The sequence below is a fragment of the Diadema setosum genome, chromosome 5, assembly GCF_964275005.1.
Source record: "Diadema setosum chromosome 5, eeDiaSeto1, whole genome shotgun sequence".
Classification (NCBI taxonomy): Eukaryota; Metazoa; Echinodermata; class Echinoidea; order Diadematoida; family Diadematidae; genus Diadema; species Diadema setosum.
The window spans coordinates 28,694,267-28,766,355 of NC_092689.1; the positions used below are offsets into that span (position 1 = coordinate 28,694,267).

Sequence of the window (72,089 nt, forward strand, 5' to 3'; positions counted from 1 at the left end):
GTTGGTTAAAATGACAGGGTGGTAAAATCAGAGCTGGCAATCTGACAGAAAATTTACGAAGACTGCTCCTTTGAAAAGTCCCTTCCCATTTTGAGAAATTATTTGGTCTTGTATATATCACAGAATATGTGCGTTAGATGTGTTAGATTTGTGTCACCCTCCGTCCATAGCACAATGCATGATTGGTGTTAGTCTTAGCACCGAGGCAATTTCTTGTGTTTACTTGGTTGGTTTCGTATGATGTCTTGCCATTCAACCAGTTCTTTCTGTTCTTTCTTATCCTAATAGTTATTTTTCGTAAGAAGTGTGTTCTGTGCAAATTTGTGTTTGCTGAAGAGTTTAATGCTTGTATATACATTGTATTTGTAGGATTAGTTTATTAATTACACGCCAGCTATCTGAATCGATGTTGTGTTTGAGCATGGAATTAAATTAAATTTACAAATCAAGGAGACAAACAAATCAGGGTTACAAGGGATAGTGTAATTAGTTGTAGCTTTCTTTATACTTACCCTTTTGATGTTCACATGTCAATTTATCATTTGCACAGGAGTGTATTAATATTTGTACACAGCTTCTGAGTACACTGTGCTAAGTTGTTATTCATGTACTTTGAATGGCAATGCTGTTATAACTTGGTATACTTGTGGAAAAGTTAATTTTATGGTATGATTGGACACTGCTTGGGCTATTCTAAGTATTTATTTATTCCCTCTACTGTTTCTTGGTTTCAAAAATTGATTTGAAAACAGGATTTTTATTCCTTTGTAACACTTGTGCCACACTGGCAAGGTGACAAGTGAGAATGTAGCTTTATAAACATGACTCGATGAAAATGATATCCAAGTTTACCATTCCATAATTGTCATTTAGCAGTGTTGAATAATAATTTCACTGTAGTGGATACATTTGATAACATATGTACAATCTATTCGAATATCAGTCTGGCATTGTCAACTTTCTTAAATCTTAATAGAATAACTAATTTACGTTTCCTCCCCACCCTCACAAAAGACAGCTAAACACATTCAAAGCAGTGAATGAATATAAATGCAAACATCTGTATTCATTCAGTGCTTTTTTTTTTTCGATGGTCGATGTGATGTTCTTCTTTTTTTTAATCAAACAAAAACAAACAAATCAGGGTTTTAGTGGGATTAAGTGTGGTTTTGTGGGATTTTCCATCTTTGCTGTCACTGCATCAGCTTTTTGCAGTGAAGTCGTGGTTGCATGCTTTTGCATATTTTCTGTCATTTCAATTCTTTGATGCCTTTCTCCCTGGGTTTCCTGTGGTTTCTCTGTATCAAAAGCTCTTTGGATTGACGTGCTGTGTGTATTCATCGTGTACTAACCAGAAAGCGTGAAGCAAAACAAGTGAAGCAATTCAGGGAATAGCAGGGTTGAGAAAATTTGCCGTGTTATGCCATGCAATGTAGTAAAATTATATATTATGAATTCATGTGCCTTGTAAAAGGAAGATGGCGGTAAGTTTTGTCGAAACTCAGTGAAAGATGGTATCCTGCCATAGGTATGTGGGACTATACCAACTACTGTAGTACCGGGAAGATGCTTATCAAAAGCATAAGATGTGCTAAGAACCTTTGCTTGCAGGAGTCGGTGGAATAGAGTACCAATTGCATTTCACGGTGTTTTGTTATTAAAAGCCTAGTGCTTGTTCCAAACAAGATACAATGTACCGTTACACAAGGCTACCGGCAGTAGGTTTGAAATTGGAACAAGCATTGTTAGCAACGGTTGTGTTCACAGACATTTGGGCTGTGTGAGGTTGTTTCAAACAGGTTTCCATGACAATGAATAGCTATGTCTTCACACTTTGGTACTCTGTTAGCATTAGCCCCTCAGTCATATTGCTTTATCTTGAAGGCAATAAGTCAAATTACGATAAGTGGTAGGACAATTTTCATCTTAGGCAAAATGTGTCAAATTGAAGAGGCTGTTTTGGGGGTGGTTTTTTTTTTTCCAACTGCAATATCGTATCTTTTAGAGAAAGTTGTCTGTCACACACATAGTACACATCAAGAAAATAAATTACGGTAATGATAAATGTTTTCATCATGCAACAGACAAGTGTGGCAGGTACTGTGTTGAAAATCACAAAACAAAATGTAACAAATACGAGATCAGTTATGTGATTACAGCTCTTTTCTTTTTCTGAATTTTCTATTCCGATCGAATTTGAATTACTAATGATAGACAGTAAATGACTCTACAGTATTCACATAGAACCATGAACTTCAATAATTAAGTGTCATCAATGAACTTCAGTATTCAAGCAACTGTCCTGTTGATTGCTGATTACCACTTACTCTTAAGATATTGTTGCATTGTTCCCTTCCGTAATGTGAACACCATTGACAATAAAAGAGAATCTTGCACTGCATAATCAACTGTGTGTGAAATATTTGTGTCTTGATTTACTACACTGTAGTATACCAGCATGATGGGTTGTACAATGACTGACTTAAATCAGTTATTTCCTTGGTGTTATGATGACAGTGCAAAGTAAGATTATGATGGTTATATCTTGTACTGCATTATCAATTGTATTTGGATTCTTATTTTCTGAATGTAGGCCAACTATTTAGTGTATATGAGCATGGGTTGTGCAGTGAATTACTGAAGAAAAATAATGTATGATTATGATGACACGTCGTTGCATAGGATTATAGTTATTAAGTGCAGTACATATTTTAGTGAAGTTACTAAATCATCAAAATGTGATTATATAAAGTGCTCCAAATTATTTTGTGAACCGTGCCGCTTCATCCTCGTATATAATGGGAACATTATGCAGCGCGCCAGCCATGTTGTCGGTATAGGAATTAAAAAGACAAACCACAAAACAAAACAAAAATCACGGAGAACAGCGCAAAGTTCATTTGAGAACCAGCTATAGGAATACGGGGCATACCAGTACACTGCGTGTGTTTGTATGTGTACGTTTGCGTGTTTGAGTTGCAAAGAGAGTGATGTGGGAGAAAAAAAGGTTACCGAGTTTAAAGGCATGTTACATGGATGTGTGATTGTGTCCTTGTTGAGTTATACACATTGTAACTGTCTTACTTTTTTGTCATTTGATTTGTAAATTCACTGTACAGTGACCCGTGGAAGGAAGGTGGAAAAAACAACTGTGTTTCTGTGTTTGCGGGTCTGTGCGTACGATGGCATGATTTCAAAGTTTGGCCTTATGCGAGCAAAGCTCTTTTTACTTCACCTTATTAGAAAAAGGCTGTAAAGTGAGTTATTACGATCATTCATCGTTCGGAGTCGTGTGTCGTGCCTCGTTTATACATTTTCAACTTCTCGAAAACACCACCCTGACTACATGGATCTTCACGAAACTTGGGAGTTAACACCCCTATCGTGATAATGCCTCAATTTGTTGAAAGAAACATGTCCCCCTTTTTTTCCCGGCCTTTAAGGGGACCCAAAGCCCCAGATTAAGTAAGCTTTGAAAGAAAAAAAAAAACTTCTTCTCTAGAACCGAAAGTGACTGAGATATGGCATAAGTTCGTACAGAGTGTTGAAGTAGAGCAAAATCTGAACTGTACTATAAAAACTTAATCTTGAATTTAATGTAGCTGATTTATGCTTTCATTTCTAAATTACCTCCAACAAAATTGCACACTATTCAGCTATTTCTCATATCAATGTAAATGTTTTCTGATTTATAGTTTTTGAAATATCAAGGATCAAAAATGGGAAATGTTTTTTGTAACACTACTTATGGTTAAGAACGTTAGCAAGTGTAGCTTCAGGTTTGTTCTGGGCAGATCCGCAGAAGTAGTTTAATTGACTGTTTAAAGCAGATTCGGGGGACGCTGGATTGGGGTAAAATTTCACATTTTCTTCATCTTTTTGAAATCATATCGGCATTTCTAAAATCCAAACTCTACACTAGTATTGCTATAGAGAGATTTTTTTTTTTCAATTCAAAGTTTATTTCATTTTTCGACAAAACATATAAGTTACACTTCTTTTGACAACAGAGAATAAGGTAAACAGAACATTATGTATCGAAAAGAATATAAAACAACTGAGGAGGACCACATAGTAATTATACATTATAGTAAAAAGAAAAAAAAACAGAAGTGATCGAAATATAGTACATGTATAACTTTGCTTAAAGTGCGAAAAATGGAGAGACCCACTAAAAAGACAGAGCTTGTAGAATGTGGGCCCCTCTGGAATAATAACGTCAATGGAAAAATTAATTAAAGCATTATAAATACTATAGGAGAGGGAAAAAAAAAGAGGAAGAAGTCTGGAAGCCCACTGAGAACTAGAATCACAGATAAATACACTTACTATTACAGACGTGAACAACATAGGACAAGACTAGGCAACAAAACAACTGCTGGAGAAAGGCTGTACGGGACAAAACGGGATGGACAAGACTAACAGACGCGAAAAAACATGAAACAAGACTAGACAGCAAAACAACTACTGAAGAAAAGGCTGTACGGGACAAAACGGAATGGAAACGATGAACAAATAGAAGACAAAATAGCAAACGAAAATGCACAAGAGAGACAGCGATCTTCGACAAAAGTGTATCAAGGGACACAGAAAATGGATGTGGAGGGGAAAAAAGTGATTGTAGCGTCTGAAAGGAGAAAAGCAAGGAATTGAAGGGACGTGAGAGCAGGAATAAGACAGACATTCATCATTATTGTTCATGTCTTTGACTCTTTTGGCGAAAGCGAGTTAATAGCAGCAGACATCCAAAAGATTAGAATTTATTCTTCAAAGAGGAAAAAGTAAGTCTGTATGTGAGAAAGAAGGCCAAATGGCTAGTTGAGTCTTGGAAAGTCATACGACTGCAATAGAAAGGACTTCAGTCTCCTCTTGAAAGAATGTATGGATGGGGCTTTTTTTATATCATGATTCAGAGAATTCCAATAATTTGGGCCGATATAAATAAGTGTATTTTTTATTGACAACCACTGCAAAATAGCACCCGCACCCCCCCCCCCCCCTTAATTCCCCTTCCGGTCCCCAAACCCCAAAATAGACAATCCTTTACAAAAAAAAAAAAAAAAAAATCCTTTCTTTTCCATGGTTCTCTCGCCTGGGTGGACTAGCTCAAGTAAGCGTGCGTCCATCGTTCATCGTTTATTCGTCCATGCACAATGATATTTTTTTTTTTCACTTTTGTCTTCCATCTCCTTTCTTCTTATTCTTCTTCTTCTTCTTCTTTTTTAACTGGTGACTGGATTTTTACTAAAGTTAGCAAGAAACATGGGCAGGGGCGGATCCAGAAATGCCGTAAAGAGGGGGCGCCTTTACAAAATTAAAGGGAGCGCACGCACCCCTCCCCCCCCCCATTTTTTCTTTTTATTTCTTTTGTTTTAACAAAATAAAAGGGAGGCGCCCGGTGCACTCCCCTGGATCCGCCACTGCATGGGGATCATAATTTTGTACAAAATGACGATGTTGTCCTATTAGAGGGCGTCTGGGCGGCTCCCAAATACTATGGAGGATGTTGCCAAAGGAGCCTAGGCCCTGCAGCAATCCCCGAATCTCAAAATGTGGTTGGCACAGGTGGATGTACGTGTATATACCACCTACCATGTACATTGCTTAGGTGAGCGCTTGACCCGTGGGTATCTTGCTTTCATGAGTTTTCTGTGTAGCACTTGCTGATTTCGTAAACCCCTTACGGGTACCTCTTTTACGTTTGTTTTAGGACAATAGGAGATAGAATGTCAGTAGTGCACTCTGCATCTCTCTTGATTGAATCAACGGCGATAACATGACATCTCATCATTCTCTTCTAGTCATTTGTACATCATGTGAGCTGGCAGTGCTATCCGCGTGATTATGCTATATGTATATATATATATACTGTATATATATATATATATATATATATATATATATACACTGTATATATATATATATATATAAATATATAAATATATATATATATATATATATATATATATATATATATATATATATATACCGCACAATTTGAGCGTGGAGTACACCCATGTTGAGACCAGGGAGTCCACCACGTCCCTATTTTTAATAGGCAGATAGGGGTGTTTCACAATAAAAGAATGTGCCACTGCATGGTTCCCCTGATCAATTCTATTAGCTTGTCAGAATCCACTTGAAATTCTTATCAAAAATCACAGAAAAAATCCCTTGTCACACAGTTTATTTTGGATATATTAATGGCTACATGTGAAAGTCTTTAAAATGATCATTTTGGAAGTTAGAACACCACTGAAGACACGTACACGAACCATGTCCTGTCTACTTGAGACACCCCACCCTTTGACGGAGTGCTGGGTACCGGGTCCGCGGAACGTTGTAAGTTTATCATGTGTGTGTGTGTGTGTGTGTGAGGGTGTGTGTGTGTGTGTAGGGGGTGGGGTCAATGTCCCCCCCCCCCCCTTCAACGAGAAGAACCTCAGGGTGGGGGAACTCGCGGAGAGTCATGGGTTTTGTTGTAAGTTTGTTTCGTCTTTTCGTGTGTGTGTGTGTGTGTGTGTGTGTGTGTGTGAGTGTGTGTGTGTGTGTGTTGGTTTTTTTTTTTCTGTGTGTGATATTATGAGTGTATGCATGTGTGTGTTGTATGGGGGGGGGGGGGTGATCAGCGGTCCCTGATATAAAGCCTATTCAAAGACCGGTTGAAGTCCGAATTGAGTCCAGATTTCGACGATAAGCAAAGTAAACTACTGTGCTTTAGCAAAACTTGGCAAAGCAAGGTAGACGCACTGTTACTGTTTGGAAACATAACAATTATTGTTGCAATACAACATGTGCTATTTTAGTATACAATGAAGCTTGAATAATCGTTCCTGCTCAGGCCCCGTGATAAACATTGGTGCCTCCGGTAGTCATAGTGATATATTCTTCAGTGTGCTGTGGCATTTTGGAGACCTTTAATATGGCAGTGGAAGCAACAGTTGAACGCATCTTCAAACTTTATGACGACTACGGCAAGTCAGATTACTTGGGAGAAAACGTCACCCAGATCCAACACATGGTTCAGTGTGCCATGCTGGCGGAGGAGGAGGGTTTCTCGAACGAGGTAGGAAGTTTCGAAGGTGCTCGCAGGACCATCCAATCTGCAGTAGAAAATAATGCTCAACTGAATTTGTTATGTGTCGATCAATGGTGTAATCATGGAGCTACGACACAGATAATTTATCTCAATGAGTCCGTTAACCCTCCGCGCGCCACATTTATTATTTCTTGTCCATTGGTATGTATGTGTAATGATTTGTACACATTGACTCATTGGCACAGGAAGGGGGGCCGTCAGCCCCTGGAGAGGGGGAGGGAACGTTCAGCTTTGGCATAGACGGGATCTCAGCTCTTGTAGGGGCATTTCGAGTATTATACCAAGGAGGTTAACCTATAAGAGGGAGGTGAGAGCTCACCTCCCTGCCTGTAACTCCTATCTTCTTGGTAATGTAGGCCTACACTTCATTGCACGGTCCCGCGGCTATTTCACCGGACACAAACTGATACCATGCATGGAGCTAATAACACAGCTTCGTGCTGATACGGTCCCTGAGCGTCCCGAGCAGTAATACACGGCTTGTATATAGCTTTGTAATACACGGCTTGTAGCTTGAATTCCCTCGCGTGTATAGGCCTAATCAGGATGTATTTTCGCCTCCATGACACATGTCGCTTCTCATTCACAATAACATTGTCACAATATCATTGTGGGAAGGCAATCAATGAATGGGGCCATGCAAATCCCAGCCCTCTGGTGCATGGATCAAGGTCTTAAGCCAAATGTGTGTGTGTGTGTGTGTGTGTACTCGTGGGGGGGGGGGGCGGTGGGTGGGGTGTACAAGCAAGAATCGGATCGTTTCCTTTATTTCATTTATGTAGGTTGTACGTATAATATTGGGCAGAAACAAGAGCAGGGGAGTGAGCATTATGTATGTCGAAACTGAATATGTTCCATGCATGGGTAGATTAGCTTGATGCAGAGACTAAGCAGTTGTTATCCGTGGATTTGTTAATGCTTTTATAGGAAGGTATACACTGTGGGTTTTCTTTTTGACCACGTCAAATTTCCGTGGCAATCCTAGTTCCAGGGGGAAAAATCGTGTGGAATCTGAACAGGGAGGGGGTACCGCACTCCCCCTCTCCCCACCCCACCCCATTCCACAGTCCCTGCAAAGACCTGTATAATTCAAGGACCACGTAAAAACTACATGATTGTCTGACTATAATAAGCTCTTTCAAATTTGAACGAAGAATATCTAAGGGCCTATATAGATAAGTCCTAAACGTTTCTTTTTTTTTTCAATAGTTTTTAATAAATAAACTATTGAATTGAATTGAATTGAATTGAATGAGCGTTCGGTTTAATGCCTATAATATCGGCAAAACGGTAAAAACTGCAATTATGCAGCATATTTGCTGTTATAGCTAGCAAGTCAGTCAATGTGAAGGGGACTTGCAGTGCATTACACGCGTGTGCATCTAACAACAATAGCCGCAGTCACACTGGCAAAAGATTGAAAACTTAAGATCGCGATCTTTGAGAACTTTTTATGATCGCGATCTTTCAGATCTCGATCTTTTGCCAGTGTGATCGCGGCTAGTGATAATAGAATGGTGAACTTGCTATTACATGTGCATGTGTTGTTGTTGTTGTTGTTGTTGTTGTTGTTGTTGTTGTTGTTAATGATGATGTTAGTGTAGGCCTACTATTGTGTATAGCCTAGGCATATTCCAAAGTGTCTACCATGTAATTTCTATTTGGCATGGTTTACAGATGAGCATACACTCTTGAAGTGTATTCTGTAATCAAGGTGTGTGGCGATATCATGCATTATTCTTTGCTGTAAATATTAATCTCCCGTTCTATTCTGCAGGGTCAACCTAGAATAACAGTGAATGGAGTCAGTGATCTGGCAATAATGATTGTAAAAGATAATCTGTGCAATTGTGAGTCATGAAAAGAAAAAACCCGTACGAGTAAAGGCTACATATACCGAATAAATTACTTTGGTAATTCATCACAATGTATCATTGCCATAAGGGCTCACTATTGTTGCATATATAGGGCCTACTCTTTTCATTTCACGTTGTCTTGTAATAGGCCTACCCTATTCTCTGTTACAAAGGAAAGTGAATGTATTTTCTTTTCTGTCAAAATGAAAATACATATAAATTAAAATGAATTTGAATTGAATTTGAATTAAATAAATGCTATTGCATATAGTATTCGATGCTTATACCGGTAGGTTATTCTCGGTGCGCTGTTCCACGACATCGGTCACCTTCTAGGTTTGCAGCAAGGTTTGGAGCGCATGGTAACGGATGACGTAGTACTGGGAGCAGCAAATCATGACGTCATTGGAGCTCAGTTTCTCAGGGAACAGGGTCTACCGGAAGATGTGTGTAGGCTGGTCAAGGGTCACGTTGATGCCAAGCGATACCTCGTTTTCAAGGATGCCGAGTATCGGAACAGTGAGTTTGCAATATTATGTTGAAACCTGAATAATAATTCTTGAGTTACAGTAAAAGAATACGTGTTTTTTTTTTTTTTTTTTGTTTTTGGTCTTCTCGAAAGTGACATTCTACAACATATCCTCTAACTTATCGATACTTGGTACTGTCATGTTTTTTTTCTTTCTGGGAAAATGCTTCTTATGAGGAAATCACACATTATGAAAATACCATAGGTGTGGTTGTGACATAATGTAAGTCTACTCTAATTCACATCATCCTCGACACCGGAATGCGAATGCCATGGTCAAAGAGTTTATGAACAGAGGACAGCGTTAATGTTCTAACGTCTAACAGCGGTGCAATTCGAATGCAATGAGAAGAAAAACGTACGATTAACAAATTGTTTTGTAGTCTCAGATATCTAGATCATTTTCGTGACTCTACTTGGTTGCTCTACAGAAAAATGATGTAGGATAAACAGAGATCGTTTTCTGTCGTAATCCTTTCAGGATTATCGGATGCGAGTAAGTTGACTCTGGTGCACCAGGGAGGACCAATGGATGCTGAGGAAGCGGCGGCCTTCGAGGCATCTCGCCACTTCACTGCCATCATCAGAATGCGACAGTGGGACGAACTGGGAAAGGATCCCACCAAACCCATCCAACCGCTTTCCAAGTACCGCGCCATGTGCCAGGAGCTCCTCGCCTCCAGGGCGCCACGAGCAGACTGTTGGGGCGCGCTGTCGCTTTGAAGACCCAATAACGTGGGGATACCATGGAATGGGAATTAGGCTGGTTCGGCTCGGATATGTTCGTAAGTGCTCACAGAGCCGAAGAATTTCGACTAGAATCGACTTCACTGCCATCATCAGGATGCGATAGTGGGACGAACAAGGAAAGGATATTACCGATGCACATAATTCTCTGACGGGCAATTCTATTCTAGCAGGCTTCATTTGGGCTAGTTGTGGTATTCGAATGTACCTTGGTGGGCAGCAAATGGAGATCGATTCAACCGGGCCACCCATGTCTCCCCACGCTACTGGTAGTCTTTAATCTTCTAAACACCACGACCTCAAGATGCCATTCACATTGTGTGATAACAGACTGCAAACAGGCCGATATCTACACACACAAAGTAAGATTCTAATACAGGATCTAGTTGTGTGTTTTTTTGTTTTGTTTTTTTTTTTGTGAAGCAGGGCCTCATCTTCTTCATCACAGTGATCCCTCTTTGTGAATAGTGGCTTGGGTACATCATCATTTTAAACATTGTGACTGAATTTTGTAGCTCATGTAACCACCATACTACAAACTGACAAGAGGGATTGGCCTCTTTCCTGATGTATAATGTTGACAATAACGGCCTATATTAAATGGGTTAGTCAAATACCGGTTAGTAATTGGCTAAACACAGTCGCGTGATGGAGGAACATTCGTTATGTTCGCCCATGGGAGAACATTTTTTGTAATGTTCTCCCATGGGAAAACATTTTCACGTAACAAATGACAGAAGGACCCGCGCACCAGGTAATTTGGCTCTGCGCGAGCGATCGAGTGCGTTGTGCTGGTGGTTGACGTTGACGTATTTGACTAACCCATATAATAACAAATGATGACTTTTGTTGTCGGGAACATGTACCAAACGTTCCACCCTCAGGTTTTGAAATGCTATTTCGGGAGGCTATAAGTCCCTCTACTTCGTCTCGGGACTTATAACCTCCCTCAATAGCATTTCAAACCCTTCGTGTGGAACTTTCGGTATGTTCCCTCCCCCGCCAGTCATCATCTATATAATGTGATCAGCACACTCGTGTCAAAATGTCGTGTTAATCTCAGTGTCAACAGAGTATCGGTTCCCTCAGGGTTGTGTAAAATTGACTCTCCTAGCAGTGCAGAAATCAATTTTATGAGTGCTTTGTTTTGCGATATTCCAGTCACATTAGATATGAATGACCATGCAGAGGATCTGCGCACAGTCGGTTCGAATCGTTCGTGTTTTCTTCTGGTATACAGAAAGTATTTCACAATTTCTATATAGTGGATTGTCAACAAACTTATCATCATCAACTTAGTCTGTCTCAACAGTTATGCAATGGGTGCTGTTTTGGAAAACACATTGAATTAATCCCATTCTGTAAAGGTTTAGTACGCTTTAGGTCCTCAAGGAGCTCAGTTAAATCTCTTAAAATTACGGAGACCACAACCCAGTAAAAGTTCAACTCCACAGTTATTGCATTGTTCGTCCCATTGCAGTGCAACTTTAGAGGAAAATGTCCACCATATCATCAATATACGGTACGCACGAAAGAGCAATATCTCTTAAAATGTGTTGAGAAGTTTGCATAAACATAATTGAGTCCATGGGAAAAAAGAAATAAGGGGTTTAAAATACAAATTTTATAGGTAGACTCGGTTACAAACAGGCAAGAGTGACATGAGTTGCTGACGCACTTATGACGTGAGGGTTTGTAAGTTTCTCAAGCTCGAAGCACCACGATTTAAATTAAGAGAGAGATCCATAGTACTCTGATTGTCACATGTTACTTGAATCAGGTTTCGTTCGTGCTTTCATATAATGCTTCATCGTGTTTATCCACATCACATGCCTGGAAAATCACTTGTCGTTTATCTTTTTCGTGATTGATCATGCAGTTGTAGATTACAGCAACAATACCAGAAAACCGTTGCTCACTATCGCAGTTCTTGTCATCAAGGGAATGCTCCTCCACGACAATTATGACCTTATCACGTTACGCTGTGGAAAGTTTCCGCTGTAGTACGCCATAAGTGTAATTGCACCAAAGCATCAGTATTCATATCACGAGTGCTCATAGAACACTCGCGTAACGATTTCATCCAATTTAGAATCTACGATATGTAGGTTTTGCAAAATGAATCAAATCCACCATGTACTGCGGGGAAAGTGGCGCAATTTTAAGCGCGTGCCCCAAAGCTTTGAAATGACCTTCCGATTTTATGACGTCATAATCTCCTCCACGGACACATACATTCCTCACTTGAAGACCTCGTCTTTTGGGTTGTCATGGCATTCTTGTATAACCGGTTTACTCAACAGTGTCGTGAACATGTTTAGTCGATGGAATTAGCGCATCACAAGAAACTGCAATTTCTGGATATATCCCTGGCCTCTCATTGCGAAAACAGTTAGTAATGTATTGTGAATAATGGACCCTACTATAGATAAAACTTTCAGAGATGCTGTGTCTGATCTCAACCAAACTGCAGCTGACATGCATCCTGCCTGGATCACTGTTTTTATTTGCGAACTCTGTTTGCAACGACCAAATTGGAGACACGAATGAGAATACTCAATACGATCGCTCCACCTATGTATATTACATTCTTGTGTTGCTGTACTCGGTCATATTAGGGCGAAACACAGTTACACATGTCGTCTTACAAGGTATACTTCTAATTTTGTGTAACACAACAGAAATAAGAAATATTCTGTGGTACAGAGAATATGTCGACATACGCCCTAACTATCAGTCCTTTATGTCAAGATGAACGAGGTTGATTTTGCTGAGTGTAGGTGAAAATAGACGCAATTTGATTAGCATATCATAAGGCCTAGATATATATATCTTGGAATTTTTCAAGTGTTGGACTTCGAATGTTATAACTATAAGAAGAATGAGTCTTAAACACGCCATCAGTAGATCCAGCAAGAAGGTTTTCTACTCACAAAGTTTTCAACCATTTATCATTGTACTAGTATACACTACACTGACGAAGGCCCGAGGCGGGTTGAAAATTTTGTGAATAAAAACCTTCTTGTTGGATCTACAGATGGCGTATTTGAGATTCATTCTTCTGATATATATATATATATATATATATATATATATATATGTATATATATATATACAGTACATATGTATATATATCAGGGCTCTAACGGTGGCCCGGTGGCCCGGGGCCACCAAAAACGCACGTCGGGCCACCAAAATTTCAGAAATGAAGAATTTGGTGGCCTGATCGGGCCACCAAAAATAAAAGTTAGTGTGGAGCCCTGTATATATATATATATATATACATATATATATATATATACATGTGCGTGTGTGCGTGAGCGTGTGTGTGTGTGTGTGTAAGATGTAAGTGAAAAAGATGATGGATTGTGCATGTATTGTCCTTTGAATGATCAAGAACGAACGGTCAAGTGCATAAATTCAGTTCTTTACTTCTATGGAATTCAATGACGTTTATGCATGTAGGTGATTAATGTGTGTGCCTTAATGGCTCTGTTGTTACTTGAGTCAAACATGCCAAACAAACCAAAACACCGCACAAACAGTGTAGTACTAGGGTGATATCTTTTATCTTTGTTTGTAAGATTGTCCTTTGGGCAGGAATAAATGTATCTCTGTTGCATCATCATCATCATCTTGCCGACTTGAGAAGATCAAGTTTACTACATTGGAAGCGCGAGTTGACCTTTCCACGATGATTCCACGAGGATTGAGAGAAAAAAGGGAGCGCTAAAGCTGGATATAGCTCCACCTTTTCAGGAAGATGATATGAAAAATTGTTAAGGGAGAAAAAACGAGCGGCACGAAGATCGTTGACAGATATCGTTTCTTTTTTGTGCCTTTTTTTTTTTCTCCAGCCATTGACTTGAGATAGATAATCGTCTGATGCAAGCTGTCGGATTTGATGATGGAGCAGACCGAATCAGCGTTCGCAGTCTTTAGAAGTCGTCCATAAACAAGAGGAAAAGTCGATCCTCCGGATGGCATCTGATGGAAGAATCGCCGAACTCTCAGCATCAATCATCACACTCACTCCCAGACCTCGAATCTATATACTACGGGGCAGTCGAAAATCCCCGGGTTGAGCTGACGTAGGATTATAGGAGACCTGAAATGCGCAGTGCCATCTCAAGATATGAAATGGAAGTGCTTCCTGTTTCCACTAAAAAGAAATACATAAATACAATAAAAGATAAAAAAAGATACTACTGAATTACACATAAGTGCGGAAATCCCTGGAACATAATGAAGTAATAAAAAACAAAGGGTGGACAGTCCAAGAGAAGAAGGGAAGCAGATGAAGAAATTTGAAACCAATATCAGAAATAACAGATTCAAATTGAAAAATGGACATGAATATAGGCATGCGCATCATCTGTACCTGTATGTATGTTTAAATATGAAATGCGTACATGCTTGCACTAAGAAATGAACAAAGGTACAAACAAACCCACACACACGCACGTCATATATACGCACGTTACATAAACATAAATATCACCGACCGTCAGCGAGGGGTCACATGCATTCAGCCATTACGATGACCAGGGGCCCGTTACATGAAAGTTACAATTATGGTAACTTTGCCATCCAATGGTAACTACCATGGCAACAATACTCAACAGCCAATCAAAATCAAGAATTCCATGAAAGTCACCATTGGGGGAAGTTACCATAATTGTAACTTTTATGCAGCGGGTCCCATGTTAGTGACGAGTTTAAGCGGTTACTATATACCAGCCTGAAATGTTCCTTGCGCTTTGCCGTGCAAACTGAGAACGAAGGAATATTGTTTTCCTGGAATGATATTGAAAAAGTATAAAACACTTTTGCTCATAGATGCTAAAGGCGTTGAAAATGTTAAGGTTTATGGCGATTATGTGTTAAGAATAGGAGTCTGCGATTAACAACTTACTGTTTGCCTGGATTTTGATTGTCAATGGGCCGAATGCATAAACGCTAGCAATTGCTTGTGCTAGCCTTTTACTCGAATCAGTATGCATAAAAACAAGCAATTGCTTGCAAGCAGAAGCTTTTGCTAGCAAGCACAATCTATTGCTTGCTGCCCACAAGCAATTGCTTAGAGACCAAGCATTTGCTTAAAAACGTATGCATAAAGCATACTATTTGCTAGTTCTTGCTAGCAATTGCTTACGATTTTCCAAGCTCTGTAAAATGAGCTTGAGCTTTTGCTTAACCGGAACGTTCCCTTTTAAGTATCATTTTCATATTCATGAAAGAAAGACCACACTTGTGAAGGAGTGGTATAAATCTACAAGAAATTACTCATAAGTAGTGTAAGAAACTTTTTCATTTCAACAACGGGAATGTCCATTGGTTAGCACGCAAAATGTGATGAAAAACAGATAGGATGTCTGACTTCGGTGGAGAGCGGGAGACCTCTCTCTACGTGCGATCTGGCAGATCCGGGCTGCTATATGCTGCAGTGATGGGAATCAGCCAGTAATACGTGTGTGTGTGTGTATAGATGTGTGTGTATGTGTCTGTGTGTGCATTTCATAGCTCTTCTGCTATGTCAGGAAATGTTTCCACACACACATGCCCTTTCAAATACATGCTGCCACACTCGCCTTTGTTCTTGTGTTCGCACAGGCGTGACGTCCCTTTTGTAGAAAACGCAAGCAATTGCTTGTGCGGGACAAGCAAAAGGTATTGGCATAAGCAAACGATTATGCATATGGATTTAAGCAATTGCTTGATCTAGACCTTTTGCTAGACGAGCTTGTGCTTTTGCTTGAAGCAATTGCTTCCTTACAAGCAATTGCTTGTTTTATGCATTCGGCCCCATGACGCTAACAACTCATGATCCGTCCATCAAGGACAGCTAAAATGAATCGCACGTCGGACCTTTATCTATGTACATGTATTGCGGACATAAACCTCGCACCCAACCTCATTCGTAGTCCATTCCCATTAATCTATGTCCGGAAGCGGGTCCGGAGGATGCAAACATGATGTCACCGCCAGAGAGCACATTCAATTTTGATTCGTAGATCGTCCTTTCTCCTGTAATTCTGCTCACGATGATTCCAGCGTGTGTCGAGTGAACTTACGTGTGCGTCGAATTGTGTTTATTATTATTATTATTATTGTTATTATTATTATTATTATTATTATTATTATTATTATTATTATTATTATTATTATTATTATTATTATTATTATTATTATTATTATCATTATTATCATTATTATTAATTGATTAATTGATTTATTAATTTATCTATTTATTTGGCCATAAAATTGCAATATAACATACATACAAAGGGACATGTATAAAATGAAAGGGAGTGACACATTGGCCATTGTTTGTATTTGCGTGCGTGTTAAAAAAAAAAGCGGATTTCGTTTTTATTAATTATTGAATCATGATGTAGGATTTATCATACCTTTGTATAATGTTAGTGTATATTGTGGTTTGTCTTTGTGAATGTGAGTTCTATGGCATTGAACGAAATTCGAATAAAGAATCATAAAAACCAATATGTGTGTGTGTGTGTGTGTGTGTGTGTGTGTGTGTGTGTGTGTGTGTGTGTGTGTGTGTGTTTGTGTGTGTTTGTGTGTGTGTTTGTGGGTGTCGAAGACTATATCAGGGTTAGGAGGGGACAAATGCATACAGCCTACTCGTATATAGCTACAGAGGGAGTGGGTTTCTTTGTGCAACGTACAATACGACTTTATTCTGTTTCGCTGTACATATTGTGTGGTGGTTTTTTTTTTTCATGTCAATTATCAATTTGATGATTGGGATGCCAGGTGTTAAATATCAAGTCTTAATTTATATTTCAAAGAAAATAAGTATTACTCAAGCAGGAAAGGTATAAGCACTTTTGTTATTTGTGTCAAAAATGTATGACTATTTTGTTACTTTGTATAACGATATCAACTTATAAAATTTGAATTTGCATTGTTCGAATGCTGATGAATAGAGATTACAATGTATTAAAAAACCGAAATTGTTTGTGTGTGTGTGTGTGTGTGTGTGTGTGTGTGTGTGTGTGTGTGTGTGTATGTAATTGAAAATATGAATGTATGAATATGGCATGCTGTCACAGACATTTATTCGAGAAAAAAAAAAAAGTACATGTTGAAGACTGGAGAAAACCACATCAGTATCGGACCATGATCCTTTCGAGGAAAGGAACATGAAACCACAGCTGTAGATTATCATGTCCACACGTGCACTGGACAGAGGTGAGAGCACTTTAGTGATATTTCCTGCCAACTCCATCAAAACAATAAATACCTCGCTTGGGACACTAAAGAAAGAAGGAGAAGTTGGCGTTCTATAGTAGATCAATCAAATTTCGAATCTCTCCCCTCATTCATCACTAATCCCGTTGACATTCCACGGTTTTTACTACCTGGTTATCGTGTTTACGACATCTTCCAATGCCGACGCTACTCCGTTACCCTCACGTGAAAATTCGCTCTCCCAAAGACAAGGGATCGGAGCGATAAGCCGTCCTTCTAGGAACGCGCACACCAGACGGTGGTGTCTGTGACCTGGCTACGTGACAGTCATCAGGGCCCCCATTGTGTATATCCGATATCTGTAACGAAAACTACATACAGATTGAATCTTGTGAGTCCTCCAAGCCCTTTAAAAGAATGTTACCTCCATCTTGGACGAAATGTGACGACCATTGATACCTATATGCCTTCCCGTACGCAGATGCCTCATATAAAGCGACGCTCATAAACTATATTTCACCAAAAGCCCCCTGTTATAAACGAGACACATTTGGGAATTTACTGTTTCGGAAGAAAGTGATGCCAATATTATACCTGACAAGGAAATCGTCCTGACTTCGAAGTGCAAATGGAGGGTATATTGACAGTCTCTGGATTCGGCAGGGTGGCCGCGTGTTTTAAATGACGAGTCGCGAGTCCTCATCATGTGCGAATTAGCTCGCCCAAGAATAGCAAGGCTGCGATGGTAATACCACCGTGTCGCCTTTGCGCGGCATTTTGGGCTCATTGACAATTAAAGACCATGCAGTTCACACACCTGGGGATTGGTGTGTAGCGTGGCCGACTTGTGTATTTGATTGGTTCCTAATTTTCTTTCAAATCTTTGTTTTACAACTGTCATACTGAAATGTCATTTTCAACGAACTGATGGATGAGCGATACAATATATATAATGCGTCTGGAACGACACATCTTTGTACTGAAGTGAGACAACATCCAGATATCGTTGCGGAAAAACTCTACCGCAGATTTCCAAAACGGTGCTGTAAGAAATAATCACATTGAAAGCTTTGCACGCGTCAGACTGATCAAACGGAATCTACCGGTATGAGGATCTGAGTCCTTGTATTAGCCGTAGGTAAGTGCAACCTCAATGTTACGTAATCGTTATGATACTAGATAGACGTGATGTATGAGATGGACACTTAATGCTTGTCCCACATCCACCGAGTGAAGGGCGTTAGATGACCACCATATGGAGGTGTCAGATGACCACCTAGTATAGGGCGCCGGATGATGGCCGCCATTGGAAAGAAAACGCCTGATCTGTCGCTACTTCAACATGCTGTATTAGGCCCTAATGTTTTTATTTTTTCTTAGTAAGGGTTCGTATGGGTTTACGATGATGATAACGATAATAATAAGTTATGATAATAAAGTAGAGGTAAAGTAGTGATGATAACAATCATATCTATATCGTATATCATTATTATCTTTACAATGTTAATCACTAAATCTTAACATCGAATTAAATGTACATGAAATATAAACTTACCAGTCACAACGGACCTATTACACAACCAATTTAAGACACAATTACACTACACAAACACACACACGCACACCCCCACGCGCACACACACGAATGCAAAGACCAATGTGGAGAATAATGGCAGGCACATCACACATACCATATACGTGTGCGCATTCGTGTGAGCGATATCTTTCCTTTTATTTAGACTGAGATCTTATTGTCTAAATCATTTTTTAACTTAAGACTACAAAAAGGCACGATACAGATGTTTTTCTAAAGTACTGTTTACGTTTTACCAAAGAGAAATTTCCTCATGGATTATGAAATATGCAATGTGGTTGAAAAGCACATTCGAGGATGCAGTACATCTTTGTAATCCCTCTCTCCCTCTCTTCTTTTAATCTCTTTCTCTCTCTCTCTCCCTCAATATATGTATAATATATATATATATATATATATATATATATATATACACACATACATACATTTACGACCTTACATACATGTTATCTATAGTGTTTTTATTTCGTATTTCTTGTATGCATTTTATCAACATATAATTCATTTGAGAAGAGCAATCTAATCAGTCACGCAATCATTTTGAAAGCGTCACTGAATCAACGAACGGCACGAAATCAGAACAGAAGAGAGCACGCTCCAAATTGATTTCCCGCTAGAGAATCGGGGCGAGTGGTATCTTGTGATGCAACGGTGCGCACCAGGATGGCATCTCAAATGATATTCTTCCAATATCGTTCTATTTTCTCCGCGTCACTCCAATGATGTGTCATCATCATATCTGTTGTTTTTCTTTCTTTTTTTATCCCTCTTTCTCTATCTCTTGTTCTTCATCTATCTACATAATATCATTCCCTCGATCGTGAAACTCTGAACAAAGATCTATGTATGGGATTCATTGGGATTCGGCCAAATTCTGTCAAATTTGGGTATTGCTTTCGGGCTTTTGTGCTCTAGTTATTCTTTTTCTTGCTTCATCTTGCAGTCACGTCACGCCAGTGACGTAATATATTCTGTTTCTATTCCGACTAAAGCCACAGTCAACTCTCGTTTTTCTTAAAAAAAAACAAACACGCGTAAGAATTTATGATTATTTATGGTTTGTTGTTGTTATTGGGGTTCTAGAAGTGTCTTTTATTCTTGTATCACTCTTGTTGCTACGTGAGCCAAAAACATACGGCACTTTGATCATGTATTGGTAAGTATTGTTACAGCTGTCCGCAATATTTCAATCTTGGTATTTTTAGCATGTGCATATTATGTAGCAGTCGTTCCCATTTCTTCGTGGAAGTAAAACGCAATGTACAATGTAGCACTGACAAGATTTTCTGTGCCTATACATCACTGCCTTCACCATTAATCTGATGTATCCCAGTGCAATAGTCAATTTGTTTTAAAATGTTTGTTTGACTTTCACGCATCAAGACGTCGTCGAACGCGGTCGCAGTCTATACCATTTGGAAGCAGTGATTGACAATGTTCGAGTTAACACATTTGATGCATAGTGTTCAGTGGTATCGCAAACATTCTCCATAATCAATTTCGCAATAAAGCCACACATGTAAGGAGATATCACTAATTTTCTCAATAAACCTAATCAAAATAGCAGACGGTTTATTAAAGAAACTATTTCAATTAATCGATTGTTCTTATTTTCTATATTCAATACTTAACATTGATCATACTGATTAACATAATTATTTTCGTTGTTTCTATCCCTAACTCACATTTTGGAACTATTTTGAAACACCAAAACTGGGTTTTTGTTTCATCTGCAAGTGATGAACAGTAGCTTTAAAAGAGAAGATGACGAGCATGCCCCCATCGTTGTGTAGCTGGGTGTTAACACGCCCTTCAGACCAATAAAAAACGTCTTGTTACAGACTTACGATACTTGCCATTTTTAACAGAAATGGCAAGTTAGATATATCTCCTCCAGTGTTTTGCCACTTCAACGCCCTTATACCATGAATCACATGTCATGATTTTCTTCCTTAATCGGCTATTGACCCAGATAAACCCTATCCGAGAAACACATTCTCTCATAATGTCGCCGTGAATTATGTGAGACTATAATGGGTGGTGTAGTTAATTTGTCTGGCGAGGAGCACAGGGACATTTATTTACATTATTTTTCCCTCTCCATATTTCACTCCATGCTACCTCTCAGAGTGTATCATCAGTTTAAATCCTGAGAAAACACTTCAGCCTATTACCAGTTGTGTTTCCTTCAAAAGTATCCTGCAGAGAAAAATACTACTGTGCAGCAATTTGTTTATTTGTTGTCGTTTTTTTAATAAACACACGGTTGCTTTGCTTCCTGGTAACATTAAGTTCTCAAAGTGCATCTTCTCGCCGAGAAACAAAATTAATGTCAACTCGCACGGACATCAGTAAGTTTATCAAGGCATGTTATGGAGCTGGAGAGTATATCGTGACATAAAATCATATCAAAGGAAGTAGATGGCATGTTTTCGACACTACTAATAGTGAATGAATGGAACTATGGTACGAGTCGACTGGTAGAAACAACATACTACCTGACCTCATTCACGTGATACCCTATTCATTAGTTTCAGGTAAGCATCAGGAAGTTAGCCTTCTGTTATTCAGCAAGTCATTAAAAAGTATGAATGCCATCTGTCGACCACTGAATCATATGAAGCAAAACAAAAAGAAACAAAAACCTCAACGAAAAAAAAAAAAAGAACCTATCCACCTCATCGAGTGCTTGGCTTTTAAATGGCACATTTCAATCTCATTGTTGACATAACGCTTTACATCCATTTTCAAAGGTCTCAGTTACGTAATACGCAAGCGATAAACTTTTTAGGTGATTCTTAGCCGTATCACATCCAATTAATTGCAAACCTTGGATTAACCCTGTACGATTCTGGAAAACCCTCTTTTGTACATATAATAGAGCTCACACCTCGATTCACCTGTCTGCAATTACCTCTTACAGGGATCATGACCCTAGACTGTCTTACAATAGTGTCTACATTTAGTCCTCTAATTTGTTCTCAAAATGTTTTTAAAAGAATTGAATTCAAGATAGGAAGAGATAGACAAGTTCAAGGACATGAAGGGTTTAAAAAATAGAAATAAGGAATGAGTTTGGCAAAATAACATAGTTTGAGCTTGATACAGGCTTCAAAGTAATATAATGAAGAATTTTTTGAAAGATTTTAATCAAACCTTAGATAAAAGATCCTTAGAAAATAGGCTTATATTCTCCCAGGAGATTTTAGCATTGACTTGATGAAGTCTGCTGATTTTCATTCCACTCCCTTAAATGTCAATAATGTAACTGATCAAAATGTTAATGATGGCTGTAATTTATATATAATTATGTTATGTTAATGGGTTTTTTTTTCAAGTATTGATAAACCAACTACGATAACTACATCATTTTCACCACTGATATTGACAATACATTTACAAATATTTTTGATAAAGATGATTGTAATTGTATTCTTTATTATGATCTATCCAACATTTTCCAGTTTTCCTTATATCTTTACAATCACTTTCAAAGTACAATAATACCAAACCCCAAACATTGATGTACAGGCAGGAAAGTTGCAGCCTTGAATAATGACTTATGTATAATTATGACAAATGTGTATTATTACTGTACAGTGGTTGAACGTTTATGAAGAGAAAAATATAAGCAGAGCCTATGGAAAGTTTATAATTACATAAAAAAAATGTTACGATAAGAATCTACCTTTTCAGCAAAAACATCCTCACTCGATCCCATTATGGTTTTAAGAAAAATATTTAACTTATTTTGCCATTGTGGAGCTAGTATAATAATTGTCATTATTTGTTAATGGGTCTAAGTGAGGACTTTGATAACATGGGTTACCATATACTCTTCTTTATAAATTAGATATTCATGGCATACGAGACCCAGCTTAAGTGTACGTACGCTTGGCTTATTAAAGAGTTACGCTACTTAGGCAATGATCACGATTCATCCATGTCAGATAATCAATGTGGAGTCCGGGCCCCAGGGCTCAATACTTGCCCCCTACTGTTTCTTATATAATATGAATGATATACTAAATTCATTTAGTTTCATTATGATTGCGGATGACACTATTCTTTCTTCTCTATGAGAATAATCGTAATCTTATTCAGATACTATACATTCAGAAGTGTAGAAAATATCATCTTGGTTTACATGCGACTAAATTTTCAACTACACAGTCCAATGTTAATCCGTAGATCCGCAGATTGATTATGATATTAAGGTAGATGACTTGACATAACATTCAAAAAAAAAAAAAGAGAAAGGATTATTCTAGATTTTTAGGAGTTGCAATTGATAATCATTACATTTTAAGTTGGAATTATCATACAGTTAGTATATCTTCACAATTAGCCAAAAGTAAAGGAAGACAGTGTATGGTAGACATAATCTTGCCTTTTAAAAAAAAAAAATGATTTAAAAAATCTAATTTAATGCTTTATAACATTAATGTTAACCTACCTAGCATACTGCAATCTCATATGGGGTGTGTGACAAGTCCAAATCGAAAGAACATATATATATATATATATATATATATATATATATATATATATAATTATTTTTTCTTTACATAAGAAGGATGTAAAAATTTTTACAAATTCCACCTTAATGACACATGCTAATCCTTTATTGCACCAATTAAAAATTCTAAAATTAGATATTATATTTCTGTTAAGTATACGATAAATTTATTTCCTCAATATTTTAAGATTGTTTATACACTCAGCGAAAAAGAAAGTAAACACTTTTTTCGAGTTAATATTTTTCATAAAAGACTTTTTATGAGAATCAATGTGTAATATATCATATTAAAGGTAATTTAATTGGCTATCACACTAGTAGGTCAACATAAATGAAAAATTTACGAATGAGTGAACACAGTCGTTTTTGTCCTCCACGGCACAAAAGTAAAAATCGCAAAATTTGACATTGTGGCCTTTCATATGAAAATGTCCTTCAAGATAATAATGATAACAAAAGATCAGTTTAACACAATGAGAGACATTAATGAAATAGCAAAAATAAGTTTTCGTTATTTTTATCTCTTTATAACCTTAAATGAATCAAAGTGGGAAATTAAGGGGGGAATATTCTGTCAACTCAAAATTTCAGATAACATAGGGAGTAAGGGCGCAAAGATGATTGAATAAACATAATATCTTTATTTCATTCTTTTAATTTAGTAATTTAAGAATTCATGAGACAAATTTAAGAACCAAAGATCTATAATTTTCCTAATTTGAGAAATCAGTTCAAATTCCTACCATTTTTGTTTATATTGCTTCTTCCCTCATTTCATTTGAATTTGGATTTGACAGAAGATTCTTAATTTTCCCCCATCATTTTAGGCTTTATTCATCTTTTGGACTTCAAAGATATCATAGAGGTCATAGCTTTATTTTTGCAACTTAATTTATGTTTTTATTGTGTTAGATTTGTCTTTTTTGAGTTTATATTTCTCATAGAATATTTGGCTGAAAGTTAATGTATTATATACCATATGAAAGGTAATTGAATTGGCTATCAACGTGGCATGTCGAAGGTAAACTTTACGCATGAGTGAACACCTGTGTTTTTCTCTTCAAAGGCACAAAAGTAAAAATTACAAAACTGAACAAGTTGTTATTCATGCGTGCTCTTCATCTCTATGTAACAATAAGAACAACAGTATTTATTTATTTTTTTCTGAGTGTATATTAATAACCGAAGAATCCTGTTGGCTCACAAATGCTTAAGACACTACATGGATCTGATTTATAGAATGGCCTTCCTAATCATCTAAAGTAATTAATGTTGATGGTTTTAGATAACTATAGGTTTCTAAACGAATGATTATACTTGTAGAAAATATATTGAGATATAGTGTAGTATTATCTTTCATCGTGCTAATAGTTTTGTCCTGCCACCTTTTTATTCGTCTTTTAACGTTTTTTCAAATGAAATTGAACGTTCTCTCTTATACCTTTTTACAATTGTTTTTCTTGAACATGAGCGAGAAAATATTAGCGTTTTCAAATTTTAGTGTTTGGTTTTAGTGTTCTGAGTGTTTTTAGTGTTATGAAAATATTCATGTCACTTTCTTTAAAAAAAAATCCTTATAATACAGAGTGTGATTATTCTTCATGACCTGTGAGGATATGAAACCCCTGTTTGTCAGCAGTTGCTAATTTAGGTAGTATAACTCTCTGAAATCACGTATGTACCCTTCAGTGACGTAAATAAGCATTAATTATTCAGTGTTTTGGCTGCGGCCATGATGTGTACATATGGGCACACGAATTCGAGTTGAACTCGAATCTACGACCTCCTGATAGCTAGGCAGTCATCATTTCCACGAGAGGACCGAGCTTCTGCTAAACGAGCGATTGTTTTGGTCCCTCATAGCAGCGGGTACTACGTATTTATCCAAATGAATGATTCTTGCGTCGAGTAGTTTTTTTTTATTGCGACTGATTGAAAAATTGCTCTTCATCGATGTGAATAAACATAGATTATTTAGTGTTTTAGAAGTAGCCATGATAAAAATCATGGAAATACAGACTCGGGACTGGACTTGAACTTCCTGATTGGTAGACAGGCGTCATATTCACTTTAAAGACTACGAGCTTCCTCCCAACAACCAGTCATGGTTCTGATCCCTTATAACAGCGGGTACTGCGTATTCATTCAAATTAATGGCTCCTCCAAAGAATGTCATGAACCCCGTTATGAACTGAAACAGCGCCATCATTAAGAAAAAAGAATTGCTTGTCAATAATCTTTCGTATAGATACTTAACAGTGTACCAGGTTTATGCATATATACTGAGTACACTTTATTGTATAAACGTATCCGTGAACTTTTTATGCCTGGACTATTTCGAAGTCCAAAGGTATTGTAGTTTCAGTATCAATCATTTAGTTCAATTTCATATCTACATCTTTCTACGATAGAAAAGTCGACGAAATTACAACAAAAATCAATGTATTATCAGTCATCTTCCTCTTTGTTGAATCATGAAGGATAAGTGTGAATGATATGATTCGAGTGTATTCAGTTATCCGGTACTTTCTGTTTTAATTAGAAAGCAATTTGTATGAAGAGGCTACTATAGTCACTCTTACCATCATAAATTGACTAAAGATAATTTCAAAAATGGATTGATTTGCTTCTGAAGATTGAAGTTGGATATAAACGTGACCGAAAACGCGTAAAAGGTATTCGAACGTATAATGACAGTTGATGTTGTTGTTTGTTTCTTTTGTTTTTTGTTTGTTTGTTTTTTGTGTTGTTGGTTTTTTTTTTTTACACAATCGCTTGCAAAATTTAGTCAGCTTTCAAATAAGTCAACATGGACCCCAAAGGTTCCTGGATACTTCTGAAATCATACATCTTTTGTTGTCCTTCTTGGTTCGAACGAGTGTGTGTACTCAATACCCTGCGCATTATTGCCATGAATTTGCAACCTTGAGATTTGCAAATTTCTTATAATACGTAAATTCTGTGCATCCTCAGTGTCTCCACTGTGAGAGTAATAACCGCGTAGGTGGTTAACGCATGCCTTTAAATAAAGCCCACGAAATCAGAAATGAGTCTGAATGAATTTTTTTTTAAGAACGCTAACTTCCCGGGCCAAATACAAAGAAAAGAAAAGAAAGGAAAAGGAGAGAAAGGAAAGAAAAAAAGGGAAGAAAAGCAAAGCAAAGAAAAGAGAAGGAAAAAGAGTAAATCGCAAAGAAAAATACCTCTTCAAAAAAAAAAATGATGGGTCAATTTCAGCTGAGGACAATGATTGAGTACTTCATCCTCAAGCGACTCACATGACAAGTGCTGATATATAAACGTTTGTCGGTTCTCACTTACATCATCAAGACTATTTCCCTTTGCCGGCGGTGAATGTCAATAGTGTTTCAATTAGCTTCGGGCCCGTGCCACTGTCGGGGTTTCCCATTTTGATAAACTCAACGAAGCCATGAAATATGCAGATCACTAGGATTGATCTGCCCCAAGTAAATCAAATATTTACCGTCTGCATCTCAATGAGCGTGAATTGATTTGATTTATTTTTTTCCACGAAATGTTTTACGGAGAGCAAAAAAGCAGAGGAATCAATAGGGAAAACCCCACTTAATTATATCTTTGACAACATTCTTGAAAGAAAGACGAACTTTTTGAGAGTTGGATATCTTGTTTTCAACCAAACAATTATCTAGGGTCCAATGTAGCTACACGAGTGCTACTTTATACTTTAATACTGAAGTTTGGGCAATAACAGCTCACCGTCAGATAAGACGCACAACTCCGACGTGAACGGTTAAAAGCGTGACTTGAATGTTCTTGCTTTGTCTTGTTCAGTTCGATGTTTATTTGCTTGTTTTCCGAATAGCTGTAGTGGTTTTGCGTCTTGCGAGTAAATGAAACGCCATGATCTTATTAAGTCTGCGTGTCTGCTCCCCCATCTCTCTCTCTCCCTTGGTTTATCTATCTCTTCGTATTTCTCTAATTATGGCTTTCTTTCCGCCTCTTCAGTATAGACAGCGCGATATATTCCAATCTTCAGAGACGCGGCGTATACAACCGGACCGTGCTTAGACGCCAGGAGATCTGACCTCACTTATTGAGATCTATGCGATCTCTGTCAATCACAATTACACTGCATGCTTTTTGCGCGGATGCCAGTGCAATAGTGGACGTGATTAATCTTCAGTCCGAAAAAAGCGAATGGGCCATCGAATACTAAATACTAAACCCCGAGACTGGAGTGCGCTCTCTCGAGATGGTTTGTTTATCTCTTCCCCTCTCCCACATCCTATCTCCCCCCCCCCCTTCTCTCTCTGTCTTTGATAATGATATTCATGGATGGAAGATGTCAATCTGGGTTTCAGATTTCAGCCATCGCTCTCCGAGACGAATTGGAAAACATCCCCACTTCTGCCATTTCCAAACTCCCACATGGTGCGCATCCCGAGTCGTTACATTTTGTCCATATACAGTGCTGAATGCATGACGAAAGGGGTCACTGTCCGCATGGAATGAAGACAAAAACAAAACAAAAACAAAAACAAAACACAAATTTCCCCCATGTTTGTAAAGTGCATTGAACAGTGTCTATGGGATGTGGAGACAAAAAACAAACAAACAAACAAACTTTTATGTCAGTTATTTCCACTTTATATATGACTCGGTCGTGACGAGGTTGTTTATACGTTTGTTTATACTGATTTATCAGCGATATCGATTATCCGGGTATATCACTGAATAAAATTAAAGATAAAGATAGAGATGTATATACACACGCACATTATATATATATATATATATATATATATATAATATATATATATAGATACATACATACATACATACATAATAGATAGATATGATATATTCATAGATAGAGGGGGAGAAAGTGTGTGTGTGTGGGGGTGTTACAAACGATCGTGGGCGGCAGTGTGATTTACAGTGCAAAATCGGTCTTTAGCCGGAGTAATGTGAGTCCAATTGGAAGTGAATCATTTTTTTTTTTCTGATAAACAGGTCAAACTTTGTCGTGTTGACGTCATCAAAAGTTTCCTTTCGTGAGGAGCATTTTAATGTTATCGGAATTTGATATTTTACCTTAAACCTGATAATATGATTATAGTTCCTTATGTTGACATTCTCGTCCCGACCGATCAGAAAACGTGATGACATGAATATATACTGGTGAAGTGAAAAATTTATATTGGATTCAATTCAATTAATTTGTCATATATTTCCATCCAACATAAATATTATGTTGAAGCAAAATAAAAAATCAATACATTACACAAATTGTTATTTTAACACACCAAAGGCGTGGTCTCTAATAAAGAATTCTTAGACCAGTTTGTTTTATTAGTCGCACGCAATTTCAAGCACAATTTCAAACACACATCGACCCAAACAGGTCGTGATCAAGATAAGATTTTAGACACAATGTTCGTAACGTTCCCTCCGGAAACATGTATGTGTGTGAAACTTTCATATCGTTATCTTGGGTTAGCGGAGCTTTATTTTAGGTAAAAGAGGTTTTTCAGTAATGTGCCATGATATAAAACGCAGCGATTTAGAACGAACGACTGGCAAACACTAACGTGTGGTGAAATGTCACCAGATCTTACAGGCATTATTTTACCCTTTGCAGATGAAACAAAAAACAAGCTTCAGTGCTTCAAAATAGTTCTAAAATGTGAGTTAGGGATAGAAATGACCAATGTTAAAGTTCATCAGTATAACCAATGTTAAGTAATTTTAAATATACAAAATGTGAACAGTAATAACATTAACATTTTCAATTTCAATTTCGATTTATTTTTATATTTCTCACAAATAGCACAGATTGAAGACAAAATGTAATCATACAATACCAAAATTATACAAGGCATGAATTAGATGAAACTTCACCGGAATGTACAACAGTTTGTCTCAGTATAAACACAAAGGTCTGTCCACATTAAAGTTGACCTTTGGTCATAATGCGAGAAATGGGGCCTGCGTAAAAGCAAGCTTGTACAGCCGTAGGTCCCGTGATGAATCAGAGAGGGGGAATTATGAAATACATGTACAGATATCAATTTAGACCATACTATGACTGGGGGAACCGATTAAAACAAAATAAAAACAGTCAAATAAATAATAATGACACTAAATAAAACATAGAAAAGCCACATAAGAATATGCAACAATTGCTTCTAGAATATAAAGAATAGATAAAATTGTTTGTAGAATAAATCGTCTACAGCTATGGTTTATTAAGAAAAATAGTGATATCTCCTTTTATTTTAGGCATTATGGGAAATTTTTATATGGTAGGATGTTTTGTGATTCAACTGACATTCACGTACGCATCAAACATGATAACTCGATTTTTTTAATCGCTGCTCCCAATGGTGAACAATACCTTTAACATACAGCCGATGCACTAGCCTTATTACGGGTTTTTTTTTTTTTTCTTCTTCAACTTCTTTCTTTCAATGCACGTCTGCAGAGAGGAGCGGGCATGAGACATTGCTTTAAATATGCCCTTAAATACACCCGTTTAATGCCTATTCGGAAGAAAAAGTCGGCCTCAATGACTATCAGCTAGACTTTTAAACTTGACGTCTTCCTGCATTCTCGAATTGCGCATCGAAAAAAAAATCCACGTTTAAGACAGTCGTTAAGAATTGCTCAATTCTCCACGGCCCATCGGAAATTGCCTGGTGGAACGTGGAGTACTAACCGCTTAACCTAAATTATCTGCGAACAGCGGCGTCGGCAAGAGCAGGCAAATTTCCTCGTCAGGCACTTACTGTGCGTATGTGTTAGGATTGCCTTCGAAGGCTGTGAACATTAAACATCCTATTTCGGCGTTCATCAGATTACCTAAACGTTGCAAAGGAAACTACAAACTCTCACAACTAGAAAAAACAACAACAACCAAACAACAACTGTGTAGATGATAGACAACAAACACTGAAAGTGAGGCTCGTGGCAAGTGACGCCGAACATTCAAAATGACTTGGAAAAGATTCACACAGAGTGCTGTCCTTAAAGGGGAAGGCTAGTAACTGATCAGTGGGAATCAGTGGAAATGCTGGGAGATGATTGTTCCAATCCTTATGGGATTCATTCAAGAGTTCATTGTATATCTATTGTTGTGTGAAAATGATTTGCTTCAGAACGGTCTCATATTCAAGTAATGTGCAGATTAATGCTCCGTCACTGACCAGGGACGCTAACCTGGAAGCATTAAACTGCACATTACTTGAATATGAGACCATTCTGAAGCAAATCATTTTCACACAACAATAGATATACAATGAACTCTTGAATGAATCCCATAAGGATTGGAACAATCATCTCCCAGCATTTCCACTGATTCCCACTGATCAGTTACTAGCCTTCCCCTTTAATCTTAGTACAATCAAGAAGGTACTATAGTTACCCCTTGATGCGATAGGTCTTTGACTCTTGCTGTGCCGGGGACTTTTACCACTATGTACAGCAGTATGAGGTTTTCTGTGCCCAACGGTACTCAGAGAACATAGGGTTAAATTCCACACGCACTTCATCAAGTGGGATAGAAAAAACAAACAAACAAACAAACAAACAAACAAACAAACAGACAAATGGAATGGACGAGGCCCGACCGAGACTGAAAAGTTTAACTGGTCTGTATCACGCAATTGTGTCAAGTTGTCGTAGATGTGGAGTGGGTCACGTGGTGGTTATGCACGATGACGTCATGATGAAGCAAAGAACGTGACTTTCCAAAAGTTTTCAGTAACAATGATGAGAAACGTACATGCTGATGTGTATATAACAGTATATGTGTATATAACAGTATAAGCTTATATAACAGTATATGCGTATGAGATGGGGCTCCACCCGTTATTAAAGCCATGCTCTGCTCATAATGGCGGTGTCCTGTATTGTTTCTCCCGATGTTTACATAAAAGTATTGGGTGATGGTCATTGTTCCGAAGATTCGTTATTTCGAAACACACACATTCCGGGTTCCTAGATGTTCGTTAATCCGAACATTATTTTTTGTGGCATTATTTCAACGGTTTGTTATTCCGAAGGTTCGTTCATCCGAAAATGGAATAAGGTGCCTATATTATATACGAACCTTTGGAATTACGAACCTTCGGAATAATGAACCCTCGGAATAATGAACTGTAACCGATTTATGTATATCATGTCGCTATTTTAATGTCATAATGGGGACAACGATCTGACAATTCAAATATCGATTTCTTTCTTTTACTTTTTTCATACTTTATATATATGTTTGTTGATGTTCTTGGGAAAAAAAGGAAATACAGTAATGAAACTAATGCAAACCAAACTAAGTCAACCAAAATGGTTCAGTTTAAGCGCTTCCAGAACCGAGTCACATACCGACATATAGGCCCTATTGGAGTTATCCCCCTTCTCCCAGTTTTTTCGTTTGGCGAGCGTATATTGTCGCTTATTGGCTAAAGAGTAAGATTTTAGAGTCGGCCATGAAAACCCGAGCTAAAGTGCAGAGAAAAACCAAATTACGTAAACCCCTATAAACCTATGGCACCTGACTTCAAGGATTAGTTAGATCAATTTCTGATTAAGTAACAACTACTAAATTTGGAGATGAAATTTGTTAGCTGTCGAATCTGCCCCAGAAAGGAGGCGATTGAGTATTGCTGGAGGGCTGCTTTGTGTACCTGTACATTTCTAGCTCTCTCTTTTGTCCATCAGGGTTGTGTATAACATAAATATCTCTTTCACTGTCACATTTTAATATGATTTTTTTTCTTATCATACCATTCACTGATTTGCGGATTTTTGTTTAATTTGCAGAAAGCCGATTTCAGAATGGTATTAAATGATTGCCCGATATTTGTTAAACTAATATTTATTTCATTCATAATTATGTCCGTTATGTTTTTTTTAATGTGAACTGATAATCTATGAAGTATATTACTGATTAGTTGGCAACGCAAACAGGTAATGCAAACATATCAAATTTGAGTCTTATTATACAGATATTGCCTTTTAGAAGTGTCGTGTGATGCTTGACATCCCCGCTGGAGTAAAACTTTCTCCCAAGAGATTATATTTTACCAAAGTGCGCAGCGCGGAGGGAAAATGGTTGTCTGGAGGGAAATCGCTAGAAGGACTGCCAAGTGTTACGTTATGATCCATAAATAGTAGGCCCCTACATGATCTTAAATGCGCTGTGCATGATTATTTTGCACGACAAATTTCCCTTGAGTTTATTGGCCAGGATAGTGCATGTAAGAGCATGTACCATTTAAATAAAGTGTCTTCATAGCATTGATTTGTATATAGGCTGTAAAAATATGTATATTCTAGGCTATTATAGATATGAAGCAAAAATATAGTTCACGAACTTAAACTGTAATGAAAAAATCAATGTCACGCGGTACCGATTCGACCATTCACATTTCGTCATGAATGCATTTTGATTTGCTATTGCAACAATAGACAAGGCAATATTTGTTATATTAAATGGTTTACATAATACACATAATTCAATTCTAGCCCGTCGGCAGCAGGTCAAATTCTGGAATTATTATATTATCATCTGATGAGACGTCAAGCTCGCATTATAACGACTCTAATCCTTGCTGCATTAGTCACGTGATTACATTAAGACCAATTACCGGACAATATTTATTTAGAACATTAATTAAAATATCATCCACGTAGTATCCAAGTTAGCAGTAATGATTTTATTTCCAGTCATTCTAACCTGCAAGTAATGAAAATTCGATAAACGTATTTACCATTATTTTCCCAAACATGTTTTTAATTTTAGAGTGTGTGTTTTTCTCGCCGTTGAGAATGAAGTTATGAAAGCGAATATCTTGCCCACACAATGATAAAATACAATACTCATCAAAAGATAAAGAAGATGATAATTGTATAGTAAGTATATTGGCTTCAAAGTCTTCAATTAGGTTGTAAACACAAAACAAAGAGAATAGGAGAGTGAAAGAGAGATAGATAGAAAGAGTTAAAAAAAGAGACATCTACAAGTGAAAAACAAAAGTTAAGCATAATAAACATGCAAACACATTCACACAATCACACACATGCACGTGGACTAACAAAGACACAAAACAAGTCGTCCTAAGCGGAGGAGATGAGGAAAAACACAGGGAAATGAAACAACAATACCCATAAGTCACTCAAAATCCTGTTCATCGGTTTTCTTGTATGTACACGATGTTTTCTCCTGTTACATACAGTATAATGTGGTTATCCCATTTGTCATTTTCGGACAGGTCTGTCGTACCCTGCCCTGCCCCTTCGGCTGCTAGCCGAGGTTTGGAAAAGGCCGAATCGAAGCACCTTCGTTCTTATTCAAACAGCAGCTGGCGATATCAAAATATCATGAGCATTGAGTGAAAATAGATAAAGGATAGCATCCTGATACATAGTTCATCATTTGATAATAATCCCCTATCGCTCCCCGTCCCTCTATCAATCTCTCCCTCTCCCTCACACACACACACACACACACACACACACACACAGAGGCAGATTTACATTCAGACAAAAACACACACACACACACATTGCCTCTTACTCCCCCACAATTCCAACACGAGCATGCACAAGCATACACGCATAACGCATGATACCGAGTGCTTCTTCACACGTATCCGCAAGCATTCCGAAACCGAATTTCTGAACACATGTGCTTTGAAATGACATGAATATAATAAATAACAACGACTGAATCCACGTCTTTAATGGTAATTTCATTTTCCAAATCTAGCTTTGCCACTTCCATTAAAACGATCATCTTATAATGTTCATTACACGTATGATAGAATTTGCGGTGAATATCTCAGATGTTATGATAATACTTTCGCTTTTATTTTCTCATCATTGATTTTGTCGTTACCTCCCTCATGGCAGCGATATCGTATGCTATCACTTTCATGTCAAAAGGATCCGCCTACCAATGACGAATCGAATGTAGTATACATGACCACGTTGTAAAAATGAAAGCGACAGGCAAAAAAAAAAAAAAAAAAAGAAGGAAAAAAAAAAAGAAGGAAGTAAAGTTGGAATGAGAGCCATGAGAGTGATGTCATAAAGGCTCTAATGTTCACACAATGTACACGGGAGTTGGCGGAAGATGATAACATGTTTTGTGGTTTTTCATCATCTTAACACACGGAGCTGACAGAGCGCGCGGAAATAGGAGATGATCGTTAGACGAAAAGACAAGGAAATAAAGGTCAAAGAAAATACCCATTGCAGAAGATCAGGGTTAGGTATAAAAGGGACATGAGAAGAATATATTTAAAAATAGATAAAAGTGCTCTTGAATAGCTCTTATCTTCATTTCGTTTGAGAAAATAGCGGAAAGGGACGACTAAGCGTACCGGAAACACGCACGTGAGACACCAGAAGTCTGTGAAGAAAGGTCAGGGACGCCACGGGGGGAGAAAAGAGAATGAGACTTCTCCCCCACCACGTTTACATACACAAGAAATGAGATGTCTAATACAGATTTCCTCCCTTTTTTTTTTTCTTCTTCTTCTTTATTTTTTTGTTTTGACCAGAACTACCCCGACAATATCCGGAAATTGTCAGTAACAATAAAGTCAATGTTGAGACAAAAATAACAGTCACGTTAATGCTAGGGGGAAAAAAAGAACAATATAGTCAATACACTGTGTCAGAAAGAGAGAAATTAAAGAAAAAAATTGTTTTGTTTTTGTTTTGTTTTTTCTCACTTTGCCTGTTAAGACGTTCCACGCTAAGTGTTGTCCGGACGTTCTGCTGTCCGGATAATTCTGCTAAATTCTACTCTAGGCTGCCTACGGTAATTATGCCCAGGCATTGCCTTCGTAACAACGTTCGGACAAGACGCTCTTGAAATCAACATATACACGGAATGAAAAGTTGTTTTTATTGCTTTGCTTTGGTCGACGTATTGTTTGTACAGAGCGCTTCCTCTCAATATCTCGGAGGTTGGCGGAGTGCTGCCTGCGCATGCGCGCCGAATGTCATCCACGGAGCTCCACCGCTCTCCTGTCATTGAACGAGGCGGCAGTCGCCAGGTGCTCTCGGGGAATGACTGGCTCTCCAACCCCTCTTACCTCCATCTCGTTCGTGGCTCTGCCTTCTCCTGTAAGGACTCCTTAGGGTCCCACTCGCTCGAGTTGCAGCGGTGCACCATGTGCGCATAATTTCAAGTACAGGATCCCATTTCGGACTTATTAAAAAAAGAAAGAATTATCTCTTTAAGGTAAGTTTCTGGCCACCTTAGTTCCCCATAACAATTTTCTTCACATGATATCATTATGTTTCATATAAAATCTCTGAATGAAATGCCGTTTGCATTGAAAATCACTGGTTGCATGAAAATGGAATTCTTCCTCAATTGTTTTGCACTGTGCTGTTTGAGAACACGGTGACTGTGACATTGGTAATTTGCCAACTTGGGCCTATATTTAGTAATGGATTTTATCATAATACATTCTATATCTTTATTTCATCTTTTATCCTATTCACATGAGCATTGGATCGCTGGAATATAGCCATGGGCTAAGTTCGCTTGATGTCATACGCAAGTCTGGTATAACTGTGAAATGAGCATGCATAATGTATACCAGCGTATAATATAAACATTCTCCCTAAGACTTTGTTTTTCAGTCTTCTGTGAAAGTGATAAAATTGAGTTTTAGGCGATGGAATGATCGAACCTTTGAAATTCTCTAGTTGAGAGATTTCTTTGTTTTTTTTTTTGCGACGAAAATTCATCATCTTTATCAAAACTAATAGCTTGAAAAACCTTGTATGTGTGGTAGTTTTTTTGAATATTTTTTTTTGACATTGAACTTAAACCTATACAATAAAATATGTACTAGCCAAACAAACTGTTTTTCCAGGTAATCCGTGTATATTAACATCTTCCGCTCGAAGAGTATTTTTTGAGTAAGTGACGTGGGTTGGAATCCTGCTTTACTTCAGAGAGAATCAAAAAACGCAACTATCGCTGTCATATCCTCGCCACTATAGTCTTAACTTTTAGCCTGCTATTATAACAAAAACTTAAACAAACAACCCTGGTTAACAGAACGAGGGGCTGCTACTATTTAGAGATTTGGATAATCGTGAGTCTACTACGAAATACGGGCATTACAAGGTCTTGTATTACGATCGACCGGGATGCGGTTGATCAATCAAATTCGGTCGCCATGCTTCCTTCATTTGCTGATACGCTGATTGTGTAAGCGCTGATTGATCTATCGCAATATTTGTAAGCAGTATAGGGTGGCCGCAAAGCTCAGATTGAACCGCCTTGCTCTAATATGATTTCTTTCAGCACAATCCTTGCCACCCTAGTCAGGACATTTGCTTATCAGAAATGTATGTCACGTGCTTGTACTCTGTAGTGATATTTATAGGGATACCTGGAAAAGGGAGTATCGTTTCATTTCTTTCCGCCAAAGTATTGGGAAATCTTCATTAAGTACAGCCACCAAAATAAGCACGTAGAATATTCTTCCCGAGGATGTGGAAGACAATTAGTTCTAATATTTTGTACAAACATTGGATGAATCCGATGGCGATATGTGTAAAATAAATTTTTGTCGAAAGCTAAAAAAAAAAAGCAAAACAAAAACAAAACAAAATGCGCTATAATTATGAGCATGACGAATAATTATAATCACAGAAAAGTTATCGATCATGAAATTAAAATGTATCCGCTAAAAAATACAATCGATACACGGGCAATAGCGAAACCCACCTGTGGGGACCAGATCTAAAAGAGTAAGTGATTTTTATATAGATTGTATGCCAGCACTGTCAAAGAAGTTTGACAACTAAAGAAGATATTAGTTTGGTCCTATTGACATAATAGTACCGTATTTGAGAATTGTGCTTTTCTTGTAATAAACACTTCGGTTGTCACTCACTTTTTTTTTGTAACACAGAAAAGAAAAAACAAATTAGCAGATGTCCATGAACGTTGGCACTGCATTCTTTTGTTCTGACTTTTTTTTTTAAATACGAGAACAATGTGACCACGTTTCCCTTTCATTGTCTTTGGGGAAAAGAGTATTTGATTTTGGTCCCACCTGTTATTAAAGGGATCGTATGGTTTTGGTTGAGACTTAACTTAAGGTTTCTAACACTGGTTTTTGTTTTTGTGGTTTTTTTTTTTTTTTTGAAATGATGAAAAAACTCGCATGAAATATGAAAGAGCATGCAATTCAATAAGGGATTCAACATTTTTTTGATGAAAATTGGTTTTGAAATGGCCGAGATATCCAAAATCCTAATAAAAGGTGGATCCCACCTTTTATGAGGATCGCCTTGTTTTTGGATATCTCAGCCATTCCAAAACCGATTTTCATCATATAAACTTTGAATTCCTCTAGAATGGTATGCTCTGTATGATTTCATAAGTGGTTTCTTGGTATTTCGTAGAAGGTTAAAAGCTTCATCCTCATCTCCACCCATACTGTAGTATCCCTTTAAAACAGACCGAACTACTGACGTCACAAGCAAATAGGAGAGAAGAACGGATAGGGACAAGGGGGGGGGGAACATACACACACACACACACACATACAAAAAAAAAATCAACACCGTATAATAGGACGTAAATACTTTAATTCTCAAAAGAAATCTTAACCGGAAACTCCTATTTTTGACACAGTTTAACATTGAATATCATTCATTTCTCAAATACTCATACGACTCAGTCAATCTCATTCTTTCTTGATTAACTATCTGGGCGCTCTGATAGCATTATCATTTCGCAGTGGCTAATGAATATTGTGTACAAAAAGGATATATCTGTAGTTATTACTGGTTGTTTCAGAGGCGTTAGTGTGGAAAAAAAAAGTAAAAGAAGAAAAATGGGTACCGCTAGGACAAGATCTTAAAGGGATGGTACAGTATTGGTGGAGGAGAGGATTGGGCTTGTAACTTTCTGCGAGATAACAAGAAACCCCTTATGAAATAGTTCAAGGCATACCATTCTAATACAAATTCCAAGTTTATTTGATGGAAATCGGTTTGGAATGGCTGAGACATCCAAAAACAAAGTAAAATAAAGTGATCGTAATAAAAGTTGGGTCCCACCTTTATTTAGGATTACTCTGTTTTTGGTATCTCAGCCATTTCAAAACCAATTTTCATCAAATGAATACTGAATTCCTCTTGGAATTACATGATCTTTCACATCTCATAGGAGATTTCTCATTATCTTGCCCCAAAATGCTAGAAACATGAAGTTAGGTCTCAACCAAAACTAAACGATCCCTTTAAAACTCTCATGTACATGTTCATACAACTTTTGGTCTCGCAAAGCTTTAGCCCTTCTTATTACAAAGAGTGTTGTATCAAAGCGGGGGCAGCTGTGCAATCAACAGATGCTATTGTGTCTCAAATGGTTTTTAAAGGGAAGGTGATACGCTTGATAAAATACCATTTTAAGAACTTTGATTACGAGTTTCAATTTCCCATTAAAAACACTTTAAGATCACTAGAATCACTTTTCGGTGTAAATTCCCATTCATCCCACCTTTATAGCCCTTTTAACAGATATTATAGATGCGACTGTCAACACTCTGTGATAATTCGATATCATTACCTCATTCTATCAGAAAATCCATCTTACACGTCATAAAGGTCACAGCAACGTGTTTTTATAGTTGTCAGTGCGAGCAAGCTTGCTAAATTTTATCTTTACCCTACCAGTATGTGGTCCCCTTTGAGTGAAGAACATACATGATGAGTGAAGTTAAAATGTACAGAAGGTCAAATACACCAGACGTCAATCAGTTTTTGATACCGGGCTTTCTCAAAAAAAAAAAAAGTTTTCTTTTAATCAGATACACCTCTTCCCATATCTTAAAAAGGTGGTATCATGCAAAGTTTTCTTCTCAGTAATGAAGAACTAATTTTAATACACACTATTAGATTTATTTTTGTATTGTACATAAATTGCAAAACGATTTAGAAAGAGTGACGACTGTGCTTTATTGTTAACACCCTAACTTTTTGAGAAACGTGGTGAGGTAATGAGAATAATAATCATACTGTATAGTTACGGTTACAGCTCGTTATTCCGAAGGTTCGTTATTCCGAAGGCTCTTCAGTCCGAAGATTCCTTATTCCGAATGTTCGTTTTTCCGAATTTCATTTTCGGATGAACAAATCTTCGGAATAACGAACCTTCGGAATAACGCCACAAATGTTCGGATTAACGAACCCTTTTTCATTTTCGGATTAACGAACCTCTAGGTATAGGGAATTTGCGTGTTTCGGATTAACGAACCTTCGGAATAACGAACCTTCGGAATATCGAACCTTCGGAATAATGAACAGCACCCTATAGTTACATGGATAATCATAATCACGATAATGGTCATAGTACTACCATTGATGATGGTGGTAATGCTGTCTGTTTTAATCATAATCATTATCAAAATGACAATCATTGTTATAATTATCATTATCCATATTTTCATTATGAATATATAATAAAAAGTGATAATGATGATAAGCTCTTTCCTCAAACTCTCTAAGACCTCCATGGGCTATTCTATTGAAGCTATGAAGCATTTTACGATTTAATGTCTAATATTATTACATTAGATTCAACTACAGCCAAACAATTTCACATTTTTACATCTTCATTTATGCCAACAATAATTGGACGACCGCTTTGTCTAAACGCTTTTACACCGATGCGATACGAAATGAATATACCTCTCATCTTCAAAATATTCATTAATTTTCTTCTCAATGGCTCTAAGAATAGGAAATTCGTTATTTTGAACATTCTGTTCAAAGTTGTTGCCTAATGACAACCATGCAATAAAAAGTAGCATTCTCACTTCTTTAAAACCAAAAATTAAATTTTCAAAATTAAACTTTATCTGTACCCTGGTCTTTCATGTACCCATTTTTTTTCTATTTCATTCCAGATTGATTTACTAATCTCACATTCATGAAAGAAATGTAGCGTATCTTCCTGCTCTTTTTTTTTTGGATATAGTAAAACGAACACTTATCATTACTATTTTCATCTTGTTCAGTTGCTTGCTCAGAAACAGAGTACTATTCACTATCCTGTAATAATAATTATGATAATAATTGATATGATTTTATGGCGCCAAATCCACTCTGTAGAGTACTCAGGGTGCGGAAGGAAGAGAAAGTGAAGGAGGTAAAGAACATACAAAATTCAAAGTAATAAGTATTCAAAAGGAGGCCTTAAACAGGTGAGTTTTTAGACTGCTTTTAAAGGAAACCGATGAAGAACAATCTTTTATGGCTGGAGGTAAGTCATTCTATAAGGTGGGAGCAGCATGGGCAAAGGCACGTGTGCCCCATATTGTAGTGAATCTTGGAATTATAAGAGAACCGGAGTTGGATGAGTGTAGAGATCTAGCAGGGATGTAATTATGGAGTAAGTCAATGTTATACTGAGGAGCAGTGCCCTGAATGCAATGGAAAGTCAGAAGTAAAATCTTAAAAATAATGCGATCTTTGACTTGTAACCAATGAAGTGATCTCAAAATAGGGGTGATGTGAGTGTGCTTCTTGAACAGTGTAATGATGCGTGCTGCCGCATTTTGAAGCCTCTGTACACATGGAGAGCTGAGTTTGTGGTAAGTTAAATAAGACGGAGTTTCCAAAATCAAACCTAGAGGACATCAAAGCATGGACTAATTTTTCGGTAGAAGATCGGTTCAAATATTTTCTAATGAAACTTTCTAATCTTGTACTGATAATTTCTCAAAATAATATCCAGAGTACAAGGAAATGCTGATGATCTGGTGTCACTAACCGAATTCAGTATGACTCTGCTTTATCAGCGAGTCCTGCATGCCATTTATCAACTCAACATACGTGGTATTGTGACTCTAGCTTTGGAATTAGAATTCAGTAAACCATACATCTTTTGATTTTATTACGCGATTCCTATTCTATTCCAGGCTTTAGGTCTTAAAACGGGTAAGAAGTTGTTGCTGTTATTGTTCCTTGTCCGTTTGTTTTGTGGCAAAACATATTACTTTGTAACTGGCTTAACTTGCAAGTTATTTTCTACCCGCTTGATAAGCGCAAACACTGATATAAAAACTGGAATAGAAGCACCTCACGTCCTTTGTTTGCCGTGATGGATCAAGGATGTCTACGTATGTCTTTGAGAGTGAATAGGAGAGAGAATCTTCTTGACATAAAACGCTTTTGCGCGTGTCGCTTATTTTATAAAAGTGCACACGTGCAGCTGGTTCGGGGGAAAGTATTTTCTTTCCTCTCAAAATCGAAGGACTGCCGATGTGACTGCGGAAGATTATACAAGACGAGAATGCGAACTCAATGTATACGTCAGTCTTTAAGCACGGACGGGTATCGTTTTGCATGCAACATGGGAAGAAATCTGCACAGCGATCAAGCACGCATGTGACTCAGAATAATGTATGAACTTTGTTTACCCCCCACCATTATTGTACGAATTGATGCTGCTTTGCATCGGATAATGCTACTGCTTTATCTTTGAATTGGAACAAATCTCAACTGAAGTGGGGGTGGGGCAAGACGTATTCTTCACATCAGTGGAAAAAATAATGGGAAAATTAATTGGAATATGCACCAATTTACATAATACGATGATATTAAACGAAGTTTTCCAGAATCGGAACAAAATCGGGGAGGAGTTGAGGGTGCGGGGTATTGGTGTTTTTCTCATTCGTTGACAATCAAACTATGATTGAGAGAATGCAAATTTGAGAATTGCTTGTCCATTTTCGCTATCCTAAAATCCTGTCCACGTATCTTTTCCGGTCATATTTTGTTGTCATATGCATGTTCAATCTTCTTGAATAGCTTATAACCTAACGACGTAAAATGACGTAAACAACATGATCTAAACAGACAACCACATCTCATGACGCCAACTGAAAAAAAAAAAGAAGAAAAGAAAAGAAGAGAGACATGTATGCATTTGAGAATGGGGATCATACTAACTTCCATCAGTTCTACAATATTCCATCGATGATGTAAGAAAAATCAAAATATTTCTTAGAATAGAACAGGTCTAGGAAGACGGGACATTGAGAGATTGGTATACAAGGCCACATGTTCAGGCTACTTATTTACATAATTCATTAATGGCACAAAAATCCCTTATGCCGGTCTCGTTCGCGAAAAGTAAATATCAGCATGTATGTATGTCGCTAAAGAGAGCCAAGGAAGGTTGTCACGAAGCGGGATATATCTCCCTCCTTCTCTCCCTCCTCCTCCTCCCCCCCCCCCTCACCCTCTCCATCTCCCCCTGTCTATATATTTCTTTCTATCTCTCCCTCTACCGTCCTATCATCTGCTCTCTTTCATTCCCGTGTCCGCTCTGCGTACGAGTTTGACACCTTTTTCCCTTTTAGTTCTTTTTCCTCTCTTCTTACGAAATGCTCATCAAATTTACATTTGTATAATCAAACGAAATGACGTTTCTCCGATAGGAATCCGTTTCTTCCTGACAAGCATTGCATTAATGTAAGGACACCGTCGACTGTTTGTATATGGGATGAAAAAACCCATCCCTGTTGGGGTAAGACGTAAAGATGACTTCCCGTCGCTATGCGTTACTGTGGCAGCGGAGGATGGAGGCCGCGGAGAAATGACGGGGGAGGGGTTAGTATATCGATGGCAGTCGGTCAAGAGAGCCACGACCTACATTTTGTGACTGCATCGAACTTGAATAAACATTGCGGCGTCCCCAAGAATCCGCGTCTCGCCTGGTTCGCTGGCTGCGTGAACCTGTAATTCGATCTTGTTATAGGAGGAAAGCATCGTTATCTCTAGATTACCTCCTTCTTTCTCTGCTTTGGGAGGAAACGGATGCGCAGTTTGCCTTGATGCCGACTTTGCCAATTTCAAACAACGTCGCGTTGGCGACTTGGCGCATAATCGTCGTCGCTGCACAAGTGCCAGTGGTCTTTGCCCGAAAACGACGAGGCATAATCGAATTTTCTCGATGTCTACTAAAGCGATCTCCGCCAACAAGATTCATGACTCTTACCTCAAATCGTTACAGTCGTTCAATTCAAACAAGTGGCTGTACACCAGCTTTTAGAGGCATTTCAGATTCCCTCTCTCTTTATTCATCACACAGATAAACTCAGAGAGAAAGCCGTACCTTTTTCTCTCACGTTTCCTGAACCAATGTGCGCTCGTCTCATCAATTTGTTGAAGTGGCGATAAACATTCTTCAGTCGAATAAGATCTGAGAAAGCGTCATTTTAAGGTTTTTTGTTATTGCTGTGTGTGTATGTTGTTGTTGTTTCCCCAAATGTACACGGGGTGATTATGCGAAAAGCGTTGGGCTATGTGCCACTTTTTTTCACATCGGAATCAATATATCCTCACTATATGCATGGCATATGATCTAGAGCCACTTAAGATATAGCTGTACCGCTTTACAATGCCTTAAACATGTTAAAGGGTCGTCTAGTCAAGATGGTGACGAGGGCAAAGTCATGTCTTGTTCATAAATGACGGAATGTGCTGGTACGAAGTCGTACCTGACATCTTTTTGGTCGAAATGATGCGTGCCCCCTTAACCTGTCAAGTTTGAAGAGAGTAAATTTGATAATAATTAGACGGTGTGTCAGAATGTTCAGGAAGAAACGACCTTTAACAAAACATTTTGTTTTTGATTTTTTCCCCCTCGGCATGTGGAAGGAAATGGGACAAAACAACAAAAATAAGCAAAACAAAACAAAAGCACGGCCCGGATGTAAACTAAACTCTGAAATAGAACCGGACTAGTGAAAGAATATTAACCAAACTGTTTCTTTTTTGTTGTTGTTTTTTTACCTTTTCACTGAGAAGTGGTCTGGTTGTTTCAAGGAATGGCAAACTGTGATTATCTTCATATACACGTGCGGTTAGGCACGCACGGTGGATAATTATGATAATGTTTCCTTGTACGTGTCCCTCTTTCCGTCACTGTCTCCCCTCTTTCTCCATATCTTCATATCTGATTATTTGTGTATCGTTTACGTATGTGTGTGTGTGTAAACGCGATATGGGTGCTTATTGTGTCGAGTGTTCCACTACGCAATCGGTCACGTGCGTGGACGTTGGTTGAGTGTGAACATTGATTAACTCCTGACGCCATCAGCAGTAACTCTACACGAGACGCTAATGTTACTTCGAAAGGTCAATGACTTAAACAAGGAATGTTATCAACAGGTGCTAAGTGTGAATGTTAAAATGGCTTTTGACCAAGCTTTTTGGAACGGTGTCCCCCAGCTTACATACATTTATAATACATAAAAAGACCCCCAAATAAATCCGAAACAAAAGAATCATATAGGAGATTGTCAAAATGATTGTCGTTCACTGCACCATGACCCGCTTATCATTCTAGATGGGACCATGGGGGGGGGGGGGGGGAGGGGGAGGAGCATGGGGCTCAGTTAGTCTGCATGTTGTTCGCGCCAGAAAGTGATATTCGAGGCTTTCAATGGCGCGTTGCAAAATCTTCTTCATTTCCTTCTTCTTGTTAGGAGCTGTCGGAATTCGGGGGAAGTACCGATTCATCAGTGCATATTGCGTCTCGACGATTATAATGGGAAGCTATGGCTTTTCAAGCATTAAAGGGGCATTCCAAATGCTTGATATAACTTCACAGTAGGCCTTCATAAATCGATAGTGCCTCGTATAGATTTGTGGACTCTATTGTCGTACGTGAGCAGATAAACCGATACTCTGAAAAACCAAAACATAATACACGGAACAAGATGATGACGTACATGAGGCTCACATTTATACTTCAGTAATAAAAGTAATTCCATTACGATACCATTTGCGTAACAAGTTTACCAGTTTAGAATTTATGCGTGCTTCTTCTTTTGTTCTGCTCCCTTTAGCACCCATCAAGCATTTTTATATGAGGTTGCCATGTTCATTGTGATTTCTTATGAATTTTGAAAACATTCTTATTCGTCATCAAAATCACTGTGAATATTTTGCAACTGCGTACCGATCCATTTCTAGATGTTCAAATGTAAAAATATAAAAAGCATCTGGAGGTTTCCTTTAATGTGCATATATGATCCAGGCTGTGCATCAAATTGTCAATTTTTTATTTGCTCTTCTTTCTTTTGTAGTATTTTGATACATGGCATTAAAAAAAAAAGTTGTGAAATGCTGCATCTTTGATTTTGACGTAAATTCCGCAGGCATGGACTTATGAAATCGAACAATAAGGCGCGCAGTCGGTCGTTTACCATTCGATGTCTTATGGGTCTTTTGAAAAGGCGTATTGGTACTTAGGGGATATGCCAGTTAATAGCGACGTGTTGGATGACTGTACAACAAACCGAATGCGCAAGCTTCATACACGTTGTCTCGGAACAATCTCCCTTCCCTCCATTTCCTTTTAGCACCTCGGCTATATGTTCAGTTTACGATCAAACCACTAGTTTATGATCCTGTCCCATTGTCGTGTTAGCACTTCTGGTCTAATGGGTTACCTTAGTGACTTTAGAAACACTCGGCAGATCCCTTTTCACTTTGTAATGGACTTTAAAGATTTTTTTTTTGTTTTGTTTTGTGGGGGTGGTGTTGAAGAGCACTCCCATAGACTGATGATCGCGTGTTTCTTCGTGGAAATTGCACAAGCACAGCTGTTGTTGTTGTTGTTGTTGTTGTTGTTGTTGTTGTTGTTGTTGTTGTTGTTACTGGAATTCTATTTGAATTACCTGTCAATTCTGTTTTCTTCTATCCGAGTGGTCTGAATTTTTAGGTTACCAACAGGACTGGGATAACTGCGAATTTCAATATATTCTCTTTTTAAAAGATTTCTTCCTGTCCTCCCTGGTGATTTTCAAGATCAGTAACCCTTTTCACTGTCACATTCTACATTTTAAAGTATAATTATATTACTTAGCCTACTCAGTTTGCCCGTAAGTTACGCCACACGATTACCAATCCTTAAGCAATGCAGCGATACGGTGAAAACAGGGACAAAGAATTTTTAGATGGACGATTTTGTTGATGTTTTGTAGTAGGCATTCACCGACATAGACCCCCGGAGAAAATCGTCTTTTCTCATCAAAATTCAAAATGCGTAAAGAGTTGTTTTTGCTTCAGTAGCTGTGAGGAGTTGATTTCTGCCGACATCGTGATATTTAAACCCAAAACAAGGGGCTCAAGCTGACGTCATCAGATTGACGGCTTGCTCTTGGATTGTCGCAGTGAGGGAGCTCTTTACATCAACGCAGTCCACCGTACTCTAGAGTTTGGCGTGCTTCGCTGTCATAGCTCCCCGAGGTTTTACATTATACGCTGCGTGAGTTGTATCCCTACTTAACCATGCCCGAAATGTGCTCAGATCCCCGGGGTGTAGAATGTTGGGGTGTAGACTCATCAATCAGATCTCGGAAAGACGTCCTCCGTTTGTAGCTTAGTTCATCAGTTGATACACTTTACTGCCTTCGTATTTGCTCTTTTTTTTTTCCTGTTGAAAGTTAGGTGTTGAGGCAATACTGCAGGATATAATATTCACTCCTCCTTCTCAGCAACTGAAAACGAATCCTTAATTCTTCTGTAACTGAGAAAACGAACCGAATTCCTATACGTGTGACGTAATACATACTGTACTTGTTTATATTAAGGTTGTTGTTGTTTTAAAGAAAGAAGAGAAAGAGAAAAAAATTAGGGCCCTATATATCAAATAATTTGCCCCAGACAATACTAATATAAAACAAATAAATCTTAGAGATATTAAATAAAAATATTAGATATACCATGATGTCTCCACGAGGGAGCTCATAATAGGTGTCTCCGCAAAGATGCTCATACAGTCTCTACGAGGGAGCTCATATAAATAATTACAACTATTAGATATTAATTAATTTTATTAAGGTTGACATATTGCCATATTGTTGCCCTATAGAGATATTCACCATTGCAGTGCATGATATAAAAGAGATTTGTACATAAATTTGATGACCACGGGAAATTGCTCTAATACACCATGCTGTTTCACCGCAGTTACTAGAAGAATAAGTGCATTAGCATGATGAGAAGATTCAGTAGATGACAGGTTCGAGTCCCACTGGTTCCTTTTTTCCGACATGTTTGTTAATTTACAGATCAGCAGTTGCGATCTTAACAAATTTAATTTGTAGAGGGAGACAAACTGAAGAAACTCACACCTGAAGATTCATCTCTTTATACGCTGAGTCATCTACATTAAATTCAGATCCATGGAGAACACAGTCAAAAATCCCATAAGATGTCACATTTCGCCATTCAAGCTTTCCATCATCTTTCGATATTTAGTATATGGACCAACTTTAATATTTCTTTTTAGTTTCCGTCTTGTCTAAAAATATTGACTCTTCTTTATAACGCTTCGTTTAATAATAATGTTTAATAATTCTTTTATATCTACTGCAGACGCAATTGTATCTTTGGCCAATATATGCACGTGCGAGCTACGGATTTCAACAGACAAAATTATAAGTATATTCGACAATGTATTTCATTCCACCTTGAGGGTAACAATATTTACTTAATGTACACACACACACACACACACACACACACACACACACACACACACACACACACACACACACATATATATATATATATATATAGGCCTATATATATATATAATTATGAAGGCCATCGCTTCACAAACACTTTCTTGCAGTAGAAATTTGTCTAATCACACTTTTACAGGGTATTATCTCTCGCAGTATTCATCCAAAAAAATCTTTCAGCCAAAACTCGAAAGCGCAATGATTGCTTGAATACACTCATATCTCATAGCAGCGCCTTTTTACATTTTGATTTTTTTTTTTCTCCCCCGCTGCTCATACGCAAAGAAAGAAAACCATTTTCAATCACTTACATGGTTTCAAAAGTCGTTATATTTTGATATGTTTGGAAAAACCGATTTGGTTCTAAGAAAAAAAAAATAAGGATATTTATTACTACCGCGTTGTTGAGGATGTGAAAATCGTTTGCTCTCATAACACATAGGCCAACTAAACCTTTTGTCGTACGTTCACGCTGAGAGATCGTTAAGTGGGATGTCACACATGTTAACGTTTCCATTACCTAAGGCAACAATCATACTTTAGATGTCAATACTATTTCGATGAAATGATTCTTAGATGCTTAACGGCTCGACAGGGAGTGAGCATCAATCTGCGCAGTCAAGTAATGGGACCGTTAAAACTGAATGCCTTCAGGCGCGCTGCCCACTCACCGCGTCATCTTTAGTATATGGATTGTTAACCATGAATCTTAAATGCCGAAACCCTGTAATCTACGCCACACCCCAACTACGTGGGGAAACCTTTGTCAGCATGTAGCCAAACTATTTTTTTAATATAAAACACATAAATGTGTTGTAAATAAAACATTATATATGCGAGTATGTGTGTTTGTGCTTGTGTGTGTGTGTGTATGCATGTGTTTGTGTGCATGTGTGGGTGTGTATGTGTGTGTTTGTGTGGCTATGTGTTTGTGTGTGTGTGTGTGTGTGTATGCATGTGTTTGTGTGTATGTGTGCGTGCGTATGTGTGTTTGTTTCTACGTGTGCCTTCCCAGAGCTTAGAAAATCCTTTTTAGCGCAGCACTATAACCTCCCACTGGAGTAAATCACTGAAGAATCTCAGTTTCAAAAGTACGACACGGTCACAAAGAGATATGACATTAAGAATTCTTCCTGGTGGCGTCTTCCCCCCTTTCCCGCCATCCAGGCGGACTCCTTTTGTGTTTCCGAATCTTCTTTGTTGTTGTTCTTGTTGTTGTGTTTCTCTGACCCCCTGCAATTCTTCTTGACACAATATCTTACGTGATAATGATAACTAGAAAGAAAAAAATCAACACTCAGGGAGCGCAGAGCTCCGTCAAGCAGCTCACGGTATATCGTGATTTCCTAAAAAAAAACACACTCACACAAAATAAACAAACAAAAACAAAAAGAAACAAAAATCTTATCGGGATCACTTCCAAAATGTAATATTTTGTTTCTTATGTCATTACCAACTTTTCCTGTAAATGTCGTCCTAATCCGTTCATGGCTTTTTGAGTCATTTTGTAAACAAACAGACCAAAAAACAAACAAACGAACGAACAAACAAACAAACCAAGATGTTTGGACCGATACCTGACAATGCTTGGGAAATTAAACTTGCAGGGGCATCTAGAAGAGCAGTATATAGTCATAATGAAGAGACGCTGATTATTATCACATGTAATGACGCCAGTACATTTTTTTTCTCAGTATTTGTATCATAAGTATATCGTTGTCATTATTACAAATACATTTTGTCCATATGTTATGGTGTTACAAGCAAAACCCAGCGTGCTTGTGAAATCGTGATACAGGGCCTACGTAGTACATGTAATCCTCCAGATGAACGAGTGCTTTAATTCGGCGAGTTGCATGGGCACGATTGGTACCTGTTTTCCTTTTCAAAAAGAAAGAAAGAAAAGAGATCCATTATAGCGACGGCGGAGAGTTTCTGATATTAACTTGAGTTTCCCTTCTACATCTTTATAGTCATTCCGTAAAATCCTGAAAGAATTTCCACCACATAGCGTCCAATTACTTCACTGATGATTGATCTACTTCAATATTCGCTTCTTGGTCGGTATAGCGAAATTGCTGTTTGCTCAACAGTTGACAATTTGATGGATCGCTTTGACTGCTACGCGTAACACAGTGAAACCGATTTATAGAAGCTTATGGAGGAAATATATCAAACCGAATACTGGCATGCAACGATTATCAAAATGGATATCGATGCTGGTCACAATGAAGACATTCTTCAACGCTTATTAGTTTCAAAAAAAAAAGTAGATGAAAAAATAATATCTACAAAAACTAAAACAAATTATGTCATGAAATCCACTCGGTAGATTTGCTCGTAAAGGAGATTACTATAATATACGTAATAAGTTTTGACAATGTTATTGTGAATAAAAGCGTGGAGGAGTGCGGGGGAAAAAGTACAGATAGCTGTGAAATCATCAACTTCGTTCACATTCTAGTTGAGTGATGAACAAATCACGATATGTGTCACGTGAGTAAAACGCCCATTAACCGCGCGTGGTGATAGTAAATTGATCCGTGTGCTCGCGTGCATTATTCAGTGGATTTGCAGGACTGAAGTAGCACTTTCAAAATCATGTTAACATTTTTAAATAACCGCCTCTTTAGTAGACCATTTCAAACGGCCATGCCCATATTCTACAGAGAAGATCGCATTACAAAATAAAGTTCCACTAAATTACACCCATGAGGGGTGACCGGCATGGTTTTTAACGTAAAACTTATGCTCGAGGTGCTAACAGCTGACCTTAAAAAAAGGAAACAAAAGAAAACCTTCACCCAAGATTGTTACTGAAGTCGGTAGCGGTCTAGACCAAACACTTAAAGTTACGATTCACCTTTGAGGAAACACCATATCCTAACAAGCCTCCTGTTTTCACTAAATTGCACCTGTTACATTAATTTTGTTTAAAAAAAAATACACGCTACTACCAAACGATTTTATTATTGGAAAATGTGTGAATTGTCTTGAATTATAACAGCCTTTACTTGAGATTTCCATTACGGACATGGGGAAATGCTTCCAATCAGAAGAAAGATGTAAGTATTCGATGATATTGGCTGTATTTTCTCTGTTAGTATCTATCCTGTTCGTAGTGACGACCAACAACCATAGCAGGTTAAACACCAAACACCAAACAGATGCACGCACTGCCGCGACCAAAGCCAAAAAGTTTTTTTTTAATATATATATAGTTTATTCGTTCACTGACACAGAGTACATTCAGCCTTAGAGTAAAATAGTCAGAAAGAGATATATATGTATATATATATATATATATGTATATATATATATATATATATATATATATATATATATATATATATATATATATATATATAATTATGCATATTCCTTTTACAATGCAATCTTATATTGACACATTTCTTAGAATATATAGCAAGAGAGCGCTACAGACATATATGTCTCATCTTGATAGTCATTGTTTGTATATCCCGTGTACGTTTACTTCCACTCGCAACAAGTATGCCGCTAGCGAGCTCGCTTCAACATAAAACCATTTCTTCCCCCGCGGTGAAGTTACTGATATCTGCAACATAATGAGGAGCTTAGTATGTGGCGTCGAAGTCGTAATTTCATTTAAGTCCTCCCAAGGACAAATACACGTGTGTGTGTGTGTGTGTGTGTGTGTGTGTGTGTGTGGTTGTTGTTGTTGTTGTTGTTGTTGTTGTTGTATTTCTTCCGCTGCTGAGCTAAGAACATGCATCTGTGTGTGTGTGTGTGTGTGTGTGTGTATCGTGCACGTGAGCTTTAAAGTGGGGTTCTAAAATACGACGCGCATTCAAATGCAGGAATCGTACTGAGAGATAACTTGCTCGAACAACGCCGAAATGCATCGCACCCCATAAATCGACACTTTGTAAGCTCCTGAGGGATAGATCAGAAGAAAAATGACCTTTCCGGTTTTTGTGGTCATACCATGGCGTGGACACTCAAGTACCCCCCCCCCCCCCACCAGCAAATCGTATGCAGTTTCTCTCAGTTTCTTTAACCCCCCGAAAAAAAAGAGAAAAAATCCACAGGAATCAGATTTCTCTCATCCACGTGCAGGAATCTGCCCCTTGCGCCGAAGGATGCAGGATTAAGTGCTGAATCCAATTCAAATTTTCATCAACAAGGAAAGATCCGGCATTAGAGAGCGCCGAGTTCTGTCACGCGGAGTTAGCTCGTGCAGTGGCCTGGGAGATTCACTTTAAAACCGTTTCCCTCCTTTCACGGGCATACTACATCACACCGTTCATAAAACGTCTCCACACAGGGTTTCATCAAAAGGAACACACATAATGGCACCGGTTGGGAAAACTTATCTTTTGTCGAGAAAAGCGTCGGACAAAAAGAAAACGGAAAAAACCTCTTTAATAGCTGATCTATATCTCCGCATTCCACAGAATTATTAGCTTTTTGGTTGACGTACCTATTCGGGGACAATCAAGTGACATCAATAACAAAATATTGAAGCAATAGAAGAAACAAAATACATTGCAAGGCCATACCATCATTTTCGATTCATTCTGTTACTCAAATCGTTTTGATCGGAAACCAGTTTTCCCTTTATTGTTGCAAGAACTTTCAGTCATAATAATTGCCGGTAAAAAGAGGTCACATGCAAAAGACGATTCAGCATTTCCCCCGTTTGAAAAAAAAAAGAAGAAAAAAAGTCGTTGAGAGAGAATTGATGAATGCTTTCTTCGTTAAAGCTTGGTCAGAGTTTTCCAACTGAAAATATGCTCGTTGTCCTCCTATCACACTTGTACCTCTCCTTTAAAGGGATGATAAAGTTTTGGTTGAGACCTGGCTTCAGGTTTCTAATTTTTTTTTTGATGAGATAATGAGAAACCTCTGATAAAAGATAAAAGAGCATGTACTTCCGAGATTAATTCAACGTTTATTTGATGAAATTGGTTGTAAAATGGCTGAGATAATGATTATCCAAAACAAAGCGGCCCTTGTAAAGGGTGGACCACCTTTTATTAGGATCGCTTTGTTTTACTTTGTTTTGGGGTATCCCAGTAATTTCAAAACCTATTTTCATCAAAAGAATTTAATAAACATTGATTCCTCTTAGAATGGTATGCTCTGTAACATTCCATAAGTGGTTTCTTAGTATTAGCAAAAAGTTCAAAAGTTCAATCCCCATCTCCACCAATATTATGCCATCCCTTTAACTAAATTTTTCTCGTCTTTTTTTTTTCTCTCGTTTTTTCGAATCGTCTTGTCAGTCATCCACAAACCACCTAGCAACTCTCCCCCCCCCCTCTTTTTTTTAATCTCCGCTTTGGCGTTGGTTTCACCCCGAATATTGTATCTATGCACTGTATGGATCCAGTCAACAATCCTTCGCTTGCCGCTGACCCAATTTGGCGCACGAGCCTCGTGTTTCAGGGGTTAATTTTCATCAGTAGCGATGACAGTTAATACATCCGAGTCATCTACATTTTGATATTTCGGAATCACATCCCCGATTCTACTTTACTGTGTCTAATGTGTGTGTGCGGATGTGCACATGCGACTTTGTATAATGTTCCTGCGTAACAGATACTTTGTTATTGTCGTTCTTTTTTGGAGAACGTGGGCGATCTATCCTGATCAACCTAGATTTGGGTCTTGTTTGGTTTCTCGCGGTTTCATTGTAATCATCGCCATCTGCAATTTGCAATCAAGGTGAATTATTTTTTTTTCCACCAGTGCTTTAATACTACTTTGTGTGTGTTGCAAATCCAACGAGGTTTTGTGTATGTGTATCTGTATCATAATATATTGATTTACTGTAATTTTCTCGTCCAAACGCTCTCTTCTTTCGAAGCTTTTAATGGCTTAATTCATTAGTTTTTAATGGCAGGTTTTTTTTTCTTTTAGCTTGGAGAAATCAATTATCCTTAATGAAATCTCTGTAATGTGGCCTGATATCACGACCTCATAAGTTGATCGACGAACTGTAACACAGCTTTAATGGATTGGAGTGCTGCTGTCAGACTATACCATGGCTTTTAAAGGTAATTCTATCTCTCCTGTCTGGCTTCCTCTCATTTTCTTTCTTCAGTCACTATCTACCCTCTCCTATTCATTTCTTAATTCTCAGTCTTCTTTCACTCATCACCACTTTTAATCGTAGTGCCATCTTTAGAGAGCATCGGGAAAGTACAGAGTCAAACTACTAACCAAATTTCACTTTCAGTTATTTTGCATAATTTCATTTATGTGTTCTGTTCTATTTTTTTCTCTTTATATATTTCCTTTTGGTTTTTTTTTTCTTGTTTGTTTGCTTATTTGCTTTGAGTACTTTCGTCCTTTTATTCAAGATGATTATTCTAAGACCGTCCTTGGAGTTGTAGGCTTTGACCATGAACATTATTGTCCATTCTTAATCCAGTCTGTGTGCGTGATTTTGTTTCTGTCTGTGCGTCGGACTGGCTGTTTTTTTTTTTGTGTGTGTGTGTGTATCTTTCTCTCTCAGTCTCTTTCTTTGTTTGTTTTGGTTTTGGGTGTTTTTTTTTTTCAAAATAAAATTCCTAGAGGTGACTTTGATGGGCGTCATCAGGGTTTGTTGATGTGCATAGGATGCCACTGTATCCTATAGCCGTCGAATACAGAGGATAAACTATTTCTTGGTTGTTCCAGGAATTCCCCGGCCCAGCTATGCTTCTGGTGCAGCATTGTAACTGGATGAAGTCCCAGGTCTTCATTTTTAGGGATATTTTACACCCTTCATTAATTTGACTCTTCAGGACAAATTGGGCAAAAGATGGTCAATGAGTATATCTAGCATAGAAAGAGATTAATAAACTGCGTATGACCATTGTTAGCTACCCATAGAGTTCTTTATCGAGAAGGGTCAACACACGATGCGGTATGGTTAGCCTTCATCATCTTTGCTTCGTCTTCTTGTTTTCCTGCGTACGGGGTCTGTTGCTACACCGTTTCACAAAGCTGCCATTATCTGTCCGCGGGTTGATTAGGACAAGCCTGTTGAAGTCAAACAGGATGCGGCCCGAAGTCTGCTCTGGAGCACTACGTCATGCAGAATGCCGAGGGATGAAGCTCCGGCGGCGGTGCATGTTGGCGTAAAAACGGCCAACTCCATTGCGCAGGCAGGTGATTCAAAGTTACCAATTTTCTGCGGAGGAGATCAGCTCCTGGTGGGGTGTATTATGATGGATTTTGAGCTGCGCAGGCTTTGCTGTCTCTTGCTAATCATGTTTCCATTGCTTCATTGGGGGTTTAGGTTGGAGTTATAGCGACGCGGACACTGCTTGGCGACTGTAAGGCCGACGAGGGTACAGACGTTGGTGGCAGAGGTTTTGAGCTGCTGCAAAGCCGGTATTCAGAGGGTGGGAAATGTGTTGTAGTGACTTTTTAACCAGCACGGAAATGTAGAGTTTCCTGTGAAGTTCGGATGGAGCGATTACTAAGAGGACAGGAAAACATTTCACTGCCATCAGTTGTTTTAAACATTATGAGTGATCCTGCACCATTATGGGCAGCACAGGGTAATTCGGCACTATAAACGAGTGCGCCTCTTCGGGGAGTACTTGCATGAGCTCCCCAGAAAGAGCTCGCAAGACGGCGCAGGAGATTGTTCCTTGACCGCGACCCCAGCAAGCTCAGAACCTGTTGATTCGAGAATTCTTAGTTGCCTGGCGAGCAAACTGGTTTCCGTCATGGTGCCAGAGCACCATCCATCAGATTGTCAACCTGACTGGTGACATCGAGGAGGCTTTCAAAAGGGTTTCAAAGCGGACGCGAACTTGATGGACATCACAGCAGCTTAAGACAATGTACGGCACCAGAACCTTACTCTGAAGCTACTACATTCCATTCCTGACCATTACAAGGTTGTGCAGTTCATCTGTACTAACGTCTGCAACCGCATTTTCATTCAAAAGACAACTCAAAGAGAAAAGAAGACACTTCAACCTATTGCGTCGATGGAGAGGGTATACTCTTCAGTCTTGACCCCGTAGACTATTTGACAAGTACCTCAGTGATCTTCCATCTCCCTCATCTTCCAAGTACGCATATGCAGACGACCTTGCACTCCTGTATTCCGACAGAAGCTTGACGAAGGTAGTGGATACACTGACACCAGAAATGGATGTTCTCGCTGCCTACCGTGGACAAAGACACTTAAGATGTACCCCGTATGCCACAAAACCACTGTCCACCTTTTACCCCGAACAACAAAAGAGGTCCGTCGGCAGCTTACAGTCAAACTTGACGGTTCAACGCTGCCTTGTATCACTACTCCCAAATTACCTTGAGACGAAATTGGGCAAACAGGTCATCTTCAAACAAACGCATAAAGGCATTGCGCGGCAAAGTGGCGTCAGAGATCGTTAGTTCAAATTTCCGTTTTCACCGTGACCTTTCATCCAGTCCAGGTTAAAATTGTTTTGCACCGATGAGCGCCTTAAAGAACACTGTCCAACAACCACTAACAAGTGCGATTTCTGGCGATTTCTGCATTTGCTTGTATTTCCTTAGATACTAGATACGTACATTGGTAATGGATTAAGCGAGCAATCAGTGAGATTTCCGTCTGAGAAATTTCGTTAATTGTTGACCGAGTGTTATGGCAACTTTGGGCATGTTGAAGAACCCCATTCTAGCGGAGCTACGGAGATGAATAATGTGAGGAAATAATCTGACATGACAGAATTAGTTATGAAATACTGGGCGAACAGTCCTCCTCGAATAAGTGATTTGGCAGCTCGCCAAAAAGCATTTTACTGCTTCTCCAGGGAATAAGAAAACACATCTAAGCTGGGGGCATATTTTTCACGAATTACAAAAACGGGCATATCGAAAAGGCAACGCCGGCCATTATCGCGTGATATTTGCCACTTTTACGTCAACCTGTCCCCCAAGAAGATCAGGCCAACAAGATGTTAAAGTGCGGGTTCACGGTGACAGACGAACAGTTTCCTTCCCGAAAAAAAAAAAGAAAGGAAAAGAAGAAGCAAACAATAACAGTCAGTATACCCTTTCATCTTGGTGTGGTATGTTTGAAATTACACGATATTGTAACATGCATAATTTGTTTTATACAGACATAGACAAGTATTTCTTATCTAATTGTTACATCCGGTCACGGCTGTTTGAGGGGGTCTATGAAAAACTACCATAATATTCCAAATGATGACGTTTGATTAATATTAAATATCATTCTGGTATGTGATATCACTCCTAGAAATGGCATCAACATTCACAGCGAATACTGGAAATAAAGAGGAATCGTAGGCCTACATTACTATTCCTGTCGATATGTATCTTGAAGTCTGAAAGTGCGTTTACACGACTGAGGCTTTAACAGTGATTTCCCCTCCCCCATCTTCCAGCAATGATTAATTACACTGTTTCCGTTTGGCCTGCCATAGTATCGTTGCCTTGATGGCATCAAGTTTTCAATCATGGATACAACGGCAGCTAACGGCCATTACAGTCATTCACAAATAAAAATGATATCATTCTGGCACCAACACATTTACGATGTCTATATTGCATTAGCCTGATTTATTACGCGATGACGGTTTAACATTTCCATTTTCCCGCTTAAACTTGATCGCATTCCGCTGCAGCCGTCACGAAGAAAATTTCGCTTCGTCTGGCATGAAGGTTATAAGGATGAAAGTGTCCCACTAAATGTCATTCTCCTCGCATTCGCTGTATTTTCTCTTTTGTCAAAAATTTATGCACATGGTATAATTACGATGAATATGTATGTATTGATTGATAATCTTATATCTCTTGTTATCAATGGTTTGATTTGTTAAAATAACACACACACACACGCACACACACACAAATACACACACACACACTGCATGTAATATTATTTATTGTATTGATCAATATCTGACTGATGAAAAATGTTCCAGTGATAGTTGGAGATAAAATTATATAATCGCCAAGACACTGCAGTAAAGTGAGGGGGTGAGGGAGTATCTACATGGAACAACGCGTTTATTGACCCACCTCTTCAGCGGCCGTGTAAAAACAAATCACAATCTAATACAATACACCGGTGTGTAATAAAACTAGTTTCTTTTTTTTCAGAAGTTAGTTTATGCAAATATATATATTACCAAACAAAACTTTGTTAACATCTATCATGTAGGCCAAAGATTGCTGAATTAGATCATAAAATCATTCTGAAAGTTTGAAGAATGTGTTAAAATTTAGTAAATCATCAATAATGAAATAGTTGGTGACGTGCAACCTCAAATTTTCATGTCTACCACAGACGGGAGTGCCAAGGACTGGAAAGGGTACAACCTGGTCCAAATTCACTAGGGGTGCATGCTGTGCGTCGATGAGCATAACTACGCGCCACGTAGTGCACGAGCCTATCTATTTCGGCAGTGGCATCGTTACTCTTAATAATTTATTCTACCGTCGTTCACGTTAACGCTTCCTCAGCAAGTGCATTGGAGGGACCCCACAAGAGAAAAAAGGAGAAGAGCAGACGAACCACCTGTACCCACGCGGCAAAGTAATCAATTGTCACGTGACTCGCAAACTTGTATGAACTTGATGATGTCCAATGAAGCGATGCATTTCGATGCGGGCAAAATCCTTGCGCCTTCGAACTGCAACATTTTAAGGAGAGCCTAGTTTTTTTGTTTTTTTTTTGTGTGTGTGTGTGTGTTTTGGGGGGGGGGGTGACACACAGTATCTTGGGCTGTCTCTCCATCCACCCCTCTAACTTTCTCTCTCTCTCTCTCTCTCTCTCCATATATATATATATATATATATATATATATATATATAAATATATATATGTGTGTGTGTGTGTGTGTGTGTGTAAGCACACATTCAACTTTTCTGGACAACCATTAATTTTGCTTGAATCGTTTCAACTGTTCCTTTAACATCTGTCAAACGCTCCTGCGCTTGCTTATGTTTGGCAAACACGTAAACTGGTAATAAAATTAAAATGAATAGGTTATGAAAATAAAAGTCTCATAGTAAGGCAATTACATTGGTTTCGTTCTACATGCATGGAAAAATAGGAGAAGAAGAAAACTTGTCGAGATTGCACATGGCGTCACGCAGCAAATCTAATATAGGCTAAAATGAAATTACGTCAAATCAGATAGTGTCCACTCCGATGCATCATCTATTCCTTTCTATGCAAGAGAATAAACAATAGTACTGAGGTCCACATTTGATTCCACGTCAAAATTAAGTAGACTTTTTTTGTTGTTGATAAAACAAAGAAAACATCATCTTCCACGTCATATTTACCAAACTTCCAGGACTGTGTAAAACAAACATTCACGAGAAATTACATGTTGTCAAGCATAGGCAAGATAAATACAAGTCAAAGCATTTGGTCCCAATATTGCAGGCAGTACCCAAATTTAGCATTCTGTTCAGTAATAATTGCTGTCAGATGTGACTTGCCGTCATCAAGAAGATGATTCATGCAATCATATCATCACCCCTTTTTGTACAATTTGCACATTCTTTTTTTTTTTTCTGTACGTATGTCACTGCTTTGATTAATACTATCGAGATAAGATATAGACTTGTTGCTGGGACTTTCTGTTATTTCCACAGTCAAAGTTCACTAGATCAGACGTCTCTTGGCAGGGGCGTCTATTTTCATAACGACGCCATCACATTATCAACGTTTGTACCGTAATTATGTTGACACGTTCACAATGTTCTTTATCAGCGTCTGCACAATCCCCTTCACCCGCGAAATTGCAAAACCTAACATCAGATAAGTTGTCTAAATCATTGCTGATGACGTATAGGTCGTTCCATCCAATAATGCTCTTTCTACCTTCCTTGAAAGACTATTTTTAATATTGCTTCTGAAATCTTCAAATACAAAAACTATTCTTCGGAACAGACTGAAAAAGTAACTGCTGCGATACAGGATCTCTATCTGTTGAATCAACGAACCGGGATGAAATTAAGTTTAGAAGTGTAGGAGTCGTTTTACCGGTAACTAAAAGTACTCCGGGAGCACAAACCTCCGCCAGGGCCATCGGTGCCAGCCTGAGGCTAATGCATCCTTTAAAAAAAGTCCTGGATTTGGATCATGATCTGGATCACCATCACCACCACATACAACAACAACAACAATAAACAAACAAAAAAACAACAACAACAACAACTATTCCTATTACTTCAAAGAAGTCGTCCCGAAAATCTAATAAAAATCCTTTTAAACTTAAAAGTCATATTGCTGACAGGCAAACATTATAAAGAAATACACCAAAACAGAACCCCCGTGGCGGAGACAAAATTACAATGATCTAAAGGACATTTGACAGTGCAAATCATTAGTCACTGTACAAGGGTCTCGTGACAGAGAATTCTTCTCCAGCAAAGAGCTTACGGTTGTCGACTTAATTCTTTTGGGAAAATTACTCGTTTGAACCTTAACAGTTTCACGTGTTTTTGCTTTTTTTTTTTCCTGTCAAGGCCCTTCAAGATTCTCACGAAAGCTAAAGAGTTTGCGTTGGACCATCTGCAAACTGTGTGCATTCCGCGTGCACCCCCACACAGTGAAGATAAATCTACGGAGATGGGTTTTTTTCCCATGAGAGCCACCGCACCGGAAAAAGAGGACTGCCCTATCGTAACCGATATCATATTGACCTACTTATTAACACCGTCCAGAGTATCAAGAAAATGAATAAAATTGGTTCAACTTGAGCATGGCTCCTGTTTTTGTTTTTGTTTTTATTTTGCTCTCAGTCCTATCTCCCTCTATATCCATCTCCTTGCGGCAAGTCATTCGACCTATATGGTTATGGTAAAAGAGCCATGGCGTCGCCATTTTCAATCAAGCTTGTATATGGTGAGCCATTTGAAAAGATTGCCCCCAGAAAACACGCATCGTTGCATAATCAGTATCGTCATTTCTCTTCTAGGGTTATCTTCGATGAGGATTATAATGGCCTTTACGGACAACCGTCGTGAAAAAAAGAAATAATAACAGAAAAATATGTCGAATCACAAATCTACGGTACATCAGTCTTCCGTCCCCTAGTTACAAGTTTGTGTCAACTCGCATTCATCATGTTTCCTTCAGTGGCATAACTCTGATTGTTAGCGGAGTGATTGGCCATAGCTTTCAGCCGGACGACTACATCATAGATCAGAAATTTGAGTTCCTCCTTGAACAGTCGGTCATTCATCTTTTCCCGTTCAACTGTGACTGCAATGGTCATGTGTTTTCCTTCTTGTTGCTGCCAAAACGCAGATGCTCAAAACATCGGATCATACGAAAGAGGAAGTGCCTTACCTCTCCCCTTTCTCTGTCTCGCTCTTCTTACCGCCTTTCGGTTCCTGATTTGTCTCTTGTAAATCAATTTCCGTTTCTAGAATATCAGGACATTAGCAAATTGATCGAACGAGAAAGTAATGTATACTGGAGGCGGTAGCTTTTTCGGAGTGAAATGTTCTATTTTGCCAGCGCTACTTAACAGTTAGTTGATGACGCTACGCTACCGAGAAGCACTACAGTAACTTGATGCAGAAGCAGGACATCGGTAACTAAAATGGCAAAGACAATACTTTTCTTTTTCTGCCATGCTCATGTTTTAGGAGTTTATCTATGCACTCAACATGAGGTCTATTCTGTGAAGAGATAACACGAAAGGAACCCATTTTCTGGGCTCCCTGGCTTCTCTTTGGAGACTTCATGCCAGGTCGTACATAATAATGTAAAAACGTCTGGCAGAAACTTGGCCTGCAGGCTCTCGCATTACCGCGTCGCACCTGGAGCTCGCTGGTATCCGTAACGGATCGTAATCGATAATTCGAAAAACAAGGGTAGTTTGGTAAATGAGTTGATTATCCACTTTTGAACATTTCTTTTTTATTTTTAGCTGGGGGAGGGGGGAGCACGACTTTGCATAAGCTTTAATGGCACAAAACCTAAGAATTACAGTATAATACAACTCGGCATACTGCATAAGTGATAGTATTAAAGGGATGGTATAGTATTGGTTGAGGAGAGAATTCAGTTTTTAACTTTTTGAGAGATGTTTAGAAACCACTCTATGAATTGTTAAGAAGCCTACAATTCTAAGAGGAATGCAAAATTTATTTGATAAATATCAATCTTTGAATGGCTAAGATATCTAAAACAAACTAAAACACAGCGATCCTAATAAAAGGTGGGTCTCACCTTTTATTAAGATTGCTTTGTTTTAGACATCTCAGGCATTTTAAAACCAATTTTCAACAAAATAAACTTTGAATTCTTCCTAGAATTAGACGTTCTTTCATATTTCATAATAGGTTTCTCATTATCTCAAAAATCATCATAAAAGCGCTTGAAACCCGAAACCCCATCCCAACGGAAACTGTACCATCCCTTTAAGAACAAAGAGTATGTGAAGCAGCCAGGATATATTAAATTTGTACGAACAGATTATTCAGAACAGAACCTTGAAGAGCACGACCACGAATCCAGCAAATCTCTCCTTTACGATCACGCCCCCTCAATTTTGAACCCATAGCTTCTCATTAAATGATCATATAGATGGCAATAGTGATAATTCCGAATCAGTAAGGGATGAAATCAAATGAAACAAGACAATAATTATAACAAAGCATTTGGCCTACAACCAGATGATAAAATAACAACATCAAATGATGGTGCGAATTATATGTCGTGGACAGGAGATATAACAATAAGGTACTCGTGCATTCAATGAGCTACTAGCATTGAATTTGATCGAACCCAATGATTTGACACGGATATAGAATCGATGTGAACAACCCAAGGCAGACATACAAATTAGAGATAATTTCACCAGTGGTATGTGTAACTCGTTATCGATATTGCCGAAGTGTAAAGGTTACCGTTTTTTCATAACTAACGTTCATCAGGTTTTAATACTTGCACTGTCTGACATCAAGAAATCTTACACGCAGTCTACGTGAATCTCTGATTGGGCAAAATATAAGGTTGACATTTTTTTGGCTATCCCTCCGATAAAAAGAAAAGATGAAATCATGAAATTGATTCAAATCCATATCTGACTGATTTAGCCCTCCTCTTCGATGCTGCCATTTTGGCCGAATTTAGGTTCCAGTCATTGTACAGCGTATCGATCACCGTTCCCGCGTTCTAATTTCGACAAAATGTCTCGCAGGGTGAAATGAATGTTGGCGCCTTTTTTTAAAGTAGGGTTGCACCTCTTCCTCCTCCTTTCTCTATCTTGGTTTCTCTTTCTCTCTACCCAACACTTTGGGAAGCAACTGATGTGTGCACTGTCATAAAAGGGTAATGGCATATTGATGAAATGTCAACTGTATTTCGTAATGGGAATAGTTAAATTTGCTGTATCTCCTTATTAGCTGCTGAACTGGTCGAAATATTCTCTAAAAAAAATAATTTCGCATGAGACACGGAATGCTGCACACAATGATATACTGATGTACATTTTGTATTAGGTATGACATCAGCGGAACCACGTACCTTATTCTCTCTGCCTAGATTAGACCGTAAATTAAAGTCCTAATTTCTCAAGGAATTGAACACGTGAGTTCAAACATTAATGAGCAGCTAATGATCATTACTCCTCGATATTGTTTATTCAAGAGTTTTCTTTCCCTGACCTCTATTCTCGCCTATCTTTAAACACACTCACATAGATTCTTAGAGAGACAACGTGATGAGCATACATGAAATACATGTGAAATTATAATAAAAAGGGGAAAGGAGTAGATAATGAGCACACAAGAGAAAATATTACAGGATTTGTTTTAAGACAGTAGAAGAGAAATGGGGAGAGGTGGATGAATAGAGGAGAGAGAGAGAGAGAAAAAAAAAGACTGCTCGACGCAGCTTGTACTGTTGCACTAAAATGGAGAGGAAGATGTGTAAAAATGCTATCAGTGGCTGAACATGCCCCCCTAAACAGCTAACTGTTTCGGCGCTTCATTTTCGTGTGGATGTTTCCCTCACGACGTTGAAAGTTATATGTTTGTCACGATGCAAAGCCGTGCTTTTTCATTGATTGAATTCGACCCTGTACGTTTGCCTGTCATATCAATATCAACGTACGCAGGGCGCACACTTCTGGCTGTGTACCGTCAAGTGCCTCTCAAGTGCACCTTGTAGACGCATACACAACACATACGTGTACGCACTTTTCTTTCGCCTCATTCTTTCTCATCGGTTTTTGCCTCATCAGTCACCCTCCATCTCCGGTTGAAGCAGGAATGGCCTTCTCTCCTCGACGTCCACTTAAATAAACTATCCGTGCACGTTACCCAGTCGATCAACGGGGAAGAGGTAATTTCATTAGGAAGCAAAGATCCTACCAACCGCATCAACCACTGACTGGAAGACTAAATGTGGCATGCCGAAGTGCGCATGTTTGCTCCAAAAGGACGTTGCTCCAAAGAACATCGTGTTTTTTTTTTTCTTCTTCATTTGAATATGAATCTCTGTTGTGCGATGTAATGATGTACCGTTCCCCACTGCACGATTTCAGCGACCTGCACCTATCTCATTTGGTCATTTCCTATACCAAATCATACAAGCCGCGGTCACACTGTCAAAAGATCGAGAAGTTTAGGATCGTGATCTTCGCAAGCTCTCGAAAATTTGCCAGTGTGACCGCAGCTTTAGATAAACAAACACTCAATAAGACTCTGAAGGATACGCATGTGTACATAATTCTATTGACAGTAAAAAAATTGTATAATGGAAATACATGTGTGTGTGTGTGTGTATGTGTGTGTGTGTATGTGTATGTGTAACTTATATACATATATATATATATATATATATATATATATATATATATATACATATATATATACATTATGTATATGTATATGAATATAGTATATGACTGTGTATATGTATATGTATATGTATATGTATATGTATTTGTATATGTCTATATGCATATGTATGCAAATACATAATGTATGTGCCAGGGTGTATATAGGGGAGAGAAGAGAAAGGGAGAGGGGCTGAGTACGTGGATGGTATATTCTCCTAATTGTTTTCATATATTGCTGTTTGTTCGTATCAACTCAAAAATATTTTGTATCCTTCTTATAACGACTCAAATGATTTTGTAAAACTAGTTTTCGTTCATTATCTTGGTATAGCTAATGATAATACTCACATCTGAAGAGGACTGAGCAAAGTTGGTGAAACGGTTTATTTGTAACGGCAATGAACATGAACAACAAAAAAGTTTCGTCCGTCTAGTAGATTGAAATATCATTTGGATTTACGAGCGATATACTAGCATTGATAGGAACGGATTGATTGTCGGGGGGGGGGGGAACAAATGCTGGAAGCTTAAAGTTAGATGAGCCTCCAATGAAGAGAGGGAAAAAATGATGAGAGATGTGGAGGTGATGTGGGAGTGAAAAGTGGGATGGGTTTAATCGGTGAGATTACAAAATTCCTAACACACCTCACCTGGTCCCTTTAATGCCGATTTATGACCCCCAGGACGTACATCAATGTGAACAAACAGAGCTGTGTCATCGCGCACGGTCGCGACACCTGCCGATGAGCGGCCAGTGCTAATTTACCCCCATTTTAGCGACCAGGGACCGTAGATCAGTATTGTATCAGTAGTGACGTGCTCATTAGTTCGATAGGGGGGGGGGGGGGGAGGAAGGGAAGGGTAGGATTACATTAACGTTGTGCTCTATCTTCATTCCCCTTCATCCCGAAATCACGATTGAGTGATATCCCAGCAACGGACACCGTCGCTCAACATTGGCTGCAGATGTCTTGCACCATGTAACGTATCTCCGGTGCGATGGATATTCATTTTCCCGCTGCGTGTTAAGAAATTGACGTGGTGCCCCAGCGGTAAAGGTCAAAGCCTCGAACTCTGAAAGCATCCTAAATTGCCATAAAATGCCACCTGCGGTTGACAAGGCATCTGTATTTTTCTGGTTGAACGTTATGTCGTACTGTCTTTACCCGCACTGTGGTGTGAGGTGAACATGATCTGCTATATGCTTTCTTCCTGTGAAAATTTCTCCAAGACACGTAAAATTTCCTTTGCAACCCTTAGTGGATTCAAACAACTTTAATCCACAATCCATTTCGTCTATAGTTTGTACACAATTATAGCGGTAATACATTTCTATATTGCCTGAAGTATGAACGGATTGCTTAAAAGGTGCCACTTACAATGTAGGTGTCACTTAGAAATGAACGAATATGTCATCGATGCAAAGACTGCAAAGTTGTTACCATTCACTAACGTTTCTTATGTTTTGAGAAAATAATATATAAGATGTAAAGGCTAAAATTTCACGAAAAATTCGTATCGTGATCTACATTTTTAACCGTTTCCGTGCCGTGGATATTAAAAGGTCTTCATAATGCTATGCGGCTTTCTGTGCTACTCGTCATTAATAACACACAAATGGTTATAATAATTTTCCGAGTACAAAGTATAATGAATTATAGGACATTTTCTCTTTTACTAATTTTTGCAAATGAAATCTCTGTATGAATTAGCATTTCGTACTTCCAAGTGCTTATATTTTTCCTGTTCCTCCCGTTTAATAAATGAAGAAAATGAAGATTTCTTCATCAGAACAGCTTTGATGTAGTCGGGTCAGAATTTTTTTTTTTCATTCATCTTATCAATCGAAGTTTCATTCTCATCGGGCAACCGAAACGGACATTCGTAGCAGTATTGGCAAATTTTGCACGTGGCATTGCTATGCCATTTGTAGTCACGTGATTATCATCTGACAATGTGTGTCGTAACTGTATCAAGAGAACAGCGTCTGAGGAAATATCTTCATGACCAAGGGAAAATCTCGCTGACATTTTGTTGTTGTTGTTGTTGTTGTTGTTGTTGTTTTGCCTAATGGCTGTTTTCCATTGTCTTTCTCTCCCCCTATTCTGCACCTATGTTCCGTCCAATGCCTCTGCTATTAATGTCATGTAAGTCCATGTTCACGTACCCGTAAATGTCACTGTTCATTATGCACGTGGATCTTTGTCTTTGTTTCTGTCGTTGTTCTTGTTTTTGTTTCAATCTCTGTGTTTCTGTATCGCTATCTCTTATGATTCTGGCTATTGCTGCACATTTTATTCATTTACGTCAAGGGCACACTTGCCACAAGTTTTTCGTTGTCGTTTTTGTTTTAGTTCAAGAGATGTGCCCTCAGCAAAAATACCAATTTTCTCATTACTTAATAATGTGTATTATCCGGTGGAAATAGATGTCATTCAACTTGAAATTGAACTTTATCATGTGTATGAGAACAAGAGCAACTAGAAAAAAAAAAGGGCGTGTAGGTGTGTTAAAACAATGTTCGTCTACTATAGATATGAACGTATAGGCAGCCAAAGATCGTAATTGTGTTTCTATTCAGAGTTAATATTCTTCCACAAATAGACAGGTTCGTCTTTCTACTATATCACTGCAATAGAAACTGCTTAATATTTCAACTAATTCCCAGTGTCGGGCGTCGGGATAGAATTCGGAGGCTATAGTCGCAAATACAGGTTATGAATGTACACTATGACTTTGACTAATTGACGAAAGAACGAGGGCGGTGGAATTAAGGAGTCAACGCCAATTGATCATAATTGCAAAAGATATTATAGTTATTGTTTTTTTTTTTACCGTTGCTGATGTTGTTGTTGTTTTCTGGCAGAGCAACCACAAAAGTCAGTGGACGATGATACAATTCATTTCAATATGCCTTCTTGTTGCCCCTTAATTTGACCTCAGGAAATGAGAAAAGCTGGCTTAAAGGCGCCCGGATTGGGACCGTTAATATCTGCTACGTGCACAGGCCTTAAACCCCCAGTGCCTCTGCCAGAGTGGGCAATTTCTCGCTCAATTTTGAAATGAATTAATAAGCAGCCGAGATAGGCATGCCAGAAAGCGTTTGACAGTGATAACTCTCCACAACTGTAGTCACCTTTCTTAAGAGAGTGGTGTGTTTTCCGTTGTATTGCTCTTTCGCAACCACACTTCTCCTAAATCTCGGTGACATCCGAGTAAAGATATAAACAACGCATTCCCACATACACTTTTTTTTTCCTTAGACTAGGCTCAAAATACAGCTACACGCAGTAAGAAAACATACCAACACACTCGAGAAAGAGCACTGACTTCCTCAAAGTAATGCATCCATCGCTTAATATTGAATATCTCACAGTGACGGAAGGTGCATTAAAAGTTCCCCTGAGGGGTGGTTCCTAACCAAGCCTATTTTCGTGTGCCGCATCGGCTTGGTTTCAATTACTCACAGTTCATTCTCTGTAAATACTGTGTGAGGCGGGACGCTGGAAAAGAGACTGATGGGCGTGGGGAGAAAAAAAAAATACCGGGAAACTAGAAAGAGGAGATGATAAGATCTGGGGAATAGAAACGAAGAGAAGCGCAAAGGAAGTTATTGTCATCGGCGATAATAATTCCACCAGCCTCGGTCGTGTTGGGACCGGTTTGGCAATATTCGGGATGTGTTTAAATTACATGAGACGGGCATGGGGATGGGGTGGTGTGGAAAGGAGGGGAGACTCTGTGATCATTTCCGCCCTCATATTCATAAACTTGACATCACCTGAAGCCAGTGACGAGAAATGCACCATTCTGTCCCCGACGCGACATGTAAGGAATAGATTGCCTTGGGCAGATGGTCCTTTTGTTCCGTCACTGAGTAAAACGTACTTCCCTTTCGGTTAATTGGAATTCCTGCGAAGGGTACGTGGGGTAAAAGGATATCATGAATAAGTGTGAATCCCATCATGCAGTGAAGGGTGGTACAGATGTAAAACAGAAAGAGAAAGGGAGAAGGACATTAGGTGAAAGGTATCATAATGATGCGGCTATATATATTTTCACATTGTGACGTGTGATGAACAAGACAGCGGAAATGAGGTTTGTCCTATTGCCCTTTCGACATAGTTGGATGGTATCACTGTGTTCTATCAGAAGTGAATTATCAGGGCATACGTTCATGTCGCCATTATATCCGTTACATCAATATCAGGTGTGCAGCGTATTTAGATTGGTCGTTTATAGCCTCAACGGGCAGCGATTGACCCAACTATATGTTGCTATAGTGACCATTTCAGTTCATTTCAAATTGTGGTTGAGCAACTTGGTGTGCACAGGGAGATCAGAATAGGATATTGATGGCAGTTACTATGAGGAACTAAGATATGTATTTTATCATTATAAAAGTTTCAAGCCTCGATACTTATATTACATGTAGACAAACATATTCAGCATTGTTTTCTTTGTTTCTGTTTATCCATTTCTAAACAGGACCCCAAAAGTTGGCGTGAAGATGGACTCGCTGTCTTGCTTTACTCAGCTGTAAACGAATCACCACGGAGTCGATCAACGGAAGTGCGATACTATCGATTGCTGGTAATATGATGATGGCGCCAAGTCAAGTCGGCAGTCGCGTTCCTTACATATCAATGAACGTTACGACTGTGACGGACGTGATTCCGACAACTGCAAACTTGTCGCTGGCGAACAGTACGTCGACCTCTCTCCCACCTTCCGAACACACGCTAGACATCTGGGTAGTAGTGCTGGAGTTCATTCTGGGAACGGTCGGCATCGTTGGAAATTTCCTCGTCTGCGTCATCATTTGGCGCGCAAAATTCCTCCATAATTTCACCAACTACCTCATACTGAGCTTAGCCTTCGCAGACTTGGTCGCAAGTGTGTGCATTGTAGGGAATGTATTCGTTCTGGAGGCGGTTTTGTTCACTTGGACACCATCGAATCGTGTGGCAGCCGAACTCTACTGTCGATTCTACTCCAATCGCTTTCTGTTCTGGACGTGCGTGACAGCGTCAGTTTTCAATCTCGTCAGTGTCACCTTCGAGCGCTTTTTCGCCATAGTCTATCCTCTGCACTATCCGCTTTACTTCACGTCGAAGAAAGTCGGACTCATGATAGCGGGAACCTGGATCATCGCCCTAGTCCAAGAGTTGTTCGCATTCTTTGTCAACTACTACGACACCACCAAACAAGAGTGCGGATACCACTACACGAGTGAAGCAGCTGCCATCTTCGTTGGCGTTTTGGTGTTCCTCTTATCATACTTTCTGCCCCTCCTTGTCATGGTATGGGCGTACTACAGAATTATGAGCAACCTGAAGCGCGGGGCGCATAATTCTCAAGCCAGTGGAGGGAACAATAATCGCGGGGATCCTGCCATTTTGCGCGCACGCCGGAAGGTGGTCTACGTTCTCTTCACCGTGGTGATAGCCTTTGTAGTTCTATGGTCACCAAACCAAATCGTCTATCTCTTTGAAAACTTCGGCGTAGTAATCGTCTCCACAGACCACGTGTTGTACAAACTGTTCCGACTAATGGCATTCTCTAACTCGGTTATCAATCCAATCATCTATGCATTCAAGTACAAACAATTCCGTAAAGGATTCCGCGTTGCCATTATGTGTCTGTGCACGTCGAATCACATCCATGATAACCAAGCGGCGACAACCGAACTCTCGAACTCGTAGCCAAGATTTTCAAAATTTCCACTGGTATAGCTAAGCGGAGGTTGCCGCATGATATGCACTCTATTATTTATTGTTTGAAAGTCAGCGATTTTCCTGTTGTCATGGAGAGATGTTGCATTAATTCAAAAAGATCGATCAAGCCTTCACCTTGTACAAACGCACTAAGACGCGTGTGATGACTACTCATCGTGGTTGACTGAAAGACAGTTGTCGAAGAATAAGTTTAGAGAATATCTAAAAAAGGGAAAAGTATCAAAATAAAGAAGACATCCTGCAACGATGGTTCAAGCTCAAACTTGTATTTCATAGATTTTTGCCAGTCGTGTAGCCATTGTCATCATTATCTCTGCACAGGAATGCATATCGTCGGTATTTGGTGCTGAATTTATGTTTCTCTGGCGTTTTGATTTGGGCTAGGTAGAACAGGTAATTTATTTTCATAAAGAGTTGTACATGTCTCAATTTCCCTCACTTCATGTCATAATGATACAACAAACAAACGGCATGATGGAATGTATATGGTAATATCCTAGCTGTAATTTAATTCAATAAGTTCTGAATTGTTCATGTCATACCAAGAATTAGGATCATCAGAGGTCAATACTAACTATTCCCTAGATTTCTACTGGGGGCTCTCAATGCTGTCTGTTAGTTAAGGAGCCAAGTAATTTCATCTGAAATAAAGCTTCAAAAAGTGCAGGTTCTATGAAAAAGCAAAGCCATCTTGAAATATGCATGCAACGCAAGCCACCTGATCGTGAGAATCATAAGTTCAACGTCACTTGTCATTTGTCATTTCATAAATTTGGTATTCTATAATCAACTTTACGTCGATTGCATCGATAGGAATGACAATATTTGATATTCGAAGGTTCTGCATTCAATAATTGGTCGGTCGCCGGTATCGCAATACAGGATTGGAAGGTGTCTTTGAAAAGACAAAAGACGAAGCAATCAGGCTGAAAACGTCCATACGCCGCTCCGGGTCATGTTCTAATAAGGCAGCATGTAATCATGACACGTTCTCGTGTTTCCTACTGGCAATTATGTGTGAAATCCAATACAAATTTGAAGATATGGGAGAAGAATCTACAAGTTAAGAAGAAACTACAAACGATGAAAGTTTGCCGACGGTCACGTTTCCCATCCCAAAAAGAATGGTAATCGGAAAGAAAGGGGAAAGGAGAGGGAAGCCAGACGTCAATTTACTTACCTATCTGGCTATGCCTACGGAGATGCAGCAATTATCATGTTTTCCACTGCGTTTTCTCCAGCCGAAATATATGCTCTGCATACCTTCCCCTTAAAAACAAAAAGAGCGAATGAGAAAGTCATCGATGAAACCTTTTAGGTCGATGACATTAACACTCCATTGACATGTAAATAAGGGCAAGTTAGGGGTATCATGGCAAAGTACCTTTAATTTGAGATGTCGCATT

The 72,089-nt window shown here is 38.5% G+C and overlaps 2 protein-coding genes across 2 annotated transcripts; both read left to right on the forward strand.

Annotated features, from left to right (window-relative positions):
- The first annotated feature begins 6,922 nt into the window (after window positions 1–6,922).
- LOC140228823 (2-amino-1-hydroxyethylphosphonate dioxygenase (glycine-forming)-like) lies at window positions 6,923–10,207 on the forward strand. Its single transcript, XM_072309096.1, has 3 exons — window positions 6,923–7,066; window positions 9,249–9,474; window positions 9,966–10,207. The coding sequence occupies exons 1-3, from the start codon at window positions 6,923–6,925 to the stop codon at window positions 10,205–10,207; spliced, it is 612 nt and encodes a 203-aa protein (XP_072165197.1).
- Window positions 10,208–69,549: 59,342 nt separating this feature from the next.
- On the forward strand, window positions 69,550–70,890 carry LOC140229253 (substance-P receptor-like). Its single transcript, XM_072309531.1, has one exon. The coding sequence runs from the start codon at window positions 69,550–69,552 to the stop codon at window positions 70,648–70,650; it is 1,101 nt and encodes a 366-aa protein (XP_072165632.1). The 3' UTR covers window positions 70,651–70,890.
- Window positions 70,891–72,089: the final 1,199 nt, after the last annotated feature.

Excerpts from the sequence above, each read along its gene's own strand:
- LOC140229253 (XM_072309531.1), top strand. The coding sequence starts at position 69,550 with ATGGCGCCAAGTCAAGTCGGCAGTCGCGTTCCTTACATATCAATGAAC.
- LOC140228823 (XM_072309096.1), top strand. The coding sequence starts at position 6,923 with ATGGCAGTGGAAGCAACAGTTGAACGCATCTTCAAACTTTATGACGAC. Across the intron at positions 7,067-9,248 it reads AGGAGGGTTTCTCGAACGAG|GTTATTCTCGGTGCGCTGTT; the intron begins GTAGGAAGTTTC and ends TTATACCGGTAG. Across the intron at positions 9,475-9,965 it reads GGATGCCGAGTATCGGAACA|GATTATCGGATGCGAGTAAG; the intron begins GTGAGTTTGCAA and ends TAATCCTTTCAG.